We start from the raw sequence: 70348 nt of genomic DNA on the forward strand, positions 1-70348 counted from the left end.
TCTTGCGCGGGGAAGCAGAGAAGGAGAAAGCAGCCGCCAGAGCAGAAGGGAGGGCGTGCAGGGGACAGCAGATCCCCGTAGGGGGCAGCGCGATCCGTAGGCGGGCAGGCCAGCAGAGAGCGCGGTCAAGCGAAGTCACGCGGGCGAGCTGGGCGGAAAGGAGAAAAGAAAAGGGCAGAACAGGGGGCAGGAAAAGGAGGAATCGAGAGAGAGAACAGGGAGGGAGGGAGAAAAAAACAAAAAAACAGAGAGCGAACGAGAGGGAGGAAGGGGAACTGGGGGGCAGCAGTGAACCGTCGCCGGAGTCCCGTCTGCCCGCCTTTGTCCGCCGCAGCTCTTCCCTCCGAACTAGAACAAAGGGAAGAACAGAGGGCAGAGAAAGGGGCGAAACAGGGAGAAAAGGAGAGGAGGAGAAGGAAAAAGCGGGCAAAGGAGGAAGCCGAGAGAGAAGAAACTCATTGAGGCGCCCTACCGTCACCGGCGAGCCGCCCGACCGACGCCGACCGCCATCGTCACCCCCGAAACGCAGGTAGGCATTTCGTCGAACATCTTGTGTGCGTTATTTCGATTCAAGCCGGCCGGAGCTCCTCTCGACCGGTGCGGGCGAGCTCCGGCCGCTCGCTTTTAGATTTGTCTTCAGACATTGTTTGTCTTTCATTGCCGACGTTCCTTTTTTTTTCGTTGTTTTTTGTTGCCTGCGAGTTATGGGCGTCGGTAAAGGCAAAACCATGTTTCTTGATCCCCTTTTTGGCGTTATTAAGAGTAGAGATCAGTGTCCATAGTCGGTTTCTTTTATCAGAGTAGATACGAATAAAGAGTACCAGTTTATTGCGGTTGAACTTTTGCCTTGATGCAAATGAATGAGTCTACCGTAGCTGGTGGGGATGAGTTTTGTTCCCCAGACAAAGCTATTGCTTCGTAATTCGTTCTTTAGCATTGGTTGTTTGTGGTAAACTAATGCACTTTATTCATCAAGATTTGATTTTTCTTTGGGTTGGATTGGAAAATTGGCTCTAGGAATCACTTCTACATAAACAATGACTTGGTTCTAACTTATGTTACTTCAGATTAAAAGGCTTACAATTATAATTCTTTTTTTTTTCGTGGGCTATAATCCATTTCAAGGGTGAATTTATTTTCCTTGGGTGCTCCGCAGGAATCCTTCCTGTGTATGCACTTGAACAACTTCATGGGATCTGGTTTCGGTTACTAGATCCGGAGTCAACCCACAAATCTGATGCTGATAAAGTTTGCGGGTTATCTTTTGTTTCTTTGACTTGAGTCGACCCGCAAATCTGAGCTGTCTAACATGAAGGTGGGCTTTCCTGATGCTGATAAAGTTTGTCTGAATTACTCTGATCTCTGAGCTAAGAATTGAGAGAGCTGCACTTGCGATTTTTTAGCCATTTTGTTTTGGTGAGCTTGTTCATTAGGTAGGTGAGAACCATAATTTAATTGCTTGGGGTTTTGGCTTATGACCGATGGCCGAGGTAAAAAACTGAGTACTTCATTAATTAATGCAGAGAAGGCTATGGAGGAAATAGATCCTTTTGGGTTTTGGTACATTTACAGAGGTAGTTTCTTATTTGATTCATCCAGGCATGATGGGCTATGCTGTTATAAGTGTTGGCGAAAATGAATAGCTAACGCACTCTCCATAGGAAGATTGTTCATCTTCTTGTTATTGGGGCAAGCAGTTTTTATCTTTTGTTTCTTTGACTTGAGTCGACCCGCAAATCTGAGCTGTCTAACATGAAGGTGGGCTTTCCTGATGCTGATAAAGTTTGTCTGAATTACTCTGATCTCTGAGCTAAGAATTGAGAGAGCTGCACTTGCGATTTTTTAGCCATTTTGTTTTGGTGAGCTTGTTCATTAGGTAGGTGAGAACCATAATTTAATTGTTTGGGGTTTTGGCTTATGACCGATGGCCGAGGTAAAAAACTGAGTACTTCATTAATTAATGCAGAGAAGGCTATGGAGGAAATAGATCCTTTTGGGTTTTGGTACATTGACAGAGGTAGTTTCTTATTTGATTCATCCAGGCATGATGGGCTATGCTGTTATAAGTGCTGGCGAAAATGAATAGCTAACGCACTCTCCATAGGAAGATTGTTCATCTTCTTGTTATTGGGGCAAGCAGTTTTTAGTTTCGAGAAATAATTTACGGAAATTCAAGTTGCATTCCGATTATCGGGTATCTTTGAATGAGTGTGTTCTAGATGGCAAATGGCGTGTTGTTTCCATTAACTTACATATTCTGATGCATGTCCCGATTTAGATACAGGGAATAGCAGAAATGGTTCTGGTTAGGCTCAACCTTTCTATGACCTCACGTCTACCACTAGAGAATGACTTATCTAGAAATCCATCTTTTAGGTTTCATTTGCATGGAGAACAATGTCGTGATGAAGATCAAGTTACCTCATTCTTTCTACACACAAGTTCTATATTACCATGTTCTTTTGCTTCTTCACGTATTGGTTCATGAGTTTGTTTTTTAATTGGACACTTTCAAACTGACCATACATAATGGTTGATAGGAGTCTTGGCTATAAATATGGAATTTGAAGATGTGAAGTCGGATCTATATGCCTTGAGAAAGTTATATGAACAGAGTAAGAACCTTTGTTTCAGTTGGAGTGCATGATGTTAAAGGCTTTTTTGACATTGTTTGCAAAAAAAAAAAAAAATGTCTTCACCAATATCAAGCCTTTTCAGATTGATCTTGTTCTTAACTTCTGTACATCAAGACTCATGTCATATTTTACAGTATGCGGTGTGCGTATTTTGAATTGGTTGAGTTCAAGAAGCCCTTCCCTGGCATGAGTTGCATCTGTTAATGCTTGAAGCCCACAGGTTCTGCGCATTTAGGGCGAGGTTTGAGTGAGAACATATTGGAGGTCTTCATTTGTGTGATTTCCAATCATAGTGGATTTTGCTTTGTACGATGTTACTATATGGAGAGTTTGCTTGCCAAATTTAATGTGTAGAGAAAAGTATTGACTGAGGCCCCTGCTTTAAATTGTGCTGTCTTTCTTATACTTGTATATGTTAGTATGTACGCAATAAGAAGAGAAATGTTCACTGTACAGGTTTTGCTAGCAGAGTTCAAAAGTCTTCCTCCGCCGTTTGAGGAAACACCCAATGCTGTCCATGAATTGACTCTTGCACGTAAGATCAAGTTTACTCTTTATTGTATTGTCGCGACCAATTTTTCGGGTGTGAACCACCTAAAGTTTGGCTAATGGACTGTTAAGCCTAGACTTAACTCAGCTCTCCCAAGCTCATACCAATTCACGACTTAGGTTCAAGTTCTTAATATGCAATTGATTTTCAATTAGGAATCGCAACTAATCTATTTTTGGTGAGTCGATTAGAAACCCAAGTAAAATAACGGGAGAATTATTTTACTTCTACGAACCAGAGACTTACGCTAGAATTCTCTAACGCCCTTTCGATACCTTTCTTTTTATTTTGAAAAATGTTTGGCAAGCAGTTTTGATTGATTTTAAGCTATTTCCTTAACATGTGAGGCTATCATGTGAGTGCGCAATCTACCAATTTAACACCCAAGAAAGCAAATAATAAAAAAATGCAGGACTTACCTCGTAGCAACGAAAACATCTGCGTTGTTAGTTTAAAATTCACATCAGCAATCCTAAATATGATTTCTAATTAACACGCAATTTTTTTTTTTTTGTTTTCACTTAATTAATGAGAATCGTGTTTCTTGCAATGCATGCCACTAGTCTAATATAAAATGATATGACATGGCAACATGACTTAGCTATATGACCTAAGCGATATGACATAAATAAGCATGTAATATATCCTGAAGCATGAGATGGATTTATTCTAAAAAATAATTTTTTGTATTTTCCATGAGATTCGAAATTAGAGAAATGCAACACTTAAATATGCAATCAAAATTAATCTAATGACCTAATTCTAATGACGGGCAATTTCTAATAAAATTTATGTGCATTGTATGAACCTAATTCTATATGATGTGCACATGATTTTTATTTTCCTAATAAGCATGCAATCTATCAAGGAGAAATTATCTAAACCTATAATATGCAATCCTAACATGCAATGACGTGCAAAGAATGCCCTAATTCTACATGACATATGCATGATTTTTTTTTTTTGAAAAATACGAAATAAATAAATTTCCTATTCTAATCAAGCAAGATAACCCTAAAACGAGGAATATTCTAAAACAAACCTAATCTATCTCAGATTTTTTGATGATTTTTTTACGAAAACAAAATTAATTCAAGCGACATGGCAACAAATTAGAGCAAGATAAGATTGATATCTAAAAATTGATGAACCATATCTCACGCATGAGATCGGGTCGGTCAATTTTAAATAAAACTGCGAATCGAATCTCAAGCATGAGATCGGATTGGCGATTTTTCCATGCGATTGCGAGTCGTATTTCAAGTGTAAAATCGGACTGTCAATCATATGCACGTTGTGACGGCTATTCGAGATTATGATAACATCATTCGAGAGTTCAATCAAGAATGCAATAATTCGAGCAAGGCAACAAAACATATGAATCTTGACTGACATAAAATTATTACCTTGTTCAAACACTTGCTTGTCAAAATCGGACAAACTTGACACGATGAAGAGGTGGTGTTGTCTCACGGATGCTCAGCGGGATGCTCACGGTGAAGGGCAAAGAGTTATCATGGTGAAAGCTCAAGGACCATCAAGAATTATTGACGTGCAGTAATATTGATCAACACTCATATGCACTTAAACAACAGAGAAAGTCAGGTCAACATGCTCTAATCACGACAACACCGATTTGCACGATTCATATTGGATCCAAGATGAAACACCAATAGTTTGACTTGAAATTGACCCTCGTTATCCCAATCCAGTTGAAAGGAGCACACAATCTGATGGAGGTCAGCAATTGTTCATAGATAGCATGGATTCAGCAATGACTTAGATCGACCATGGGCTATCGCGGATGAGTTTCAGAACATCGAGGTGGCAATTTGTGTGGATGCGAGCCTAGGGATGACAAACAAGAGAAGATCGCGTTGGGACTGTCTTGACTTTCTTTTTGTGAGTCTTTTATTGCATGCTTCCTTTTCTTCCGTATCTCCTCCTGGATGCGTTGCACTAGTGGAGATGTTCCTCCTTGTAACCTTTTTTAGTTTTTCCTTCTTCACGTGCTCTTGGTGTGATGTTCCTTGGACAACTACTCAGCCCGCCGATAGGAGGAGGATGACAGCAGCTTCGGGCAGGTGACATTGAGGAACTGCAGCAACTCCTTGTCATCAGGAACCGCGACACAGCACAACAAGAGAGGAGCGGACAGCGCGCAATGTTGATCTTTGCGAGAACTCGTCAGGAAGCAATAGGCGTCTCGGAAGAAGGCTGCTGGCATCAATGGACTGGGCTTCGTCTCAAGGGACAACAGGCTTCATCGTCAGGGCTTGGATTAGATTGGACTTCGCCGAGGGGGCTCCAAAAGGAACGTCCTGCTTGTCGCGTTGTTGATGTTGTGGGAGCTCGTTGGAGGACTGGAAACTAGATGGGCGAAGGAACGTCGAGTGGCAGTGTTCCACTACGTGGGAAGAAGCGACCTTGGAACAAGCGTGTGGTAGCAACACAGGCACATCGCCAATCGAGGAGTGAGATGGCGCAGGGGCCGAGGCAACCGTGGCCGAGCTCTCCAATCTCAAGCCTCCACTCTCTCCGCTTTCGTGAATGAATTCACGGGGCTCTCTCCGGATTTGTGGCCGTTTATTCTCTATTGTGTGGCCTCCTTTTGCTCCCCACCGTGCGCGACTCCTTTTATACACCGAAAAATTGTATCTCCGTGGTATATTTCATTGCCAACTTTGCTCGTGCAAAATACTGTTGAATATATCATCCCTAGGCCTGAGCACGGTTCCCGGGTTACCCGGGAACCGGAACCGAACCGGCGGAGGGTCCGGTTCGGTTCCCGGTTCCTAGGGGACCGGTTCCAGTTGCGGAACCGGTTAGGGCTCCAAAGAATCTCCAGTCCACAGCTCTTCATTCAGATTTCAGTCTTCAGAGTTCAGACCTCACACTCACACAGTCACGACTCACGCAACTCTGAGTCGCGCCGTCGGATGCTGCTCGCCGCTCGAGGAGGCCACCGCCGGACCTGGCCGCCGACGCGACGCGCTCTCGCCCAATCCCTCGCCGCTCGACGCCAATCTCTGCCCAAATCCGTGAGTCACGTTGTTGGACGCCGCTTGAGTCTCACCGCCGGACGCCGCTCACCTTGAGGCCGCCGCCACGGGCGCCGCCGGACGCCGGTCGCGAGCGCGCTCGCCCGAACCCTCGCCGCTCGACGCCGCTCGCGCGCCGATCGACGCGCCGCCTGCACCCATATGTGCCTTTTCGATCTTGCCGAGACTCGGCCGCTTCCGGTCGAAAGATCGACCGCCCTCCATTGGCCGGTCACGTGGGCTTCCCTGTTTCTTGATTCTGTTAGATTCAGGCTCGTCCGTTTCTGTGTTTCGTGGGTCATGCGCTGTTTCGATGAATTTTTCAGTTTTGGGTCTGTGGGAATTGTGGGATGGTTTCTTGGGTTCGATGAGTTCCGTGGAAAGGATGGTGTTGTGGGTTCGTCGGCCTTTGTTTTCTTTTGATCGAATTCACGATGCGTTTTTCGCTAAACTTCGTCGGCCTTTCAGTAAATATGGTCTTCGATCGCCTTGTGAAGATGCCACAAGACAAGTTAGGTATTGATGGTTAAATCTTTTGCTACATATTTCCTTATGTAGGTGGTAGTTGCTCCAATTCTCTTAGGATCTTATATTCTGTTGATGCCATTAAACTGTCGATCAACACCTTGCGTGGTAAATATGGTCTTCGCTTAGCTCGTGAAGATGCTAGCTTTCCTCTCTTGTACATCTTCAGCGATGCTTATTTTTCAAATTACTATTTCTTGCTTTAGGCGAAGTGGTAGGTTGTCTGTTAGAAATAGTAGCTCTTTGATATTCTAAAGTGTGTGCTGTAACTACATTTCGAGCAAAGCTTTTGATCTATTCCCTGGATGTGTAGTACAGTAAATTTAGCAGAGCATCCACAAGTTATTGAAATTCATTTTGAGATAAGTGAATTTGTCATGTAGGATTGATTTTCACAAAGAAAAAGGATTTTTGGGCCCCGTGCTACGCCATAATCTTCCTTAATTTGAGTGAGCAATGACACTTGTGTCTGTTCTTTTGCATTAATTTCATTGTCATCATCATTTGAACATGTAAGTTTTGAGTTGTCGCAATGATTCCATTTTCTCTAATTCATTCTTATGTATCTTTTCTTTTGCAGCATTAACCCATTTAGGCTCATTGGGTTGACTTTCGCATGGACTTCAGCTGCTTCTCATATAAGACCTTTTTAAATGCAGGCTTTGCTCCTATTCAATCAAAAGAAAGACCGCCAGACATAGAGACGCCGTCCTATGAAACTCAAGGTTCTTCTTGTTATGTTTTACTTTTGGAGACACATCACTATGTTTATGTCTGCTTATTATGTCAACTGATATCTCATAGAGCAATGGCAAGATTTCAGTATGATTGTTTGCAATCTATTACTGAACAAAAGACCTCGTCCTTCAAGTTATCGTAGAGTATGCGTGTACGTTATAATTCAAATTTGAAAATGAAAAAAAAAAAAAAAAGAACCTGTGGAACCTGGAACCGACCCTGGAACCTGTGACAGGGTAGGTTCCAGGTTCTTGGTTTTGACGGGTAGGTTCCAGGTTCCAAATTTTTGGAACTCGTGCCCGGGGTAGGTTCCGGGTTCCGACGGAACCGAACCGAACCCAGGAACCGCTCACCCCTAATCATCCCACCACGAGCAATATTTTTTGTGTTTTTTTTTTCCAATATTTCATTCGAGAATTTCCTTTCCATCAAAAATACATCACTCGGTGTATATTGCCTAAATATATGAAAATCCCAACGGAATATGTGAAAAAATTTGCACTCGCCGTCGGCCCAATAAAATAAACAAAAATGTTCCTAAACTATATGCCATGTGATTTTATTTTTTCAGGGATAAAATTAACTCCTAATTCTTTTAATACGATAAATATCTAAATTGGTCGCCAAAATTTAGATGTCAACATGTATTTGATTCTTTCTCCTTGTTGTGGGCCTAGAATGATGCTTTAGTGGTATGCAAATTTGACCACAGATTCTCTGATTGCGTAGGAAGTGTGGCAAGCTCCCGTGTTTCACTTGATTTCTAGCCGACCCCAATAGGTTAGTGGCGACTCTTTTGTGCAAAATTCTTAAAAACTATCTCAATATCACGTGGGGTGGGTAGGGGTTTAGGAGAGCCCACACCTAATAATGGGCTTTAGGCCCGTCCTTTAGGCAATACCCCTAAACATGTTCTCTCCCCCCAAGAGAAGGTCGTGACATAGAGCAATTAATATATTCAAGTGGACTTATAATTCATTGACTTAAGTTTTTGAGTAAAAGTGAGTCCAATTGGATATATTAACAAGCTTGAACTTGGGCTCCCTTTTGACAATGTCTCCAAACGAAGGTTTCAAACTTATATTGTAAACTCCCAACAATTTAAAGGCCAAGGCTCTTTAGAGCTTCAAATCGACACTTGACAACAAATGATGTCGGCAAACATTTTGACCATACTTTTGACCAAAAAAGAATTCCGATCATACTAAATCAAGACCTCCCAACCCTTGCCTTTGTTAGTCTGCATCAAGACAACCAATCCAAATCAATGTATCCTCAACCGGCACTTCTCTTGATAAGAAAAAAAAAAGGCCACAAATTTGCTTAGCAAGGGTTATGGTTCGACGTCCAGATGTTAGCTCATCTCAAAGGTGTAGGCAATACCCCTAAACATGTTCTCTCCCCCCAAGAGAAGGTCGTGACATAGAGCAATTAATATATTCAAGTGGACTCATAATTCATTGACTTAAGTTTTTGAGTGAAAGTGAGTCCAATTGGATATATTAATGGATTTGAACTTGGGCTCCCTTTTGACAATGTCTCCAAACGAAGGTTTCAAACTTATATTGTGCACTCCCAACAATTTAAAGGCCAAGGCTCTTTAGAGCTTCAAATCGACACTTGACAACAAATGATGTCGGCAAACATTTTGACCATACTTTTGACCAAAAAGAATTTCATACTAAATCAAGACCTCCCAACCCTTGCCTTTGTTATCCTCAAGACAACCAATCCAAATCAATGTATCCTCAACCGGCACTTCTCTTGATAAGAAAAAAAAAGGCCACAAATTTGCTTAGCAAGGGTTATGGTTCGACGTCCAGATGTTAGCCCATCTCAAAGGTGTATGCCGTGGGTACTATTCTTAGTTATGAGTAGTCAAAAGCACGACAGTTGAGAATTGAAGCTAAGACACACTCATTAGGAGTGTGCCATAGAATCGGGAATCACCTGGATCTTCTAGAACATGATCGGATCAAACCAGATCGGAACCGGTGGTTTCCATGAGAGCTAGTCTAGTTCCCCATTCCAATTTAGTGGAACTAGTGAATACTGATCCAGTTCCCGGTTCTAGGCATAGAACCACCCACTCACCCACTTGGACTCGTGTGTGTGTAAAACATAAATTTCTCATCAATTACTTAATCATTTTATAGTTTTTCAACCAAATATATATAGTTATTCGACATTATTGACTAATTTTTTCTTTTCGGTATGTAATACAATTAACCCCCTACTTTTTTTTTTTTCATTCTAATAATCTATTTACTTGCTTTATCAACCAAAACAAAATAAACGAACCTAGAAGAAGGAGAGAATCGATTGGAGATGTCCATAAGAGCCAATGGCTCCTTTTAAGAATATAATTAGATCTCTTCTTAGCAATTCCTATGATTAAATTAGGTTGATGTTGGAAAAAAAAAGGGGTTAATACCTTGAAAAACCCCAAACCTACACCTGACAAATTTACTAAATTATTATTTTTTGACTACCAAAAACCCCAAACTAGTATACCTTTAACAAATTTACCATAAACTGGTACACTTGTGACAAATTTACCCTCTGTTATTTTTAGTTAAATTTTCTTGTTAAATTATAAAGTTAAATAACACGTGACAATTGTCAGGTATATCAATTTGGGATTTTACACTCTATTTGTCACAATTTATAATTTTTCTGATTTTTTGTAGTATTAATCTAATTTTCGGAGGGTATATTAGTCACAAATTTACCAGTTTTGGGCTTTTTATGGTCAAATAAATTAGTTTGGGGGTAAATTTGTTATAAATGTACTAGTTTAGGGTTTTTTATAGTTAGTCGGGTAATTTATCATAGGTATACCAGTTTTAGGTTTTTCATGGTCAAAAAAATAGTTTTTGTAAATTTGTCATAAGTGTACCGGTTTAAGATTTTTAAGGTATTAACCAAAAAAAAAAAAATATTTTCACTTCTATGGAGGCTAAGACTTTTAATGTGGAGTCCAATTTTTCACATGTTTCTAGTGGGGGGAAACCTTAAAAGGGCCACATCATGGCTTTCAAAGAAATTTAGTTTTTAGCTAATGAATATTGTCTATACATTTTACCTTATAGTTTTCAATCCTTAATCAAATTCAATGACTCATGATTTAACTCAAATATAAGGTCGAACATGCTCTGTAGGGATTAGGGACCGATTCTATGGATCTACTAAACTGGATCGGCAGTTCGATTTCCGGATGGATCTATAGAACCAACGAACGGATTTCGATTCTAATTTTTCGGAATCGGTGCTTAGTAGGCAATTCCGATTCCAAAGCAGGAACTGCTCACTCGGATCATTCTTACCCTTAATACTCATAGTTCATAGGATCATTTGCATGGAAACCGGTTTGTGTACGAGCCAGGAATGACCCCTCTTCACTGGAGCCGACCCATTCTTTTTCTTATTTTTCTAGGAAATGACCATGATTTTGCTTTTCTCTCACCTTCTTCCTCCTCCTCTCTCCCCTTCCCTGCTCTCACTTGGACTTCAATCGCCGGTTCTCCTTCCTCAATCCTCTCACATCTCTCGGTGGATGCTCGAGTTCCTCCTTCCCTTCCACAAGCTAGTTCCTCCTCCTCCGCTCCTACAAGATATGATTTTCATAAAAAATTAATTTGATTTCCTTAATTTGATTTTTATAAAGCCTTAATTTTTACTCACTCACTCGCTGAGTAATAGGCAATTTATGACACGCATTGATTCTCATATGCAATCTATATGAAAATCCTTATGACATTTTTTTGTTATTTGATTCTTATTTTATGAAAATTATGAATTATCCTAACATGCATTGTCCCAAACATGAAAATTGTAAATCATGAATTATAAATGCTTCCTAAGGTCTAAACATAGATTATGTAATAATATAGACATGACAATCGATAAATCTAAAATCGTAGGATGCATCGAAATATATGTTCCACTCGAGATTCTTCAATATTTTCACAATATATTATTTCAACACTACCAATTCATTTAACCAACTGTGTATAACAAATTATATAATGTATAAGATTAGATGATATTAAGGATCCGACCACCTTTAGGGTCAAAAGGTCCAACGCCCTAATATGCCTTGATTAATACAAGAGATAACTAAAATAAGAGATATGAAACATATGGTCTAAGGTTTTTTGTTTTTTTGGTCGGAACATACGGTCTAAGGTTGAATCATCTAAAAAATGCAATTAGACCATGTAATCAAATTACCCATTTAAATTACCAACTTGCCGTCACATTGAATTAGGTCTTATTTTACTTCCAATTCGGTCCCGATTATTTACCTTCCATATTTTCCCAGGAAAACGACCAGTGTTCCGTATTTTCTCAGTTTCTTACTCCTCTTCCATGGAGATCGACCTTGACATCTCCCGGTGGATCCTCGAGTTCCTCCTCCGGCAGCCCCGCCTCGACGACGGCGCCGTCAAGCTCGCCCTCGCCGTCCTCCCCCTCCCCGACGCCGACCTCCGCCTCAAGAAGTCTGTCCTCCTCCGCTCCATCCAGTCCGAGGTCGACGCCGCCTCCGTCTCCGAGGAGACCCTCGACGCCCTCGAGGCCATCGAGGAGGTGGACCGGACGACGGCCGCCGGCGGCGGCGGCGGATCCCCGCCCACCGTCTCCGACGCCATGCGGGAGGCGTACCGCGCCGTCGCCGTGGAGTGCGCCGCCAGGTTCCTGCACGGGCGGGTGGACGAGGGGGGCGAGTATTCCCGCGCCGTGGAGAGGATATGGCAGGGGAGGGTTCGGCGGATGGAGGAGTCGGCGGTCAAGAGCGGGCTCCTCTCGCCGGAGCTGCTCCGGTGGGGTCGCCGCGTCGAGGCGGCGATGCGCGATGGGGGGGAGCGCGAGAGCGTGCTGGCGATGAACACGAGGGGCGATGCTTTCAGGTCGGTTAGGGCGTATTTGGGCGAGGCGTGGGAGAGGATGGGCCCTTCTTTCCTTGAGGTGGCGGCGAGCCGGATGGCGGAGGATAATCCGTGTAGAGAACTGGTTGTCACGAGCGGCCGGGTTGAATCCCATGCTGGCGAACGCGATGATTTGCCCGACGTTAGAGCGAGTGCCGGTCTGAATAGCGAAAGGCCGGCTGTAAGGATAGAAGATGATGGGGAAATGCCTGGTTTGTATTATTGGATTTAGTTGCTCTGCTACATTTCAATTGTTCTTTTTTGGCCTTTCCTTTTGTGATGATCTTATTCTGTTCTGGTTGATTGTTATTGGAGCATTGGAAACAAGTTGGTGAATTGGGTTTTTGGTAATGTATCAAGTTGTTTTCCTTAGAAACGTTGAGGCCGGATAAGGGATTGATCAAAAGAAAGCAGCTTGCCCGCCATAGGCGATCCAAAGTGGGAGTTAAGATCATCCATGATAATGGGGAAACTGGAAGAGATGTTGCATCGCGTACCAGATTTGATACGGTCCCTTCACCTGATGTTAATAGAGTTCAAGAGGCACTCAAATCTAGTTCTATGGAGCTGCGAGCGGCAGTCGCGGACCCACTTCCTGATGCGATACGGTTGGCCGACTCCCTTGTCGAAATGCTGCTGGATCATCTATGAATTTTGAGTGTGCAGAAGCACAGATTAGGGAAGATGTTAATGCATCCGATGCCTCCGCCGAGCAGAATGTTGGGCCTGTTCCAGGCGGTGAAGAAAATCATGTCAACCAGTCAACCAGCCATCAGAATAAGCAGTGTAAACCTAGTTTGTTTGAGAGGAACACCTCTGCTCGTACCTATGAGGTATCTAACTAATGGTTGCATTTTGTTTTGCCTCTTCATACATTTTTCATTATTATGTGTATGTGTGAACGTGTGCTTTTCTATCCATGTCTGTGTCTACTTCACAAGAGTTATGGCTTGAAGCATATAACAATTGTGCAACTTAATTTGTTATTGAAACTCGGTGTTGGTGTCGGCATTTGTCTGTCTAAATAAATAACTCTTCCTTTGTGTAAGATACTTTGCCAGAATTTATGCAACGACAGGATGCCCTGCATACATACATTAATGCTTCATTTTGTTATTAGCTAGAAGAATGGGCGGATGCTTTTATTTGTGAGAAGAAGAAAATGATCGCTTCCAGATTTTGAAGATAATTAGTAAAGCTTGAAGAACAAAGGTCTTTTAATCTTTTGTAACTTTTTTCTTTGGTTGTAGAGACTCAAAAGCTTCTTCAGATTCAGGAAATATACATCTACATGTCATAAGAGTCATAAGAATGTTTTTAGACTATGCGAACATACTTGCTGCATTAGACTCTGGATTGTCCTCGCTCATCATCTCTGTGATAGGTAAAAATGAAGTGCTATCCAGCACAGAGGATGCTGAACTGCCCCTTTCCTCTTTCTACTCACTTTTGACAGGGGACATATTAGCTAGTAATGTTGATTTTGTGAGGTGTGCCAAATCCAGTACATGTGTAGCCGGTGGTATCATGTCTTGCTTCTTCTCTCTTCACATTATTTCTTAATCTTTTTGGAGATTTTGCTTAGCTGTTGTAGGATTTTTTCATCTTACATTGATGAAGACAAAGTTAATGATAGCTTTGATCTGCTGAAAGTTTAATCCTCTATGGATTAATTTAGAACTATATTTGTAAGTTGGCCGGCATAAAAATGAGGGCATCATGGAGCCGTGTCAATCTAAAAGTATAGCTAATAATTTAAGTGATTCATGAAGCAATGAAGTATAGCCTTAAAAATGGAAAGTAAGTACTCTTAATGCTGATCAACTCTTTCAGATGCAGAAGTGTACTGATGCCTAATGCCTCTTCTTTATTTGGGTCTTTTGACGATATGATAGTAAGAGCCATATTATGTTTGAAAATGATAATTTTTTCAGTGGGATGATTCAATAGAAGGCTCCCCTGAAGAACCTTTGGGCTCGGATAGGGTTCAATTACCCAGCCCAAGAAGAAGTGCTGTTTCTCCATTGAGGAAGCCATTGACTCGGAGTTTGAAAGTTTCTGGACGGAGAAAAGTAAAGAGATGGAGTTTGGAGGAAGAAGAAACTTTGAGGAATGGTGTCCAGAGGTACAATGTTAATTTTTACAGTATCTGCTAACAGCATAAGGGTCTCATTGTTGATATTTGTTGTCCATAGACTTTTGGGTGCTTTTTGTTGAAGTGGTGTCTTGTGCTTTGATTCCCAAGTTGGTCAAAAGACATCGCATTATCTCATTGTTATATTATTTTTGCAATTCAGGTTCGGCAAAGGAAATTGGAAGCTCATCCTACACTGCTACCGCCATATTTTTGAGGAGAGAACTGAGGTAATGCTCAAATCTCATCACACCATAGATTGACTGCATTATGAACTGGAGCTTTTCTGTTCAGGTGGACCTGAAGGACAAATGGAGGAACATGAACCGATATTGAAGTGCAAGTAGTTGGTGTTTCAACCAGTGCTGGAGAGGCTTGCCGGCCTTGCTGGTGCAGAAGTCTGTCTAACATAATTGTTTTAACAATTCGTAGTGGTGTCTATGTCCATTTCGATTGTCAAAAACCTTCCTCAAAGCTAGTTTGTGCGCATGAAGTACGTCAAGTGTACATTGGTAGAATAGGATGTACACAGGTGTAGTTACTCTTGAGGGCCTTGAAGAACCTGGAATAATGAGAAAGGTTGTTTCCTCATGAAGTGTAAATGGATATCCAGCCAATCATTTAGACATGCACGTACGGACGATTCAGGTGCATTTGCGCGGTCGGGACTGTTTTATCCCAGTGCTCGGCCCTCTAGAAACTAAATCAGGGAAACTTAAGCGAAAATTTGGAGCTCGGTAACTTCGTCAAAATAGGGCAATGGCTGAATCAATCGGTTGGAGACTCTTCTCCAAGCGCTACAGCCGTCTCGAGTGAGACAGCCTCCATCTTTATGCATAAGGTAACCAAAAAGACCAAGCCCGTATCACTTCCCATGTTTGGGAATAACAAGCATAAGACTACCAACGCATAATAGCCGACTTCTAAACGTACTTCACTTCCAAAGGAGCCGCTATTCCAGACTTACACCAATCCACTTAAAATAGAAAACACTCATTTTGCCATTCCAGCCTCACATAGGTAGTGACAAAATGTGGATTCAATGAGAAAAAGCTGGTAACAATTTGCAGTACATACAAAATGGTAGATGCTGCTGTATAAGAATGATGAGTTTTAAGGGTTTCTCACCAACACAAGTACTGGCAGACCCCTATTCCCTTGTTGCTACACGCTAGTTACATTCAAGAGAACATTCGACTCCATCTTCTATATGCGATCCCCTACTCACTGATGGCCCGTGCCAAGACTTTCCATTTGAGGTCGTTTCCAGATGGTCGTCAACAATGAAGTGTTTCAACTCATTTCTCTCATGTTGCACCCTCCCAGTGATCTCCAAGCATAATCCGCTTTTGAGACTCTTGTTCGGCACTTTACCCTTATCCGGCTTCTTCATCCGGCCTGGATCTATAAAAATGGGTTGGATTTGAAGGGTTGGGTTTGGTTTTATTCTGTTCACTTCCCTTTCATCCGTAGGCTTTAATAAACTGCTCCTTGATTCCATTTCTGAAACTTCATCTTCATTGAAGAGGACCTGCACCCATTCCACATCATGCTAGCTTAATTAAAAGCTCTGAAACTATGAATTAGAAAAGAACACATTGAACATCCGTGAATGATAATATTAGCAGTTTAATAAACATGTGGGAAGCTTTCACTCTGATCATTGGAAAGTAAAGATCATTGGTTTCCCTTTCAATAAGAGCAGCTAATTTTCAGTGGACTTGAGATACATTACTAACCTTACCATCAGAACTCAACATTCACCAATTCCAGGTGTTTTCCATCAAGACGAAAAGCCACAAAAATGTGATAGTGTCATTTAAATCCTAAAAAAAGAGTATGATAATCTGAAGGGCTCTTACAATATGTTTGTGCTGCTATGGAACAGGAACACAATAATGTATGCACAGCACAGTCGGACATTTTCACTAGTTTTGTTTTTGGGAAAGTCAAAGATTAAAGTCGTGTGGAATTAGACAAATTCATCAAAATTCCTTCAGAGAAATGTGCTCACCTTGCGACCAACCAAGTCAAAGGTCATGACCACTTTGCCTCGTTTGGCCCGCTCAGCTTCCTCAATCTCCTCTTTCTTCTTTATCAAGAGCTCCTTCTCCTGTAAGGATGAAAAAATTTCAAAAATGGCCTCAACTAGGGAAGTCAATCTCTCATCTCATCAAGATTCCTAAAGATGAAAATACCTCCTTTGATAACCAGCTGTTGCCCTCGATTTCATAATAGTCACTTTGGTCATCAATAACCGTTGTACGTGCTGCAGAGTTCCGATCGTAATCCACAAGTCTCTTGGCATAAGCTTCTGCGGCAACTTCAGCTTCTGTGAGGACCGGCACAGTTTGTTCGAGACCGGCATACTGGCTTCCTTCCTTCAAAACAAGGGCACTGCAAAATTGACACGGCCCTTCTCCCTCCTGCTCGCAAACAATCTTGCCACAGGACAAGCAATTGCTGACCAACTTGTGCCTGCGGGCTTGGCATGAACAGGGCTTACCCTGCTGGAACACAATGGAACCTTTGGCTGCCTCAGCCAGCGACACGACCTTCCCAGATTTCTTTTTCCGAGAACTACTTTGATTCGCGGGTTTCGGCTCATTGGTTCTGGTCACCGCCGACTTCTCTTGACTAGTCGAGCCAGCTGCCTCTTTAGATACTCTAGGGGGTTTCTTGGTACCGGGGACGGAAACTTCAGCTGAGGGCGGTTTGACATAGGCATGTAATTTCGAGGATGAAACATCAGAAACGCCGCTGCTGCCGCCACTACCGCCACTGAGATCTGAATAGCCTCTTTGCCGCAGATATTCATCGATCACGCCTTTCCCCACTTCTCGCCCGATAATGTTCTGAGCAAAAATTTCAAAACACAAAGTTGAAACCAATTTACAGCCAATTATACCATTTGCTCGAGGAACAAATCCTTCATAAACCAATCGTCAATCCACCGTAACATAATCTCTTCCCACGGATAAAACAAAAGGCCCAAGATTTCTGAAGCGGTTTTTAGATAAAAACCTGAGACTTTTCAGGACGATGCTCCATCTTCTCTGCTCTACCCATATAAAATTCGATCGAGAAATAAAAAAGCGAGAAACCCAATTCGCGAAACCATCCAACGATCGCGGGCGACCGAAAAAAGACGCAGGAAACGCGAGAAAGGCGAGAGATTTTCTTACGTCGAGGTACTCCTTGGCGTCGGAGGGCTGAGCGAGGTCGCAGTAGGAGACGAGGCCCGAGATCACGTCCTTGTCCAAGTCCAGACCCGACTCCGCCTGCTTGCAGAGATCCAGCAGCGCCTTCTCCAGCCATTGCCCCGGCGACTCCATTTGCTCCGCAGCTTCAAAGACGATCGAAGTCGGCTTTGCAGAAGGTGAAAGGAGTTTCCTTTTGGTTTTCACCCGGTTCTCGGAAGGGCGAGGGGAGGGCTGCTCGGTACGACGTCGTTGGATGAAATTTTATGAAGTTTTATCGTGAAATTTTAGTCAAGTTTGCACGAGATTGATGTCCATGAAAGTTTTTATTATAAAAGAGGTGTCCATAAAAGAAAATATCACTCTTTTTATAAGGTTGATTTTAGATAGCACGAAATTTTATGAAGTTTTATCATGGCCCAATGTTGTCCATTCACTTTCCATTTTAGTTAAGTTTGGACGAGATCGATGTCCATGAAAGTTTTTATAAGAAAAAGAGAAAGTGTCCATTAAAGAAAATATCACTCTTTCTATAAGGTTGATCATAGATAGCGCAAGATTAGTGGATCGGAAAAAATATTATATTTTGGCTAATTACTTTAAAAGTTTGTGTTAGTGATACGAGATGAATATAATGCAATATCTTGGAGTGAGGATTAGGAATTGAAGAAAGAACCGGAATGATGGGAATCGGTCCAATTCCAAATTTTAGTGGATTTTGATTTGAATCCTAATTTCATATATATATTTGGAATTTAAACTATACAATTTGAATAAGAACTTAACTGAACCAAACAAAAAACCGAACCACCTATTGTACTAGTGAGGGCCATGAGGCAGAGACCAAACAAATATGTTTCTATAAGTTTGCTTTGCTCTCTACTCTAACCCAATAAAAAAAAAAAAGTTTGCTTTGTTCTCTAATTATTGGTATTACCACCACCCGTGATAGCGCAGCTAGCTTCGGGTTCTCCTCCCCTCATGAAGAGGAGGAATTCGAATTTTAGAGGTGTCACATTCGCGTGACTCACCCGCTGTTGGATCTTTGTAGCTAGATCTGTGGTGGTGGCTCAGTCCTCTCCGAATTTATGCCGCTGATTGCCGGTTGTACATTGATTCCCAAGTTTCCGAGAAAAAAAAAAAAAACATTTTGTGGTCTCATTCAATGAAGTGCAAAGCTGGACATTGGTGAGCTTCTATGCTCTATTATATGCCACTTGCATGCTTTTTATTGTGTGTTTATGATAGCCACCTCTAGGATATTGTATATTATTGTGTTTACTTAGCTAAAAATGAAATAAAAAAAAAAAACAAAAGAAAAATTGACCAATTCTCAAGTAAATCTTATAACTTGTGACACACAGGGTTCTAAGTTCATGATACGTATAGTAAGTTTCAAGTTTCAAAACATAAGTATATATTTATTGTCATTTCTTTTAAAAGCGTGTGAAAAAAATTGACATTATCTAAAAATGATGTTATCAAAAATTTTATCTTAATTGTTTTAAAAATGAGAAAAACATGCCTACAAACAATATAACTATATATATATTGGGAAGGGGGTTATGCCAATGTCACCAATTAATTAAAATACTGTATAAAAATATTTCATCTGTTAACTATTCCACTCTATCTAACTATACATAAAAATAATATGACATTTCATTCGTGCGAATGTGATATGATATGGTCTTATTTTTGGTATCTTAACTGCTTTTCCGCTTCTTTTCGTCTCATCCTCACCATCTTCCTTCCTCCTTGGTCACCTTCGCCATTCTCGCTTGATCCTCAAAGCCACCTGCCATCAATTTCTCCATTTTCGCGTTGATTTCGACATCGTCGGTTGATTGCTCAACTGGGTAAGAGTCCTACCTGATTGGTTTATCCCTTCATGGTAAAACTGCTCGTGCTTGTTATGTGTTCGATGGAATTCCTAGTTGAAATCGTGACCTTGATGAGCAGCACAGAGTGAATGTTGCAGTCGGTCTTCTATGAACATGAATTTCAATCGCAGTTTATGTGGGAACGTCGTTTAGCATGGGCGAGGAGAGCAAGCGAGTGTTCAGCAGCGGGATACAGAGCAACTGTGCATGCCCATAACCCGTTTGACGAAATTCCTGTGTGAAATGTTGAGTTTTCACGTGCGATTGTGGAGCAGATTCGACGAAATCATTGTTGGATTAGTGGGTGTTGAAGGGGAAAACAAAATTGTTTTCTATTAACATGACTTTCAATCCATTTTTTATTACAAAGACTCAGTTTCCAACAAATGTACTCATTTTATTGTAGTTTTCTTGCTTTCAGTTACTTATTTTGAGTACACGCGGTGTGTGTGGCGGTCTCTATCTTGAATCCTTCACCACTCTCTAATAAGTTTGTGTGCTCTCTGTGGTTGATGGTTTTCTGGTGGTTTTAGTTGGGTTTCTACAAAATGAGTTCGGAATGGTGAAATACAACACTCTTCAATGTCACTCTATTTCTGAAAACACGGCGTCCTCTTTTTCCGGTCTTCCGTCCATGCTCAATAGCAAACCCTTGCAATGCCCCTCCCATGCTGATGCAACTGTCATCCACTAGACTCAACTTTTCTGCAACCCTCACAGATTATCTTGAATTGCGTGGTGTTTCCTTCCCTGCAGTACACTCAATTCTCTTTAAATTTCTATGTCTCAATTCGCTTTCTTGTTTCACCAAGAAAGGAAGTCTATGCTTAGTTTCTTGGAAAGATTTTCCTTCATTAATAAATGATGATCTGGAAACTGAGGTGAAACAAAGAAAAGATCTATTCACCCACTGTTGCAATTCTTTTAATCATGTGGAAAAGTTCCGAACTTTATACGTGATTCAAGAGAATGATCAGTGGGGTGCCGATTTTTCAAGGCATCACTTTCTGGTTTCATCCTTTTTGCTGCTCTCTTTCCTTGATCCTAGGAATTGGTTGAACTCATGACTTATGTGTCTTTCTGTCTGTTTCAGGGGATCACAGGGATGTATGTGAATGGAGCAGAAAAATGTTCACATGGTTGATGGATTTCAAGCTGTCTCGTTGTTAGACAGCCGGTCTTGGAATGCGTCGTGCTATACTTCCAAAGCATGTGGCTGCAGTTGTTAGGTACCAAAAGGATCCTCTCAGAGCATTGGAGATGTTCAATTCAGTCAGAAAAGAAGATGACTTCAAGCACACGTTGTCGACTTACAAATGCATGATTGAAAAGCTTGGGTTTCATGGGGAGTTTGAGGCTATGGAGAATTTGCTCACAGAGGTGAGATCAAACATCGATAGCAGTTTACTCGAAGGAGTCTATATTGGGGCCATGAGAAGTTATGGAAGGAAACACAAGATTCAGGAAGCTGTCAATGTGTTTGAGAGGATGGATTTCTACAGTTGCGAGCCGTCTGTGCAATCTTACAATGCAATCATGAATATACTTATTGAGAATGGTTACTTTAATCAGGCCCATAAAGTTTATCTGAGGATGAGGGATAAAGGGATTGCCCCAGATGTGTACACTTTCACAATCAGGATAAAGTCTTTTTGTCGGACAGGTAGGCCTCATGCTGCTCTAAGACTTCTCCGAAATATGACTTCTCAGGGTTGTGAGCACAATGCTGTTGCATATTGTACTGTCGTTGGTGGGTTCTATGTAGAGAATTACCGATGCGAGGCATATGAATTGTTTCTTGAGATGCTTAGTTTAGATATTCATCCTGATATCACAATATTCAATAAGCTTATTCATATACTTTGCAAGAATGGGGACATCCAGGGAGAGCAAAAAGCTTTTTGCCAGTGTCCTGAAGAGGGGATCAAGTCCAAATTTGTTCACATTCAATATTTTCATTCAAGGACTTTGCAGGAAAGGAGCTCTTGTTGAGGCTGTGAAGTTGTTGGAAAAGGTAACTACAGAGGGATTAACTCCAGATGTTGTCACGTATAACACTTTAATTGGTGGCTTGTGTAAGAATTCTAGGGCTGTGGAAGCTGAAAGCTATTTGCATAAAATGGTGAATTTTGGGCTTGAGGCAGACGACTATACATACAATACTATAATCAATGGATACTGCAAAGTTGGCCTGACAGAAAATGCAAATAAAATTCTTAATGAGGCCGTTTTCAAGGGATTTGTGCCTGATCAGTTCACGTATTGTTCTCTTATTGGTGGATTCTGCCAAGATGGTGATGTCAGGCGTGCTATGGCTTTATTTAATGAGGTATCAAGAAGAGGAGTGAAATCTAATGTTGTTCTCTACAATACAGTGATCAGAGGCTTGTCCCAGAATGGGCTTATAATGGAAGCCTTGGAATTAATGACTGAGATGTCAGAAAATGGTTGTTCCCCCGACATATGGACATACAATCTTGTTATTAATGGACTTTGCAAGATGGGCTGCGTATCTGATGCTTATGGCCTGATGGATGATGCTATAGCCAGAGGGTACATTCCTGACATTTTTACTTTCAATACATTGGTTGATGGCTTTTGCAAGCAATTGAAGTTGAATAGTGCAATTGAGATTATAGAGAGAATGTGCAGTCATGGTGTTTTTCCCGATGTGATCACATATAACTCATTGTTGAATGGCCTATGCAAGGCTTCAAAATATGAACATTTGATGGAAATATTTGACACAATGATAGTGAAACAGTGCGTCCCCAACATCATTACTTACAATATACTCATTGAGAGCTTGTGCAAGGCTCGCAAAGTAAAGGAAGCTTTGGATTTGCTCGATAAGATGGAAATAAAGGGGATTGCACCAGATATTGTAAGTTTTGGCACACTGATTAATGGTCTTTGTGATCAAGGGGAGCTCCATGAAGCCTACGACATTTTCAGGAAAGTGGAGGAGCACTATAAGGTTTCTCATACGACAGCAACATATAATATAATGATCAATGCTTTTCTGGGAAAACTAAAAATTGATCTGGCAGCAAAGCTTTTTAATGAGATGAGTGTCAAAGGTTGCATGCCCAACAGTTACACATATCGTGTGATGATTGATGGATTCTGTAGAGCAGGGGATGTTGACTCAGGGTATAAGCTTCTACTCAAAAAAATTGAGAAGGGTTTTATTCCAACACTTGCTTCATTCGGACGAGTAATAAATTGCCTTTGTGTGAAGCATAGGGTTCGTGAGGCTGTTGGGATCATTCACCTTATGGTTCACAAAGGTATTGTTCCTGAGGTAGTGAACACTATTTTTGAGGCTGACAAAAAGGAGGTGGCTGCGCCTAAGATTGTTGTGGAAGACTTGTTGAAGAAAAGCCATATAACTTATTATACTTATGAACTTCTCCATGAGGGTGTTCGAGATAAAAAGATGCTAAAGAAGATGCTTCCAAGTAGATTCTTACGTGATCCAAAGAAGATGTCCTCTTCTGTTTAATACATCAATATCTTGAATGCATGGAACAGTCATACATTTTGCATGATTTTAGTTCCAAACCTTGCGAAGCTTCAGTTTCTATTGCCATGTAAGAAAAGGTCTACTGGCATATCAACAAAGAAGACATTCAACAGGATTTTACAAGGATGTGGAGACATCCTGATACTATGTCAAACTACATGAGCACTCATGTATAGAATCATAACTCTGTCATAGGCTGCTCTTTCCTTTGTTGACAGAATTAACATGTCAGCAAGCTCCTCCACTGATAGTCCTGGGTACGTAGCTTCACTTGGGCTGAGATCATCTTCATTCAACTATTGAGGCTCCAATCTCTGTTGCCATGGAAGCTAGGTAAGGCATTTAGCTACCTCTTGGTGATTAAAATCCTCATTTCTGGTGAAATAAAGACTTTTTTTTTCCTGATATGGTAGTGCTCCATATAATGCTTACTCTTCCCTCCTCTCCACGTCAGAATTCCCCATGTCTCAGAAATCTGCACTACAGGGAATCCTGCCCATCTGGCTTCTTCAGGCTGAGTTCACCAGATATTGAGATTGAACACATTTGTGCGCTCCAACTCTGGTAACTTGCAAGGCACTATGCTAAGTCCGGTAATGTACATCCTCATTTCTCTTGGTAAATAGAAATAGTGGGACATTTTCATTTTTACTTATCTTAGTGCTGTATTTCGTTCACTCCATTTAACCTGTAGATTCTTTTTATTCTCTAATAATCAACCATATATATGTCAGACAATCTTGTCAAACATTGTAAACTTCTACCAAATTGCTTAGAGAAATATGGCAATGTCCCTTGCCTTTGACAGTTTTAAATTTTTCTGAACGAGAACCTATGATGTTGATAGCTCTGATTGTTGATTGGGCTTGAGTGATTTGAACTAGTGATGCCATTAATTTTTACATACAGAGCTAGACAAACTCAAACTCACATCTTCTGATTCATCCACTTCATTCCAGATTGATGAGGTTGCAGCATATTTCAAGATTGGTTTACATGGAAAATGAATTGCAATGGATGCCTGTTCAAATTTACTAATATGCAGGCCAGTCAATGGAGAAGAATGAACCAGTGAGGACAGGCTTATTAAAATGAGAACGTGACCTCAACTCTGCTGACTAGTTATTCAAGGCTAGGTGCAGCATAAGAACGAGAGCTTTGTGCTGGTGGGCATCTGGAAGTGAAATCTGTTTCATAAGTACTGTGATATGATGGGTGGAACATTTACAAGCCTGCGAAGAGGATGGGAGATAGTCATCATATGTCATATTTGGTTCAGCACTACACATTTATTTCCTGGAGGTACTTGTAATCGTGTATGCTTTGCATTTACCAATCACCTTTTCCTTTTCAAACAACTGTTTGTCCTATCTTATTTTAGCAATGACAAGGAACGTAATATTAGTTTCCATTCTAAGTTTTGGAGTCCTCCCTGTGTCGCACAAAACTTTACAAGACATCAATTTGTCTTTTATCACATACAAGTGGAAAGAAAACCTTTCATTGTGGATACTATGAATGCTAAATGTCTCTTTTAACAGATCCGTACCGTTCTATCCTTACAAAGCAAATCAACGTGATACGCCACATGTATGAAGAATATTCCCATCTCTGATCTTAGTTGTCGCTTTATGACCTGTCAGCCACTACCATATTCTTCTTAATGAAGCGATCCATTTCAGAACAAAGAGAAGCTTTTCTGAAATTGAGAAACGGTTCCGTGTAGTGGTAGTTGATTCACACCCAAAACTTTAAAGGCCAATAATTACCATGTAGGCTGATAGATAAAGGGCTGAATACTTTGGATCATCTACAAACACATGGTCAATAAATCTACTTTCCCGCTTTCGCATATGTGATTTCTCCGTTGGATACTCTGAAACCTGTATCCAGTTGATTTAGTCCGATTCGCCATCATTTGGTCTATCATCACTGTATTTGCCCATGGCCCAAACCTGCTAAAGATGGAGCTAGGTCAGTCTTTAGACTTCTTTCATTGTTTCTCCAGTTCTGACCATTTATGCGAGAGATATAGAGAGAAAATGAGAGCTCACTTGATTTTGCATGGAAGAACATCCAGTGTGGTCATGTCGGTAAGTTTGATGTCCTGCTGCGATCAAAGACACAGGCAGGATCTTCTGTGAAAATATACTAAGATCATAACATGAACAGCTACGGAAACGATGGAAAAAATTATCACCGGGAAGACCAAATTTATTCCTTACCTTTTCACTTTCCATGCTTCTTTCAGGAAAGCAACATGCCGCACTGTTCTAAGTTTCTGCAGGCGACACCATGATTTGATAATGCCTGAATCGAGCATCTAAAATCCAGCATCATTGCATTGTTCCATTACACCACTGTGATAATACGAACAAAAAGGCATGGTCAAGATGAGCATCATGCAGAAGAGCAAACAATCACTAAGCTATCGAGTATTAAAGGAAATCCAGCCTTCACATCTTAAAAGTCCTACAAAGTAAAAGCCAGCAAAGAGGGAGCTGGCAAAAATGAAGTGATAGTTCATATAAAGAAGCTGCTTGGGAACTCCAAGCACTACTTCTTACTATAAAAAGTAAATATTAGAGACTATGGTTGAATACAAGATAGTGATTGAGGAACATGGTTCCTTTGGTCATGTAAATCACACCACCTAATTCCCTTGCATAAACTACTCTGTTAATCTAAAGGAATGGTTAAACATGCTCAAAATGCAGTGCTGGTAAGCTCAACTTAAGTACTTAAGACACTGGGATGCTGACTCACGAGCTTATAACATTAAATAGGGAACAACGAAGTTAACATGGAAGATACTGTTTAACTGACATCTGTCTGTTGTCAGGATTGCCAGCCTGAGAAGGTTCGAGGAATGGGCTATGACATGTAGCATCCAGAATCCGGATCCTCTTCTTGACACATGTATACGCAATGGAAACAAACATATATTTGCCTAGTTTGCTTCCTCAAATTATATTATATCAGGTAAAATCCTTGATCACCGCATGAAAGTGGCACAAAAAGTTGCACAAGATCTGGACATCCACCCAATTGAAGTCTCAAAGTATTTTTATTCAAACAACACTCCAACCAGGTTCCTTCTTTACTTTAGCTCCTTTCATCGAGCTTCTAATGTTCATGACTTCTCCCCACTGGCCCAAGTCAGCGTAGATGTTTGACAAAGAAATATAAGCTCCAGCATCAGATGGCTCACACTCAGTGATCTTTTTTGCTGCTAGTTTTCCGAGCTCAATGTCACCATGTAATTTACAAGCAGCAAGCAGTGTCTCCCAAACCAGAGCATTAGGTTTGATTGGCATGTTGCTGATGAACCTTTCAGCCTCTTTAATTCTCCCCGAGCGACCAAGAAGATCGACCATACAGGCATAGTGGCGGTAGTTAGGCTCAATACTGTAATCCTTAACCATCGAATCAAAATGGAAATAACCTTCTTCAACCAAACCACTGTGGCTACAAGCCGAGAGAACCCCAACAAAAGTCACTGGATCAGGTCTCATCTTCTTTCTCTTCATAAGCTCAAAGAGCTTCAAGGCCTCCTCACCTATTCCATGTCTGGCATAACTCATGATCATTGTTGTCCAACCAATCAAATCAGGTGCATCAATCTGATCAAATGCTTTAACACATTCATTGATGCTCCCAAATTTGGAGTACATTGCCACTAGTGAACTACCAACAGCCACATTGGAATCCAATCCTACTTTCATTGCATAAGACTGCAGCTGTGTTCCTATGTCTAATCTGTTTGTAAGAGTAACAGCCTGAACAACAGATGATATACTGAAGGAGTCAACAGCAAAATTAGCCTTGAGCATCTTGTGAAACATCAACAATGCCTCCTCAATGTACCCATTCTGGGCATACCCCAAAATCATTGATGAACATGCAACGTCATCCCACAAGGGTAATGAGTCAAGTAGCCTTCTTGCCAATTTCAAATATCCACATCTGGAGTACATCATAACAAGAGCACCACCAACTGTGATCTCTTCACCAAATCCTAATTGAATAACTTTGGCATGAACTTCCTTGCCTTTGTGTACTGAGTTTAGTGAACAGATTGCGGTTAAAATTGCAACAAAGGTCGATTGATCAGGACTATTCCCCTCAAGCAGCATATTTCTGAATAGTCGAACTGCTTCATCTGGAAGATTATTTTTAGCAAAACCAGCAATCATAGATGTCCAGGAGACATTGTCTTTTTCACAAATTTGCCCAAAAATTTCATATGATTCTTCCAAACTATCACATTTAGAACACATTGTAAAAAGTGAACTAGCAACCGAGACATCGAAGACCAAGCCACTTTTAATAACATGAGAGTGGACCTGTCTCCCCAAGCTTAATGCATTTACAACACTTAAGAGACTGGAAGTACAGTACTTATCTGGTCTCACACCTTCCCGTAACATGCTCACGAACAATTCTACAGCCCTTTCAGCATCATTAGCCTGTGCGTGCAGAGATATCATAACTGCATGATTATTGGGATTTCTCATCCTTTCCATTTCTTCAAGTATTAATTCGGATGAATCAACAGCTCCAACTTTGCAATACATATTGAATAATGAAGCCCCCACCGCAGGGTCCAGGTCAAATCCACATTTAATGATCAACGCATGGAATTGTGTGGCAGTTTTAGTCAATCCTCGTCTGCCACTAGAACTAAGTAAACTAGTAATAGTAAAGGTGTTTATTTCCTCCCCCAAACTTCTCATTTCTTTGAACAGTAGGACTGCAGAAATATAATCATCCAGCTGCACAAAACCCGAAATCATGGCAGTCCAAGAAACAACACTGCGGAAACGCATCCGAGTAAATATCTTCATAGCTCCTTCCATATCTTTGCATTTGGCATATAAATCAGAAAGTGAAGTATTTACGTACACGTCATAATTTCCACACTTGATTATCCACCCTTGGACCATCTTTCCAGTCTGAAGGTCTTCAAGCATAGCACAGGCAGTCAGGACACAAGGGAAAGTGAAACTATTGGGCAGAAAAGTGCCATGACGACACAATTGCTGGAAAAGATCCAAAGCAATCTGATTCTCTCCATTCCTAACTGCCCCTGCAATTATAGCATTCCAACAAACCACATTCTCACACGACACATCACGAAACACCCTCAGAGCATCGTCAAACCTATGGTTCTTCGCCAGCAAATCAATCATCCCAGCTCGAACATAACCATTCGCACGGAAACCTTTCCTCAATGCCAGAGAATAGACTTGCATACCATTCCAGGAAGCTCGCAATGCAGTACAAGCCGAGATAACACTTCCATAAGTTATCTCATCAACATCAAAACCCAACTTATGCATCCTGCAAAAGTGTTTCCACGACTCCAAGAATAATGATTTCTTATTGAAAACTGAAATGAGAATGTTCCAAGAAAAACACTCCATTGAGGAGCCGTATCAAACAGATTGAGTGCATATCCCGTGGCACCACATTTACAGTAGCAGTCCATCAAAGAATCCGCAATGCCCACTTGGGTTTGTAAAAGACGCGTTTTGAGCAACTGGGCATGCAAAATTTTCGTGTTTGGCACAGTGCACTGCCTAGACTTGATATAATCATCGAAGATGACAAGAAGAGGATCGACCGGAGCGATAGCTGGTTCGGGTTCTCCATCGATGAGCGATGGAGGGTCGATGACGGCCAAGGAATGCTTGAGCTTTACAGCGGATGATGACGAAACTTTCTCGCGGATGTTGCGAAGGAGGAGAGATTTCATTTGGGTTCGGAGAGGAGAGTCCAACAAAATTGAGGTTTTGAAGATGAGCGGGGAGATAATGTATATGTATATTCTGTCGGAACAAGGTCACACAGAACGTCAAGATGGCCGAGTTGGTCTAAGGCGCCAGTTTCAGGTACTGGTCCGAAAGGGCATGGGTTCAAATCCCATTCTTGACAACCTCTCTTTGCTTTTGTTTTTTTTTTTTTTTTTTTTTCTGAATTGAAACGAACTTTTAATTTTTCTGTGAATTGAGAATTTAATATTTTGATGACACAAGAAATTGATATACCCATCGCACGGTTATTCACATTTGATTCGACCAATATATGACTAGTTTGTTTGGCATTGTGGTTATTTTAAAATCCCATTTGGAAAATACATTTTTTTCCTCAAACGGAACTTTTAATTTTTCTGTGACGTAAGAATTTAATATTCTGATGACACAAGAAATTGATATATTCATCGCATAGTTATTTACGTTTGATTTGAACAATACGTGACTAGTTTGTTTGGCATGGTTATTTCAGATTTATTTTCTAGTAAATTTATTTAGTGTAGAAGAAGAAAATATAATACATAAAATTCGTTCTATTTCTATTCATTCTACTACAGTTTCTTTAGATTTGTCACTGTAAATTAATCGATAGCTAATTAGCCTAGATATATGATATGATGAGGAAGGAATTCAATTCTTAACGATCTCTCTTTTGCATTTTTTTTTTTTCCTACGAATTGAGAATCTAATGTTCCAATAACACAAGAAATTGAACAAGAAAATAAGAGAAAAAAAGAAAAAAATTCATTGCACAGTTATTTACGTTTGTATCAAAAAAATATATGATTAGTTTGTTTGGCATGGTGGTTATTTCAGATTTATTTCCAAGTAAATAAAAGAAGAAAATGAATTACATAAAATTCGTACTAGTTCTTTTCGTTGTAAATTAATCGATAGCTGTTTAGTCTAGACATATGATACGACGAGGAAGGAATCATATTTAAAAATCTCCACAACGAGACCAGAGAAGGTGTGGAGTAGTACCAAAAAAAAAAAAAAGTTATGCTGAAAAGTCACATTTGCACATGCTTCCACAAATTTCACATTCGTGCTGAAAATTGGATGACACTTAGAAGTCAAGATAAAAACGACACAAGCTATATACGAAGCAGCAAATCGATAAAGTCGAGGACCAAAATGTAATTTTCCTTTTCTTATTTTGGGCAAATGACCCCTAAATTTCGATCAAATATACAACGTGACTCCTGCATTTTTAATATATTTAATATGATTCCTAAAATTTGCTTGAAGTTTAAAGTGATCCCTAAATAAGGATTATATTAAATAAATTAAAATTTTATAAATATTTTCATATAATTCAGAGATTATATTAAATATTTATTAATAATTAGGGACCACATTAAATAAATTAAAAAATTAAGGACGATATTATTTATTAGACTAAAGTTTAGAAACTATTTTGGAGGAACATTATACGTTGGATCAAAAGTTTATGAATAACTTATATTGTTAGCCTTTTCATTTTCAAACCATGCTTGCAGTGGAGACGAGGTTTGGTGGTTTCGAGAAACAAGAACGATCCTAGTCAACGAGGAAGCCCGATCTCATCTTCTAAAAATTTCTTTCCTTTTTCTATTCCGTTTTTAAATGGAAAGGTGATCCTTGTACAACAAAGACAATGTCGGAAATCCGGAGCAGATAATTTTCTTTGGCTACATTTAGTTGTCCGAATTTCTAATCGAGATAAAACTGGATATAAAATCCTAAGATTTTTTTTTTTATATTGTCAATTGTTTGGTGAATCACAGTATTAAAGTCGGATATATTCACACAATATCATGTACATTTTTTTTTTATATAAATGGCATGTCATTATAATTGAACCTAAATATTCATAAACGGAGATAATAAAAATCTCTCACAATATTATTCCTTAATTTATTTTTATTTTATTTTTCCTCTTTTTTATATTATCTTCTTTATTATTTCTTTTTTCCCTTCATCATTCTTTAATAAAATTTTATCAAATAGTAAACTGTACTAACATACCTAAAATACAAAAATACCTAAAATATATAATGAATATAAATATTTAATTTATAAATTGAATGTTTATTATAAGATAGAATTAAAGTTGAATATATAAATTAAAATAAAATTAATTAAAAATAAATTTCTATTTTTTATTTTTATTTCTTAAATTAGAATTCCTGCCCATATCCTCATTATATCCCGACTTTATCCTATCTTGAGCAAGTACCAAATGTAATATATGATAAATTATTATTCGAGAATCAATGATAAGGATGGAAAAACATATCAAGTGAAGTGCATTCATTGTGGGTCTGTGCTTAAGTATCATGTTACTAATGGTACTTCTACAATGAGGAAGCACTTGACCACATGCAAGAGGTTTTCACGTAATGTAGATAAGAAGTAGAAATTTTTTGCACCATGTAATGTCGACATAGTTAGCAAGGCAGGAGGAGATTCTAATACGATAGCGTTTTATCGACATGGTCGTTTAATCAGGAAGTAGGCAAATGCTTGCTCTGTTCATCATTCTTGATGAGCAACATTTTTCCTTGGTTGAACATGAATTTGTTACTAAATTACAACATCTTTTCAAATAATTATCACGTTTCACAATGGCAAAAGATTGCATGAAGTTGTATTTATGTGAAAAAACTTTTTTGAAAAATTATTTTTAAAAAAATTAATTCTAAGATCACATTCACGACTGATACATGGAGTTCCAATCAAAATCTGAATTATGTGTGTCTCATTGCACATTTTATTAATGAAAATTGGAAGTTGCATAAAAAATCATCAACTTTGTGGTGATGTATAGTCACAAGGGTAGGAAGATTGGGAAAATTATGGAGAAATGCATTTAGGAGTAGAGAATAGAAGAAAATGTGTTCACAATTAACATGGATAATGCTAGCTTGAATGATATTGCAATTGGCTATTTGAAGGAAAAACTTTCGAAAGAAAGGTTGTTGATATTATATAGTAGTGTTTTACATATGAGGTGTACAACTCATATATTAAATTTGATTGTGAGAGATGGCTTGACTACGGTACATGACTCTATTGCATGTATCCAAAATGTGGTTAGGTATGTAAGGTGTTCTCTCACAAGAGTCAAATGATTTCAATCTTGCATTGAGAGAGAACGAATCACTTATAATGGTTCGGTAGTTCTTGACGTTACCACTAAATGGAACTTCACTTACCTCATATTAGATACCGTCATAAAGTTCAAAAAAGCTTTCAAAAAGATGAAAGAAGACGATTCATTTTTTGTAAGTGAGCTTAATCATGAAACTCCTAATGATAATGATCGGGAAAATGATATTATTCTTTCGGAATTTCTAAATTTTTTTTATGATGCCACCAAATAGATGTCTAGAAGTTCATATGTTACTTCAAATGATTATTTTGAAATGATAGCTCTTTTGTATAGATATTTGAAAGATACAGTTAATGCTTCGGATCCTAAGCTTCAAGCTATGAGTGTGAAAATGAAAAAAATTTGACAAATATTATGGAAGCTTGGATAAAGTGAATATGATGGTGTTAATTACGGTTGTGTTAGATCTTAGAGTCAAGTTAAATTATGTAAGTTTCTTGTATGGACAAATTCATGATGATGAATCGAAAATTAAAGAGATGCATTACAAGGTAAATGATACATTGGAGCGTTTATATGAATTTTATGAGCAATATTCTCTTATTTCAAGTGATCAAAATTTTGGTGGCCATAATTTGGGTGTAAGTAGTAGTGGTTCCAATGTCAATACGGGTGGTAATGAAGAAATAAAGAAATATGACAGCCAAACTTAGAAGAAAATGTTTTTATACTCAAATGAACAAGAGTGTGGTAACAAGAAGTCTAAGCTTGATGAGTATCTTCAAGAAAAAAAATAAAAAGGATCTTGATCTTGACCTTTTGATTTGGTGAAAGACTAATAACTCAAAATATAAGATCATTTCTTTGATGGCTCAAAATATTTTGTCTATCCTTGTAACTACCTTTGCTTCGTGTCAAACTTGGTAGAAAGGGATATTAAGTGTCTTTTAATACATCAAGTCATGTGCTTAATGGCTTTCAAAGTTCTTTAACTCTAAAAGTAGTGGAAGTTTTGATTGTACTCAAGATTAGTTGAGAGCCATTTAAAAAATGTGTACTTTTAAAATTAAATTGATGTTGAAGAGTGCATTTTTTTTAAATTTTTAATGCAAAAAATTTGAGTTGGGTAAGTAATGTTTTTTTTTTTTTTTATATTATTTTGTTACCACGTCAGTCACAAACGACGTCGTTTTTGCATTATTTGGTAAATGTTGGGTAAGTAATGTTTATATCTTTATATATTGTAATTATTTTTATATATCTAATAAGTGAATATTTTATTTAATTTCATTTTTTTTCCAGATATGGATGGTCTTAATGCGAAGATTATCATCGATAAATAGAGTTGGTGGTGTCATATCTGCAATGGGTCCAGCGGTTGAGAAGTCAAGCAAGTTTTTTTTTTGGCTTTGTGCTGCTTTAACTGTGCAGAAGTTGATTAATGAGCAACTTTGTTTGCCGTAATGTGAATGTAGACTCCTCTTATGTACATTGAATTTTTGAACTATGTTGTCAAAGAGTTTAGGAGCCTTTAGATGGGCAAAATGGCATGTTTCATGGAGTATTATTGATATTGAATTTTTTTTTCTATGTCTTTACTTAAGATTTTGACTGATTTTCATTCATGTTTTTGTAGGGTTTTGCTGTGCCAAAGGAATCACAGGGAAATGTTACAGAGCTCACACTATGGAGTAAATGAAAATTTGAGATTTTGTTGGCACTTCTGGTTTTTCATCTCCTTAGTATATTTTGCTTCATCATTTTCATTTGACTCATCTAAAAAGGCATATGGCATATGACAAATGTGACGATTTAAGTTTTAGTGCACATATATTGACATATGTGGATACAATAATTATAGTTACTCAATCATCTCATTTCCTCTTTGGAAACTTCTTATTAATTTTGATTATGTATGTCTAGATTCTTGACAATTGGCATTGGTATGTTTGCTAAGATGTGGGAAGTTACTGTAAAATATACGCGTACATTATAATTCAAATCTTAAAAAAAAAAAAAAAAAAAAGCCTGTGGGAACTTGAATCGACCCTAGAATTTGTAACATGGTAGGTTCCAGGTTCTTGGTTCTACGGGTAGGTTCTAAGTTCAAAAAAATGAGAAACCTATATCCGAGAGTAAATTCCAGGTTCCAGATGGAACCAAACCGAAACTTGAAACCGCTCACTCCTACTTGCAGTGGAGACGAGGTTTGCTGCTTTCTTGAGAAACAATAATGATCTTTATCAACGAGGAAGCCCGATCTCATCCTCCGGTTTTTTTTTTTCCTTTTTCTATTCCGTTTTTAAATGGAAAGGTGATCCTCGTACAGCGAAGACAATGTCGGAAATCCGGAGCAGATAATTTTCTTTAATATGTAATCGGTGCATTTCCTGCAAAGAATGCCTCCTACTTGCTCATTAAGCCGCAGTAATGGCCCTGATTCTTGTTTGACAATTGCTTTCGATCCGACGGCGAGTTGACCAACGTGTTGTGTATTAAAGTACTGTACCATGAATCCTCCACGTCCAGATCTGAAATCAGAGAGAGAGATGGCAGGAGAAGAAAACAGAGTTGTTCTTCACGGAAATTTGGCTAGTCTGCACAGCGCGAGGGTGAAGCTAGCTCTGAAAGTGAAAGGGATCGAGTATGAGTTCGTGGAAGAAGATTTGACGAACAAGAGCGAGGCACTCTTGTGGTACAATCCTGTTTACAAGAAAGTCCCTGTTCTTGTTCACAATGGCAAGCCCATCATCGAGTCCATCGTCATTATCGAGTACATCGACGAGACCTGGAAGGAGGGTCCTCGCCTCTTGCCCCAAGATCCCTACGAAAGAGCCAAAGTTCGCTTCTGGACCGGCTTCATCCAACAGCCGGTCAGTGCCAATTTTCCTGCAAAATGTTTGATGAGATTTCTCGACGGCTACACGATCATTTCCTGCATTACTGCATCGTCACAAGACAAACGGATTAAACCTTTCGTTTACAGCATTACACGATTTACCATCTTGTCTATTAATCAGTGCATGCCCTTGTTCGTAGTAATGATCTTAACTTGCAAGTTTATTGAGTGTACAAGGGAGTAGTAATTAATATACATGGAATAGGAAATGAGGACAAGTTTTCCTTCTTTCCCAATTAAATCTCGATAACGTGTGTCCGCACTGCCAAGAGAACTTTATATTACAGCGACGGTAAGGATGACACCGACAACAGTTGCATCAACCTGCTGTTGTCTTTAATTGCGATTACCTTGAGATAGGTAGCTGCTGCCTAATTGTCATCCATCGAGCATGAGAAATAGAAAGATTTTCTCTTTGCAACGTAGACCGATCAAACTAGAGTTCAAGCAAGTTTAAGATTGGGAGTTGTTGACTGCAGTTGTATGAGGCCACTGCCTCTGTGATCAAAACTGATGGAGAAGAGCAAGAGAGAGCTGTCGAGAAAGTGCACGAGAAACTGAAGGTGTTGGAAGAGGGTATCGAGGGCAGATATCCGGGGGGATTTCCATTTATCAACGGCGACAACATGGGACTCCTAGACATTGTTGTCTTTTTGATTTTGGGACATCTTGAAGTTCTGGAAGCAGTCCTCGGCGTAAAATTTCTGGATTCGGAGAAGTATCCAAGGGTGTCCTCTTGGGTGAAAGCTCTAAAGGAGTTGCCGGTGGTGAAGGAGGCACTATGAGAAGCTGCTTCAGTTTTTCAGGGATGGCTCTTAAATCTGCAGCAGCTTGATGCTTATAAGGGTCTCCTTAATCATAAATCTATGACACTCAAATCATATATCTGATGGCACTTTTATGTAATCCAAATGCATTTGCGGAATAAGCTATTGCCCATTAAAGTTCAATTCAAATGTTCCACTACATCTCAATCTCTCTACCAATTCTTTTACTGCGATGACACTAAACTAGCCGTTCTTTTCATCCTACTATGTTATATTATGTTGCTATCAACTATTGATATTGGGAAAAATTTCACATAATGATCTAAAGTGTATCCTAAAAAAAAACCTCATAGTGAACATTATTTTAAATAAGAGTATATTATGTTGCTATCTGAGAAAGATGAAGAACTTCAAACAAGATCAAGTGATGTGAAAGATGAAGAACTTCAAACAGGATCAAGTGCACAATTCTGAAGACAATTTGTATTTCTGAATGATGATCATATCATTGTATCTCAGTACAATTGAAAGACAGAATGTGAATAAACTTCTGTCGTTCTATTTTCTAAGATCAAACGTACTTGCTTCAGTGTTTCGGATTTGAGCTGTTCTTCATTCTCCGAAACTTTCTTCTCTTCTGTATCAAGATTCCTTCTGCATTCGTTGATGATCTCGATACCTCTTTTCTCAATTCTTGTGACTTCTCTCTCTTACTATATTTCTATCTTCCTTTCTTACTTCTTATGTAAAGCGAAGCAAAGTACTTATACCAGGATATGTAACTGAACTTAGTTACAAAAGGAAAACAGAATATAGTAACTACTTTTAACATAAAGAATCTATTTGACTAAGCTTTAAGACTTTGGCAATCCGAGTCATTAAGCCCTCAAGCATCTTCGTTCATTGATCATCTCGGCGATCCAAGTCATTAAGCCCTCGATCATCTTCGTTCGGTGATCATCCGCGATCCGAGTCATCTTTGTTCAGGAAGTCTCTTTGTTCAGTGGTTTTGATCAAGTTTCTGGCAGGATTGTAATTTTCCTCTAAGCTCGAACTCCTTTGCTATTGATTTTTGTGTAAATCGTTTTAGAAGAGACTGCCATACTTCAAAGGATGTTTCTAAACCAATGATTAGGCTTAGAATATTCTCAGTGACAGCCCCACTAATCCATGATGAGATCAACTGATCTGTTCTTGTCCAATCAACATAATCAGGATTAACAAGTTCTGTGTCACATCCTTCATCATCGTTGTGCAATATTCGTGAAGGAGCTACAACATCACCATTAACAAAACCGAAGAGATCTTGACTCTTCAGAAACCTTTGAATTTGAGCTTGCCATAACAGAAAATTGTCTTCGGCGAGCTTGATTGTAACAAAGTTTGAGATGTTTACGTGAATCGGAAAAGAATATTTTGGTGATCTTATTGCCATTACTTCAGACTTTCAGATCAGACCAAGTTATACAAACAACCTACAGCTCTGATACCATGAGAAAGATGAAGAACTTCAAACAAGATCAAGTGATGTGAAAGATGAAGAACTTCAAACAGGATCAAGTGCACAATTTCAAGACAATTTGTATTTCTAAATGATGATCATATCATTTTATCTCAGTACAATTGAAAGACAGAATGTGAATAAACTTCTGTCGTTCTATTTTCTAAGATCAAACGTACTTGCTTCAGTGTTTCGGATTTGAGCTGTTCTTCATTCTCCGAAACTTTCTTCTCTTACGTATCAAGATTCCTTCTGCATTCGTTGATGATCTCGATACCTCTTTTCTCAATTCTTGTGACTTCTCTCTCTTACTATATTTCTATCTTCCTTTCTTACTTCTTATGTAAAGCGAAGCAAAGTACTTATACCAGGATATGTAACGAACTTAGTTACAAAAGGAAAACAGAATATAGTAACTACTTTTACAAAAGAATCTATTTGACTAAGCTTTAAGACTTTGGCAATCCGAGTCATTAAGCCCTCAAGCATCTTCGTTCATTGATCATCCGGCGATCCAAGTCATTAAGCCCTCGATCATCTTCGTTCAGTGATCATCTGGCGATCCGAGTCATCTTTGTTCAGGAAGTCTCTTTGTTCAGGAGGAGGTCCTCTGTTCCTCTGTTTTTGCTGCTTCCGCATTTGAGCTTTATACTTAACACTATCGACCATTGATATTAGGAAAAATTTCACATATTGACCTAAAGTGTGATCCTCAAAAAAAGTCTTATAGTGAATATTATTTTAAATAAGAGTTTAAAGTGATTAACACAATTTCAAATAAGGGATTAAGTGGACATATACTCACGTGCACTTTTCAGGTTATGGTTAAGGGCATTTTTGTCCAAAGCTATTTCTTTCTTTCTTTCTCTGTTCTTCTTTCTTCCTCCTACGGCTGAGCTGACTCTCCAGTTCACCTTCTTTCTTTCTCTCCTTCTCGTCTTCCTTAGCGCGCTCAACGAAACCCCTTCACTTCAAACAAAAGCAAAATGCATAAGCAACGTCTAGGCTGGTTCACATCGACAAGTAAGGGGACAAATGATAATCATATTGTTATTAGAAACAATGTTTGGCCAAAAATAATTTTTTCTATTTCTATTCCATAAACATATTTCAAAACATTTGACCGCATTTGATAATGATACAAAGTTTCAAGAATAAAAATTTATTTGATAACAACACAAAATTTCCAACCCCTCCTTCCTGATCTCGCCACTACTCTCTGCCAAACCTGCTCACTCCCAAAGCACGTTGTTCTCGTTACCCTCGTTGCATAGCTAGGTGATCCCAAAGTGACAGATATTGGCTTTGAACAATGGCTCTGTTACCATGATGCCGACGTTTTTGATGTGGCTGTGGACGAGGATCATGTTGAGGCCAATGTTGTTGTGGATGTAATCAAGGTCATGTGCGACGTTGGTGGCAATCTGCATCCTTAACGAGGACCGTGAAATTGGGCATTTTAGGGTTTTCTAGGCAAATGGAGAGACTAGTGCCACCAACGAACTCGTAGACGAAGAAGGCGTTGTCGTCGGAGATAAAGGCGCCAAGCGGCTTCACAATATTGAACCAGATGGCTCGGATTGATCACTCTGAGAAGGTCCTTGAGGTGGGCCATGTCGATCTTGCGCTTGAACTTGTGTCGGAACATGACAACGTCCTTGCCACGGAGGGAGCAACGAATTATATATAAATTTGTGCTAGTTCTGTTCATTCTAGATTCTTCATAGTAGATCAATTGATCATTGTTTAGCCTAGACTAGAGACATAAATGCGGAGGGAATCACGTCGAATGTTTAAAATATACATAACTATGCCACAAAAGATGTGGGTAAGTACAAATTGGCAATTCCATCGGAAAGTTTAATTAAAATCACTCGCCTTGTGCGTACTTTACGATTTGGGATATATTGACACAAGCTGCACAATATACATAGGTGAAGTGAAAATAAATTTACTGACAAAGGAACAAATTGATAAGCTCGAAGACCCAAGTGGAATTCTCCTTTTTGTCATTTCCAGACCCTGCTTCCCGCTCAAGACGAGGTTTCGCTGTTTCTTGAGAAACGAGAAAGATCTTGGTCAACGGGGAAGAACAAGGATCTCTTCTTCTGAAAAATGTTCTCCTTTTTTCTTTCCATTTTTAAAAGGGAAGGCGATACTCGGGCAGTGTACCCATTACCTCAAATCCAAAGCAGATAATTTTCGTCAATATCTATTCCCTCCATTTCTTGCAGAATACGCCTTTGACTTGCCCGTGTCAGAAAGCTGTAATAATGCCATGGTTCTTGTCAAACAAGCCAAAGATGCCGTCGACTCAGTGTTGAGTCGAACAACACGTTGTATATAAAGCACTAAACCCATGAAGCCCCCACGTCCAAACATAGTGGTTCTTCATGGAACGTGGGCTAGTCTGTACGGCAAGAGGGTGGAGCTAGCTCTGAAAGTGAAAGGGATTGAGTATGAGTTCGTGGAAGAAGATTTGACGGACAAGAGTGAAGCCCTCTTGCGGTACAATCCTGTTCACAAGAAAGTCCCTGTTCTTGTTCACAACGGCAAGCCCATCGCCGAGTCGCTGGTCATCATCGAGTACATCGACGAGACTTGGAAGGAGGGTCCTCGCCTCTTGCCCCAAGATTCCTACGAAAGAGCCAAAGTTCGCTTCTGGGCTGGCTTTCTCCACCAGCAGGTCAGTGCAAATTTCCTGCAAAATGTTTGATGATAATATCTTCCAGCGTGTACGTGATCATTTCTTGCATTATTACACGGAACAGTACAAGCTGATTAAGCCTTTTGGTTCACAGCTTTACATGATTTACCATCTCGTTTATCAATTGGGGTGCGCAAGTGTTCATAGTGATGATCTTGACTTGCAAATTTATTGAGTATACATTGGATTAATGTGAAGTAGGAAATGAGGACAGTTCTGTTTTTTTCTATATAAAATCTCAAGAACGGGTGTCGGCACGGCTGAAGGAGCTGTATATTAGCGACAATAACCATAACACTGACAACAGCTGTATCAAGCTGCTGTTGTCTTTAGTTGCTGTCACCTTGAGATAGGTGGGCTGCTGCCTGATTGTTATTCTTTGAGCATGAGAAATAGAAAGATGTTTCTTTCGCAAAATTGACCGATCGAAAAAAAGTAAGATCGAACTAGAGTTCAAGCAAATTGATCATTGGAAGTCTTTAACTGCAGTTGTTTGAGGCCATGGCCTCTGTGATCAAAACTGATGGAGGAGCGCAAGAGAGAGCTGTCAAGGAAGTGCATGAGAAAATGAGGGTGTTGGAAGAGGGAATCAACGGAAGTTATCCTGGGGGATCACCATTTATCAATGGTGACGGCATGGGACTCCTAGACATCGTTGTCTGGTCAATATTGGGTGCTCATAAAGTTCAGGAAGAAGTCCTCGGCATAAACTTTCTGGATCCAGAGAAGTATCCAACGGTAACCTCTTGGGTGAAAGCTCTAATTGAGTTGCCACTGGTGAAAGAGGCAATGCCTCCTCATGAGAAGCTGGTGGGTGTTTTTCAATTCTTCAGGGCTAGGGCTCTCGAATCTGCAGCAGCTTGATGCTTAGAATGGTCTCCTTCATAATAAAGATTGGAACCTCGTTTGTTACACCCACATGTTATATTTGATTGCGCTTCTATGTAATCCATATGTTTTTGCAGAATAAGATATAGCCCAATAAAGTTTACTTCATATGTTCTGCTACATCCTGGTCTCTCTATCGATTCTATTGTGGCGATGACACTGAACTAGCCATCCATTTCATCCTACCATGATATGTCATGTTGCTACAGATAATTGATACTACTAGCTCCATGAAAAAACCAACTCTGTGCAACTTGCTACTTCAGTGAACACAATGAAAGGATCTAATGTTGCAAGACGATTATCACATGCTTTTGCTGATAACCTCCTCCTGCAGTGTATCCATACATTTCTGATAACCATATTCCAATGTCAACTCCAACAAAAGAATTACTATTTTTCCCTCTTTGCACAGTACAGTCCATAGTTGTGAACATATTTCTGCTTGAAGTCAGGTGAACCAGACTGATTGAAGTCAATTTAGGTCACGTACTATTGGATGGCTGATCTTTGCATTGTCAAGGATACTTTCAGTGTGAATTCCCCAGGAACTTTCTTTCTAGTCCAGTGGAAATGCTCTGGGGACGAGACATATTCTTAGGATAGCAAGATTTGTTCTCACAGGAAAAAGAATGAAATTTATAATTTGAATGCCATGAATGATAATCATGGGCTCTCCATTTGGTCTTTGACAATAAATATTCCATGTTGTTTCCTAGAAATGATAAAATCATGCATTTACATTGTAATATTGTCGGTTCAACCATTATGATACATCAGGACATTGATATGTTTGATATATAAGCCTCACTTATGTCACATGTCATGACCAAGTATGATTGTAATTGTGTAAGATAATGACCGTGTAATGATGCTTTGCCTTAATGGAGCCTTGCTAACGTCCATGATGTGTTCCAATATGCCATTTTGTTTGACTGCATCCACTATTGGCGCTTGAGATAGATGCTTTTGCATATGAATGATCCTCCATTGGATAAGTACAGATTATTAATTCCGTCAAAAAGTTCTACTTGAGGACCAAAGTGTAATTCTCCTTTTAAATTTCATTCCATGCTTATGCTCGAGATGAGGTTTTGCGGTTTCTTGATAAACAAGAACGATCTGGGTCAAGGGGGAAGAAGGATCTCATCTTCTGACTTTTTCCTCCGTTTTGGTCTTTTCCACTTTTAAATGGGAAGGTGATGAGTACATTGAGTTGAATCCAGAGGTGATAATTTTCTTTTATATGTACTCTGTCTATATCTTGCATAGAATACCTGCCACTTGCTCTCGTCAGAAAGCTTTAATAATGGCGATGGTTCTTGTCAAACAAGCCGAAGATGTTTTTGACTCCGCGCTTCATTGAACAACGATTTTTATATAAAGCACTAAACCCATGGATCCTCCACGTCCACTCTGAAACTTAGAGATAAAGACGCCCAGAAAGAGAGAGAGAGAGATGACCAATGATATTGCTAGTACGAGTACCTAGAGGGGGGTGAATATGTTTATAAAAATTTTCTTGAAGATTGCACAATACTTAGACAGATGAAGGATTTGCAATAATTAAAAAATCAATCGTAAGACTGAGTAAAGGAAAGAGAGAATTGAACACGCGGTTTATAGTGGTTCGGCTTGATTCAAGCCTACGTCCATTCTTCTGCACTGACAGCCGATTGGCTGGATTCCACTATGAACAAAGAGATGTTACAGTGTTGATCTTCCTTGATTTCTAGGTGTAGATGATCTACTACACTTGCTCAAGGTGTCACCAAGTATAAACACTCTATGTGTATACAATTTCGCTCGGCGTATCGACTAACAATCAAGGTTCTTCAGACTCTGGAATTTTTCTATCAATCACACACTTAAAACAACTAGAACGTCTTCCTTTTATACTCCTTTATGCCATCATAGCCGTTGGCACTTACCAAAGGAATTCCTCTATCTACCCGTTGGACGGAATCAATTAAGAAGATCATCCGAGCTATTTAAGGAATCGATGATAGCCCATCAATCTGTTCGCCTATACAATCAGATTTTGGTTTCAAGAATAGAACATTCCAAGAATGTTTCGTCGACCATCGGATCTTCAAATGTTCTTAGATAAGAATCAAAGAATCCGAAATGATTATCCAACCAAGAGATCTTTTCCAGAGGATAGGATCGAATCCTCAACCATATACTTCGGCTTCGGATTTCCTTCGTCACTGGATTAGAAAGACTGTCAGTGAGAATAGTCTTGAGTCTTGAGTCTTGAGTCTTAAGTCTTGAGTCTTGAGATTACAAAGTCTTGAGACTTTAAACTGTCGATATCCAGACTAGACTAATAGAAATGTTTTGTCAGCTTCAAAATATTCTGGAAAGATTTCTCCAACAATCTCCCCCTTTTTTATGGTGACAAAACTTTCTTGTAGATTTGAACAAGCGTGACCTGCAAAAACATTTCTCAAGCAATATGGCTAGCTCATAAAGATTAATAAAACAACCGAGACTCTGCATCCACAGCAAATTGGTTAGTCTTTCATGAGTAATACCATATAACAATACTTGATATAAATGCAACCAGTCAAGCATCAAAATCCACAGCCAATTCAGTCAAATTCACACCCAAGTTCAAGTTCTCAAGTCATACTCAAAAATAAACATAACCACAAAAGTCAAAGTTTTAAAAATGTTGGTTCAAATTGGTTCTCCCCCTTTTTGTCATCATTAAAAAGGGTGAGAAAGGAGTCATGTCTGCTTGGGAATGCGCACGATCTGGAAATCTCCCATTAACTGGACTACGCCTTCTAGCTTCTTCAAGTACTCCCTTAGATGAGCTACTTCCTCTCCTTTGGCATTGGCTTGAAGTTGCAGAGCGAGGTCTTTCATCTTGTCCTCCGAGGTTATCAAGATGCTTGTGCGCATTCTTCATGGCTTGAATTTCACAAAAGAGCATATATCCGCCACGCATTTCCGTAAGAATATCCATGATGCGATGAAAATCTGCAGAATTATCTGTCTATGTACTGGCATGAGTTTTTTCAGATAGAGTAAATGTATACGATGGTGCTTCTGTATAGTCTTGCAGATTTGGCGTCGACGTATCACCTTCTTCAGGCAATTGAGAAGCCTGAAATTCTTAAGGTCTGCTGGAGATTGTCTTGGACCTTCACTATCTGCAGCATGAGGTGTAGACCTTTCTTGCTCGCCAACTCCCCCTATTTCTAGGACATCCAAAGGGGAAGAGTGATGATCATGCTCTAGATTTCCCTTCTCTCTAGATTCAGCAGCAGACTTTTCTTTCTCTTCTTCAGCTTCTTTCTCTTTCTCTCTCTGCTATTCTTCTTCTCTCTGTTTCTTCTGAAATTCTGCCCGAGACACGAACGTCCGGTTCTTGTCAGTGCATGGATAGTAGGATCTTCATCCTCTTCATCTTCATCCTCCAGGATGAGAGGTCTTTTCTTCTTTTTCGATGGGGCACCAATAGCCTCCTTTCCTTTTCTCTTTGAAGCAGACTGAACTGGAGATTTCACTCTGAATTTCTCCATTGCCTTGGAAAGTTCTTGCAGATGCATCTTCGTTAACATCTTCAAACCTACCACCATTTTATCACACAGTTGAACACAAAGTGTTTGAGGCGGTTCAATATTCATGTGTTCGAAGATCTTGGTCACCGGACCGGGATAAGGCAATTGTTCTTTGTCTTTCGACATTGCTCTGTACATATGGAAGAGAATAGTGTGCGGGAGAGAGAACTTCCGTCCCGAGTTGATCGCGTACATCAACTTTGCTTGAAAGAGACACGGAAGTCTTTGACGTAGACTTGATCCGAGACATTGATTACAATCTTATGAAGCACAATGTTGATGGCATTCATCCTGGAATAGGTAACTTTTTTCTCTGCGTCCCTATCTTTGACAAGTTCCAGAGTAGTACAAGCAGGTGAGACTTTGATTGGTAGATAACGTCCTCGTTCAACTCCAACTATGTCCGCCAACATATTCACATCTACCACGTAGACTTGGTCTCGTACACTGAATGAAATTTTATTCGCATCCAGAAAGCTAAGATTTGAATAGAAATAAGCGGTCAGATGAGCATACCCGTCCGTAGAGTCAGAGCAAAAATTCTCAAGTTGAAACAAATTCAACTTTTCTCTTAAGTTTATGTTGATGGCGTCTAGGAAGTCAAAATCGACACTTCTTGGGTTTATCACCCCTCTTTTCAACAGCCTGAAATACACTTTTTCCTGATTCTTGGATTTGAACAAATCCATCCGATTTCCTTTCACCTTTGCTGCCACTCCCATTTTCGGTTGAAATTCAAGGAACATTCTGTCATCATCGTTCCCTTCAATTAAATTTTGTCCTGGCATACGAGGATCACTTGGAATGTTCGCAAGTGCGTCCTCTGCTTTTCCTTTCGGGGCAATTCCCAATTCCTCCATTTTCCTCAGAAAAAGATACTCATTCCCATAATTTTTGTCCTTAAGGAAGTCATCTATATAATTCAATGGAGTACCGGTGCTTTTCAACGCACGATAAAGTTTATAGATAAAGGAGGGCTTTTGGACTCTTCTGGTCGGCATCTCGATTATCTCTTCTTCCGGATGATGACTTGCACCTTGTGGGGCGGAGGCGTTGAATGACGTGGATGAGAGCGAATCGGACTTTGTCGCTAACTTGTTAAATCTTCTTCCTCGGTGAGATCGAAGTGAGTCGGTCCCTTCTCCATTCTTTGTGGTCCCCCTTGCGATTCTTGATGATTTCCTCGAAGAAGACATCTTTCTTTGTCGATTGGAAGATTCCTTCACTTGCTTTCCCAAGTAAAATGACTACTTTCTCGACGACGAACAAGCAATAAAAACAGTATCGGGAGGAGAGTGTCTTTTAGGGTTTTGAAGATTGGGAAAAGAAAAACTGTATATATATATAACCCAGTTTTAAAAAGGGAAGTTCAATCGGTGCAAGGAAAGTGAACGATCACTTCTTTTCAAAATCAATAACTGCCAAAATTATTCCTTTTAAAAAAAAAAATAAGTCTTCAAATTTCATGCGGATTATAGAATAACCGAACGAAAGATCGTACCTTTTCGAGCTAAAATAACTAAACGAAAATTCATACCTTTTAGATGAAATACAACTTATAGTCTATAGCCACGAATGTCTGAGTCTGAGGATTTAAAGTCTGAAAGATTAGAGTCTTAGAGTTGGTGAGTCTCTAGACTTTAACTTCTTCAAGCTTCAAAATGTTGAGTCTTGAACGGATAAAGTCGAATTGATTTTTCTCCAAAGGCTTTGTGAATATATCCGCTAGTTGACTCTTTGAATCAACAAATTGAATCGAGATTTCTCCATTTTGAATATGATATCTAATGAAGTGATGTCAAATCTCAATATGCTTTGCTCTTGAATGAAGGATTGGATTTTTGGTGAGATTGATCGCACTGGTGTTGTCACATCTGATTTCGTGCATGAGTCTTCAATCCCAAAGTCTTGTAGCTGTTGTTTTTATCCATAGAATTTGCGAACAGCAGCTTCCAAGAGCTACATACTCGCTTACGTCGTTGAGAGCTACGGTGCTTTGCTTCCTCGAAAACCAAGACACCGTCTGTTTCCAAGCAGTTGACAAGTTCCGAAGTGCTTTTCTATCGACTCTCGCAACCGGCCAGGATCTGCATCCGAGTATCCTAGAAGATTAAAGTCTCCTTCTTGGGATACCAAAGACCGATGCTTGAAGATGAGGCAACGTATTTGATAACATGTTTTGCAGCACTGAGATGGGATTCTTTAGGATCTGATTGAAACATAACACAAATGCAAACACTCAACAAAATATCAGGTCTAGAAACGGTAAGATAAAAGTGAATCGATCATGCTCTGTACAGCTTTTGATCTACTTTCTTCCCTTCTTTATCCTTGTCTATCTTAAAGAACATGACATTGGTATGTCGGTCTTTTGCACTTTTCCAATCCAAACCTTTTGACAAGATCATTCGCATATTTTTCTTGATGAATAAAAGTTCCTTCCTTCATTTGTTTCACTTGGAGTCCAAGAAAGAATGTTAACTCTCCCATCATACTTATTTTAAACTCATCCCGCATAGACTTAAAAAATTTCTTGCATAGACTTTCATTAGGTGATCCAAAAATAATATCGTCCACATATATTTGAACAAGTAAAAAGCTTTTTGCTTTCCTTTTTGATAAACAAAGTAGTATCTACTTTACCTTTGACAAAACCATTCTGTAATAAGAACTTACTTAGTCTGTCGTACCAAGCTCGAGGTGCTTGCTTTAAACCATACAATGCCTTTTTCAGTCTGAAGACTGAGTCTGGCTTCTTTGGGTCTTCAAACCCAGGTGGTTGTTCCACATAAACTTCCTCATGGATGAATCCATTTAGGAATGCACTTTTGACGTCCATTTGGAATAACCTGAAATTTTTATAACAAGCAAACGCAAGTAATAGACGAATAGCTTCTAACCTTGCTCTTGGAGCGTAAGTCTCATCATAGTCTATTCCTTCTTCTTGCATATATCCTTTGGCCACGAGTCTTGCTTTGTTTCGTACGACTTTTCCTTCTTCATTCATCTTGTTCCTGAATACCCATTTGGTTCCAATAACAGTTTTACCTTTTGGTTTAGATGTCAATTTCCAGACATCATTGATGTTGAACCTGTGCGAGTTCTTCTTGCATAGCTTCGATCCAACTTTCATCAGATAAAACTTCTTCTATGCTTTTTGGTTCAATTTCGAAATGAGAGCCACAAAGACTAGATTCTTCACGCCTTTTGATCTCGTGCGGATTCCTTCATTGATTTCGCCAATAATGAGATCTTTGGGATGACTGGATTTATGCTTCGATTCTTGGTTGATCTCCTGATTGATGATCTCTTTCTTTGTTTGAATCTTCATGTGCTTCTTGATGTTGGACTTCCGAGACCGAGATGCTTCTTGAGTTGTAAGCGTTGGAAGGTGCAGGTGGGTTCGACTCTTCATACGAGTCCGGCTGGATTCATCTTGCATTGAGTCTTGGAATTTAACATTCGTTGATTCCTCCACCGACCGGCTTTTCTTGTTATAGACTCGTAGGCTTTGCTTGATGTAGAATATCCAAGGAAGATGCCTTCATCGATCTTTCTTCAAACTTACCAACTCGATCATTTGCATTTTTCAAAATAAAGCATTTGCAACCAAACACATGAAAATATGAAACAATAGGCTTCTTACCTTTGAACAATTCATAGGGGTTTTCTCTAAAATAGGTCTTAAAAAGACTCTATTTATAATATAGCATGTGTTGAAACGACTTCAGCCCAAAATCGTGAAGAAATTTTGCTTTCAATTAAAAGTGTTCTAGCCATTTCTTGAAGAAATCTATTCTTTCTTTCTACAACTCCATTTTGCTCTGGAGTATATGGAGAGGAAAACATATGATTAAAACTAGATTTATCACAAAATTTCGTAAAATCTTGATTTTCAAATTCACTTCCATGATCTGTTCTTATGCTTGAGATTGCACATCCTTTTTCATTTTGAACCTTTTTGGCAAATTTTTCAAAATACGAAAAGGTTTCTAACTTACTTGCAAGGAAATATACCCAAGTAAAGCGGGAGTAATCATCCCCAATTACTAGGCAATATTTCTTACCTCCAATGCTCTAGGTTCTGGTTGGTCCGAAGAGATCCATATGAAGCAACCGTAGTACATGATTAGTAGAGACATGATTTATTGGCTTAAATGAATTTCTTACCCGTTTCCCAGTTGCATGGAGTGCATGAATCAGACTTTTGGTATGGCAATTTAGGTAGACCTCGAACAAGCTTCTTTGATGAGATTTTGGCTAATTGCTTCATGTTGACATAGCCAAACTTTCTGTGCCATAAGACTGCTTCATCTTGAATTAAGATTAGGCATTGTGCTTCATTTGGTTTTACATCAAGAAGGTAGATATTTCCATGCATTCGACCCATGAAAGACTGAGTTGAGTCTTTGCTAATTCCAGAACATATGCCTTCTTGAAAGGAGATCTTGAAACCAGTATCACACAATTGGCTAATGCTTAGAAGATTGTAGTTGAGTCCTTCCACTAGAGAGACATTGCTTATTGTGAGATTTCCAATTTTCACAGTTCCAAATCCCACAATGTTTCCTTTGCTGTTTCCTCCAAATGAGACTTTTCCACCATTCACTTGAACAAGCTTTATGAAGCAATTTGAGTCTCCTGTCATGTGTCTTGAACATCCGCTGTCAAGATACCACTTAACTTTCTTTTTGACAGAGACCTGCATTCAAAAGAGAGTCTCAAGCTTTCTTTGGTACCCAAATTTTCTTGGGTCCTTTGGCGTTAGTAGAATAAGCATTACTAGGCCATATTTTCTTAACGAGCTTCCAAACCATAGGACACTCTTTTTTCAAAATGATCCCGACTTGCTACACTTTGAACACCTTAGAGCATTTCGACCTACAGACTTTATAAAGACTTTCTTGAAATGATTTTTGTAAGCCTCTTTTGACGGTCTTTTTAATTCTTTCTTTTACTTTTGGAAAATCAATCAAAGGAATTGTTTCGCTGTCATACCTAAACCGGACTTGTTAAAGTAAGGTCTTTGACCGAAAGCACTTTTTCAAGTTTTCAGACCCTATTGAAAATTTCTTTGAAATATTTGATAAGTCAGTTTTTAAGAAAGCATTTTCTTTTGAAAGTTTATCTTCATTCTCCTTAAGAGTAGAGACATTCAAGTCTAAACTTTTCACTTTTTCTTCTAAAATATTTTCCTTTTGTTTTAAAACTGAGTTTTCCTTTTAAGTTCGGAAATCTTTTTAGAGAAGTCTTAAGACTAAAACATAGTTCATCAATGTATTTAGAGACTTTGACAGGGATTTTATAATCACTTACCTCAAATTCAGCATGCAGTCGATCTAGAATCCGAGTCGATTGTGCCATCGGACACGGGTTGGCATATTCCTCATCACTTTCTTCACACTCTGTATCGCTCCAAGTTTCGGCTTTGAGAGCTTTTCGAGACTTTTCAGCTTTTCCTCTCTTCTTCTTCAGGAGAGGACAATTTGGTCTAATGTGTCCCTTTTTCTTACATTCGAAGCAAACTACATCTTTGTTTGGTTCTTCATTATCAACAAACTTGGTTTGCTGTTTCTGAAGACTTTGTTTCTTTGAGTTGAACCTTCTTCCTCTTCTATTCAGCTTTCTGAACTTTCTAATCATTAGAGCAAGCTCCTCATCGTCCAGATCTTCTTCAGAGTCTGTATCATCAGAATCATCGTTAGATTTTAATGCAATGGAATTCTTACCTCTTGGATCTTCCTTTTCATTAATTCGTTCCACTTCGTAAAACTGAAGAGTTCCAATTAGCTCGTCTACAGATAATGGCATAATTCTTTGCGTCTCTCTTATTGAAGTCTTTATATGATTCCAATCCTTGGAGAGTCCACGCAGTAGCTTGTTCACCTTCATAGGATCAGAAATTTTCTGTCCTTGATTCTCAAGGCCATTGACAATATCGTAAAACGGCTAAACATGTCGGTTATAGATTCTCCTGGTTTCATTTTGAAGGATTCATATTGACCAAGGAGAATGTTAATTCTAGTCTCCTTCACTCGGGCCTCTGTCCCTTCATAAGTGATATGTAATATGTCCCGAGACTTCTTTTGCTGTATCACAAGAAGATATTCTGTTATATTCATTGGTGATAAAGCACAATATAAAGAGTAAATTGCTTTTGCATCGAGTGCTTGTCTCTTGTTTATCTCTTCTTGAGACATTCCGCTGGTATCAACAGTTTCTTTCCCTCTTTCGGATGCTGATGCAGCAGTAGGAGTAATTCCTCTTTCCACCACATCCCATTCCAGAGGATCCTTTGACCGTAGAAAAGCTTTCATCTTGTTTTTCCAGATGTTGTAATCCTTTCCATCAAAGTAGGGTGGTCTGGTATTGCTTTGCCCTTCCACCAGCCCCGGTGCTAGCATACTAGCCATGGATCTTTTACTCAAAGTAAAACACTTCAAATAAAGTAAGAACACGAGCTCTGATACCAATTGATATTGCTAGTACGAGTACCTAGAGGGGGTGAATAGGTTTATAAAAATTTTCTTGAAGATTGCACAATACTTAGACAGATGAAGGATTTGCAATAATTAAAAAATCAATCGTAAGACTGAGTAAAGGAAAGAGAGAATTGAACACGCGGTTTATAGTGGTTCGGCTTGATTCAAGCCTACGTCCACTCTTACGCGATAGCCAATTGGCTGGATTCCACTATGAACAAAGAGATGTTACAGTGTTGATCTTCCTTGATTTCTAAGTGTAGATGATCTACTACACTTGCTCAAGGTGTCACCAAGTATAAACACTCTCTGTGTATACAATTTCGCTCGAACTGTATCGACTAACAATCAAGGTTCTTCAGACTCTGGAATTTTTCTATCAATCACACACTTAAAACAACTAGAACGATTCTTAGATAAGAATCAAAGAATCCGTAATGATTATCCAACCAAGGGATCTTTTCCGAGAGGATAGGATCGAATCCTCAACCATATACTTCGCTTCGGTTTCTTTCGTCCGGATTAGAAAAGACCATGTCGGTGAGAATAGTCTTGAGTCTTGAGTCTTGAGTCTTAAGTCTTGAGTCTGAGATTACAAAGTCTTGAGACTTTAAACCTGATATCCGGACTAGACCGATAGAAACGTTTTGTCGGCTTCAAAATATTCGGAAAGATTTCTCCAACAACCAGCAGGGTAGTTCTTCGTGGAATGTGGGCTAGTCCGTACAGCAAGAGGGTGGAGCTAGCTCTTAAAGTAACAGGGATCGAGTATGAGTTCGTGGAAGAAGATTTGACGAACAAGAGTGAAGCCCTCTTGCGATACAGTCCTGTTCACAAGAAAGTCCCTGTTCTTGTTCACAACGGCAAGCCCATTGCCGAGTCGCTGGTCATTATGGAGTACATCGACGAGACTTGGAAGGAGGGTCCTCGCCTCTTGCCCCAAGATCCCCATGAAAGAGCCAAAGTTCGCTTCTGGGCTGGCTTTCTCCACCAGCAGGTCAGTGCAAGTTTCCTGCAAAATGTTTGATCATTTCTTGCATTACTCCATCGTCACCAGACAAATGGATTATGCCTTTCGGTTCACAGCTTTTCATGATTTGCCATCTTGTTTATTGAACAGTATGTGCACTTGTTCGTAGTGATGATCTTGACTTGCAAATATATTGAGCATACATGTGAGTAATCAAGAGACATGGAGACGACCAGTTTTCTTTTCCCCAGTAAAATCTCCTTAACCTATGTCCGCACGACCACAGTAGCATCAACCTGCTGTCGTGTTTAATTACTATTAACTTGAGATGGGTAGCTGCTACCTAATTGAGGTAGAGAACTAGAAAGACTTTTTCTTGGAAGAATAGAACGATCAAACAAAAGTAAGATCAATCTAGAGTTCAGGCAAGTTTATGATTGGAAGTTGTGAACTGCAGTTGTTTGAGGCCATGGGTTCAGTGCTCAGAACTGATGGAGAAGAGCAAGAGAGAGCTGTCAAGGAAGTGCATGAGAAACTGAAGGTGTTGGAAGATGGAATCAAGGGCAGTTATCCTGGGGGGTCCCCATTTTTCAACGGCGATAACATGGGACTCCTAGACGTTGTTGTCTGTTCGATATTAGGTAATCATAAAGTTCGGGAAGAGGTCCTCGGGGTAAAATTTCTTGACCCGGCTAAGTATCCAACGGTGACCTCTTGGGTGAAAGCTCTAACCGAGTTGCCGTTGGTGAAAGAGGCAATGCCTCCCCATGAGAAGCTGGTGGCCATTTATCGGCTTTTCAGGGCTAGGCTTCTTGAATCTGCTGCAGCTTAATGCTTGTAAGGGTCTCCTTGATGTTAAAGGTGGGAACTTCGTCTATCAAACTCACATGTTAAATGTGATTGCACTTCTATGTAATCCGATTGTGTTTGCAGAATAAGCTACATAGCCCAATAAAGTATACTTCAAATGTTCCACTACATCTCGGTCTCTCTTATCAATTGTTTTACCACATTAACACTGAATTAGCCATTCATTTCATCCTACTGTGCTATATATTGTCGCTATTGATTATTGAGACAACTAGTTATATATCAAACTGCCTTCCTGCAATTTGCAACTTCGCTGAACACAAAAAAGGATAATAATTCTGCCAAAAGATCATCACATCCTTTTGCCGATAACCTCCCTTTATGGTGTAAAATGCCAACTTTTGTGTCGCATGTTCGGATGTTTCTTCTTCCTTTGAACAATACAGTCCATCCTGCGGGTAAGATCTCTGCTTGAAGTCTGTTAAATGGGACTGATTAAGGTCAATTTAGATCATGTACTATTGGGAGGCTGATCTTTGTGTTACCAGGGATATTTTCAATGTGAATTGCCCAGTATCTTCTTTCCAAGCTAGTTGTGTTCAGATGTGTTCTTTGTGTATGTGTGATTATGCTCTTGTGCCTGGATTTGCTCTTAGGATGAGACATTTTCTTAGGCTAAGCTAGATTGGTTCTCATAGGAAAAAGAACAATTTCTATAAATTCAAGACCTTGAATATTAATCCATAGGCTTTCCATTTGGTCAATTTGATTGCAAATCTGTCATGTTGTTACTATATATAATCAAATCACGCATTCTCATTCTTAGGACAAGACATCTTTCTTAATGTAGCGAGATTTGTTCTCATTGGAAAAAGAATGAAATCTATAATTTGAATACCATGAAAGATAATCATGGGCTCTCCAATAAGTCTGCCTTGTTCTTAGGAAATGTAGTATTATTGATTCAACCATCATGGTACATCAGCACATTGATGTGTTAAATATACAGCTCTCAGTTATATCCCATGTCATGACCCAAATAATATTGTAACAATGCAAGATCATGACCATGTGCCTAATGCTTTAGCTAAATGGAGTTTTGTCTGACTGCATCCAATACGGACACTTGAGATAATTAATTATGTAGCTTAATTCTCTGCCATTGGAAGGTTCAACACAAATGAAGTTAATGAGAGGAAGTGACTTCGTTATTATGAACTAGAGATATTCACAGAAAGACAGAAGAGACTCAGAGAAAGATCTGATTTTATGTTCATCAACCTAGAAATCGATGAATCAGTCTGAGCGCGCATTCAAAGGAGGAGGAAGTGATGCTCTCTAGATTTCTGGTTTGAGTTGTACAAAACATTTGTATTTGAACATCAATCTGAAAGGGGAAGGCAAGTTTGCTAGAAAAGAAGAAGAAAACAAGGAAGACTACCATACTCGCGCAAAGCATGTCTTTTTTCTTTGCGTCGAGAATAAACGCTTCTATTAATTAATGAACACAACTAAAACATGACATTGGAGTTTCTAACAAAAAATATTCCATAGGGGCTGAGGAGATAAAGTTAACCAATTTGGAGGAAGAGCTTTCTATGGTGGGCTTCGCTGAGCCAATTTGCAAGTTGATTGAATTCCCCGGGACGATGGACAACTCGACCTTTTCCAGATGGACCAAGTACTGCTGACAGTTCTTCGATAACGCTATGCAAGGCCCATGGGCTTTCCGTGTTGCCGGTGATAAACTATACGACTGACAAAGTTATCAGTTTGAACTTCGTCGCGCAAAAGAGAAGGTTTGTTCAGCCCAGTGTTCTTGAGCAAGGACAAGAGTGCATCCATCACTGCTAGGTTTTGGCATGAAGGGCAGAGGACGCGCACACCGACGATCAGAAAACCACTCGAATTGCCAAAAGCACTCCTGCTATAGACTCTTCTGGATCTCCATCCAGCCAGGAGCCATCGGTGCCGAGCTTGAGAAATCCCCTGTCCGGCTGCCTAAAGCATGTCTAGTTAATTAGTTTGTAAGTTAAACAGGAACCTCTTTAAGTATGATTTCCTTTGGAAGAAATTAATTGCCGTTCCCCTTTCTGTTCTTTTTGTTTTGTTTCTTACCAAGGATGATGGGAAAAACCTGTTAATTTATATATGATTTGAGAATCTAATGTTTGGATGACACAAGAAACTGCTCAATCAATCACACAATTACTTATGGTTGATTCAAATAAGATATTTATATCTGCTGGGAACAATAGTTACTTCCGTTTTATATCCAAATAAATTTATTTAATGAAAAAGAAGAAAATGCATTACAGGAAATTCGTAGAAATGAATTAGCAAAAATTGGTACTAATCCTATTCATTCTTCAATAGTTTCTTAGATATTTCATTGTAGATTATTTGATAATGTTGCAGAAAAACGCTAATCAAAGATACATCAATCTAAGAATAAGTAGCAAAGGATGAAAGAAAATTGAAGTCACACGTGATGCAAGATTTACGTGAAAAATCCAAAATGGAAAAACCATGAGGAGAGAGAGGGAGTTTCACTGTCTTCAACAAAAAACACCAAAGTACAATCCAAAAGGGCTCTAAAACCACTAAGTGAGGCACAAAATCTAAATTTCTAACAAGGAAATAGAAAATAACAATACAAAAAATAATATAGAGGCTAGGGTTGGAGATGTGTTATTAAACACATTTCTTTTATAGTCTCATTTTAAAAATTTATAAAATAAAGGTGTATGGCCTAAAATACTCTTATTTTTTAATTTGAATGTCAAAACTCAACAAATCTCCACCTTGATTTCAATTCTCCAAAAGAGCATTATGTTAAACACCACTAGACCTCTCTCCCTCACCACCAAAAGTGACCACACAAGGCCACCCCAAAACGGCAAATCGATGATGCACACCCCTAAGCCTACGTGAGTGTATTCATGTAGGAAACAATAAAATGAAATGCCACCAGCTTCACTTAAACAACTCAAATGGCAAAAACACCAATTAAGTCCAAGCAATGCTTGAACTTATTCATAGGAATTGGTTTGGTCAACATACCTATTGGATTATCCGCCGTAGATACCTTTTTCATCATAACTATACCCTTAGCAACCTTATCACGTACAAAGTGATACCATATGTCGATACGTTCTGTCCTCTCGTGATATATCATGTTCTTGGTCAACTGAATTGCACTTTGGTTATCGCAAAAGATAACGGAGGCTCCTTTCTGTTTCACACCAAGTTCTATAACCAAATGCTTCAACCAAAAAACTTCTTTTATTTCTTCCATTGCTACCATGTATTTTGATTTGGTGGTAGACAAAGCAACTATGTCCCGCAAAGTTGCTCTCCAACTAATTGTAGAACCACCAAACATAAAAATATAGCTTGTTAAAGATCTCTTTTGTTGAGATCACCTGCATAGTCAAAATCAACGAAGCCAATAATCGAATGTCCTTAATCACAACCTCTATTAAAGACCAAACCAACATTTGAGGTACCCCGGATGTACTGAAAAATCAATTTCACTACTTACCAATGAGTTTTACTTGGATGTGCCATATACCTACTCACATCACTAATGGCCTATAAAATATCTAGACGAGTGAAAACCATAGCATACATAAGACTATACATAACACTAGAATATGGAACTCGAGACATCTCATCTTTCTCTTCTTTAGTTTTAGGCAACAAAGAGGTCGAAAGCCTAAAATGAAATGCCAAAGAAGTACTTACCGGTGTAGCATTCTTCATGCCAAAGCGCTCAAGCATTTTCTCAATATACTTCTTCTGCGCAAGTTATAACTTTCCAACCTATCTATCTCTACGAATTTTCATACCCAAAATTTTCTTGGCAGATCCAAGATCTTTCATCTCAAATTCCCTTCTAAGTTGTCACTTCAAATTTTGTATTTTTAATATGTTATTTACTACAATAAGCATGTCATCCACATATAATAGTAAATGAATAAAAGAACAATCATGCAATCTCTTATAGTATATACAACTGTCATGTGCACTTCACGAGTAGCCATGACTCAATATAAAACTATCAAACCTATTGTACCATTGTTGTGAAGATTGCTTGAGACCACATAAAGAACATTTCAACATGGGAACGTCATCTTCTTTACCCTCAATAATGAAACCCTCAAGTTGAGAGATATAAATTGTCTTCTCAAGCTCACTATATAGAAAAGCAATCTTGACATCAAGTTGCTTAAATTTCTAGATCATAAATGACTACTAACACAAGCAACACATGAATGGAACAATGTTTCACAACTAGAGAGAACACTTCATTGAAGTTGATCCATTCCTTCTAACTAAACCCTTCATTACCAAACGTGCTTTAAATCTTTTATCTTCAACTCTCGAAATTCCTTCTTTTCTTTTGAAGACCCAGTTGCACCTAACAGTTCTTTTTCATTCATCGCAACAAGCCACTTCTCAAATTTGGAACAATAGTAGTTTCATGGAATGTAAAGGTTCTTCAATACCAAGTTTTTCAGCAACTATAAGAGCATATGCTACCAAATCAACAAAATCATACCTTTAGAGAGGTTAATTTGTCATTTAGCCCTCCATGCAACCAAACTTTGAGGTTGCTCAATTTCTTATATTTCTTCTTTGGTAGTATCTAAATTTTTTGCTCATTACCACTTTTTGGTTGAATAGGAATATCTTCAATTATTTTATGTGGAGTGCTCTACATAAAGCTCCACCTCTTTCCAAACATTGTCCTCATGAATACTTGTGGACTCAGTAACAACTTTTCTCTTTCCAAGTATAGATTTCATCAAAAGTAACATCCCTACTAATTATAAACTTTGATGATTGAGGGTCAGAACACCATAACCTATATCCTTTAACCCCATCTACATAACCAACGAAAAAATACTTTCTTGACCCTAGGTTCAAGCTTACATTCCTTTACATAATAATAAGCAGGACATCTAAATACTTTTAAATTAGAATAATAAAAAGGTTTGCTTGACCATACCTTAAGTGTGGTTGAAAAAGAACGATTCACTAATGCTCCGTTCGTTTCGCGGAAAATAACTTCCAGGAAAATATTTTCCTGAATTTCCGGTGTTCGGACGACGGCGGAAAATACACGGTCAACGGAAAATATTTTCCGGTCAACGGAAAATGCTGCTCGCGCTCCACATGCTATGTTCACAACTACAACCCAAAAGTCTTTCCCAAGTCTAGTATTAGAGAGCATACATCTAGCTCTCTTTGGAAGAGTAAAAATAAAAAATAAAAAGTCTGGAAAATGTTTTCCACTCAAAATTTAAGTTTCCACCGAATACCGGAAAATATAGCCATTTTCCTGCCACCCCATTAACATGTTAAGGTGTGTACCTGACTATTTGATGTTGAACAATCCCCGAATTTTTACAATACTTGTTGAAAGGAAGACATCCAAGCGGCAAAGGAATAAGAGGGCTCAAGGCTCGCTAGGGTTTTTCATAAAGAAACCCAAAAAATAAGAAAGGCGTGAGGGGGGAGGGGAAGTGACAGCTTACCTGTCACTATCAAGTGGTGGGGAGGGAAAAAGTAAAATAAACTTGAGGTGGAGGGAAAAGGACGAACGGAAGGAGGGATGGATTTGGGGGATTGTTTTTTGAACTGGAAAATTAAATAAATGAAATTAAAAAATAATTTCGAAAAGTAAAAGTATTGAATTTTGAATAATAATAAATTTTGATCACCGTAGAAAATCATGAATTTATTTAAATAAATCGATTCTAATTTCTTATTAATTATTAGTTTCATCGATAACTTTTGTTAAATTTAAAAATATTTCGCATTAACTATAAATATATCTTTCGAATTTCAAATGAATTTATTTGTTAATATTATTAGTGTAAATTTATTATAGGCTCTTTTTAATTAATTAATTAATTATGAATTTGAATCAAATTAATTAAAAATAAAAATATTTATTTAATATACAACGTGTTCTTAACATTTTCCATTTATTGAACATATCCAAAACGTCACTTTTACGATGCTCAAGAAATAAAGCATTAGAGAGCATATACTTTCCATGTGTTTTGCCACCCCATTCTGTTGAGGTGTGTACCTAACTGTTTGATGTTGAAAATCAATTTTTACAATAAATGTTAAAGACCATTTTCTATTCTAAACTTTATCTCCTTTATTTGCAACATCTTAGATGTATAAAAAACGTCACTTTTACATAAATCTATACTTTCCAAGAAAAATGATCTATAAATGTTAGGAAATAAACTGCACAACACTTAGATGTTACATGTATCAGTCCCACAAATCGGAGTGAATATAGTCAAATGCGCTCTTCATCGAGTGCATCCCAGTATTGAAACTATTCTGCGCTACTTTCTGAAAACACAATGTTCGTAAAATTCAAGTAAGACTGTATGATCCCCACAAAGTAAATCATGTTTACTCAAGATAGTCATTCCTATTTTGCTCATGTGGCCCAACAGCACACACGATAACATTAATTTTTCAAAATCTAAAGAGGATGCTATATATAAAGAACCCACAACAGTATTTCCTTGTAGAATGTAAAGATTTTTCTTTATGTTACCTCTTATAGCAATCAATGAGCCTTTTAAAAATTTCAAAACTCCACCTCCACTTGTGTACATGTATCCAATGGAATCTAAAGTGCTCAATGAAATTTTTCTTCAAATGTGAGATGTGCCTAATGTTTGTCAAAATTCTTATTACATTATCATGACATTCAATCTATATTGTACTAATACCTATAATCTTGCAAACTGCATTGTTGCCCATCAAAATTGAACCATCATTGATTTTCTCATATGTGTGGAACCAATTTCTATGTGGACACGTGATATAAACATGCTGAATCCAAAATCCATTAATCATCAACATGATAATCTGAAGACAAAATAGTAAGAACATTGTCTACATTAGAGAACTTGTTATTTTTCACCAAACTAGCCAAATCAAAATTATCCATCAACTTCTTTCCGCGAACTTTGACCACTAGACACTCACTTTTGTAGTGTCCAAATTTGTGACAAAAATAACACTCCACTTTACTCTTATCTCTATCTGATCTAGATTTCAAATGCCCTTTACTATTACTATGTCTATCACGATGATTTTACCTTTCACTAACAACTAAGCTATCGGTTTTATCACCACTACAACTCGCATTCAATTTTGTACGCATTTTCGTGGAATTCAATAAGGCATTAACATCCTCAAGAGTTATGGATTCCCTTCCATAAAATATAGAATTCACAAAATTCTCATACGAGCTCGGTAGTGAACATAATATGATTAGGGCTTGATCTTCATCATCTAACTTAGATTTTTCATATCCATAACAATTTTATTAAATTCATATAGATGTTCTTGGATAGGAGTACATTCTTACATCTTTAGCATGTAAAAATGATGCTTCAAAAATAATCTTGTTGTTAGAGATTTCATAAAAGATTTCTTCATGTAGAAGCTCTTGAGCTTATTCCACAATGCCGAAAACGTTTCTTCATCCACAACTTCACGAAGCACCTTATCAAATAGCGACAATTGGATGATGCTATGCGCATTTTCTTCCATCTCCTCAATCTTAGTTATAGTCATATCGTCAGGATAATTTCTGTCCAAGGCTCTAACCAAACCTTCCCGACGTAGCAACGCCTTCATCTTGATCCTCCATAGCCCAAAATTGTTTTGGCCATTGAAGGGTGCCGCTTCAAAATTGATAGATGCCATCTCGAACAAAAAGACCAAAATTCCTTCACTCTAATACTAATTTGTTGCAGAAAAATGTCAATCAAAGATGCACCAATGTAAGAACAAATAACAAAGGATGAAATAAAATCAAAATCACACGAGACACAAGATTTACTTGGAAAACCCAAAATGGGAAAAACCGCGATGAGAGAGAGGGATTTCACTATCTTCAATAAAAGCACCAAAGTACAATCCAAAAGGGCTCTAAAACCACTTGGTGAGCCACAAGATCTAAATATCCAACAAGAAAATAGGAAATGATAAAACAGGAAATAATATAGAGGCTAGGGTTGGAGATGTGTTATTAAACACTTTTCTTTTACAGTCTCCTTTCAAAAATTCCTAAAATAAAGGTGTATGGTCTAAAAGACTCTTATCTTTCCATTTGAAAGTCAAAACTCTAGCCTAGCCTAATGATGCGATGAGGAAGGTTCAAGGCAAGAGATGATGTGGACTAGTATAAATGAATTCCGTTGAAAAGCCATTATCAAAATTACTCACCATGTGCATATATCAAGAATTTCGCATTCTTACTACACATTAGATTACAATTTAAGATAAATTAACACAAGCTATACATAAATTTAAGTGAAAATTCCAAATAAGGACACGAAGTAAAGCATTTTTTTCAAAATATGGCCAAGAGTGAAGCTTATATCAAATAAAGGCCAAAGGTGACCGATGTAGTCTCAAATAAGGGCTTTAACTCGTTGGCCGACCAATTTTTTGCCAACTGGCAAACATGTGCATCTCACATACCATGATTGGAGGCAATTTCATCTTGGATATTTTTTTTTTCTTATTCCTTCTTTGTTTTTCCTTCCGCACCACTGTCCAGCCACTTTCGTTGAAAGCGAAAGTCGATGATGACTTGAGTGGCTTCCACGACGACAAAGGCGGCTATTCTTGGCGATGGCCGCCATAGCTCCTCTTTTTGTTCTCACTCAAGACCATGGGCTCCATATCTCCAAGATCTCGGCAATGACCATAGCTGCTTGAGCTTTGAGCTCTGAACCATAGGCCCCAAATCTTCAAACAACCCTGGCCACTCGTGGATGTTGCGAACACCCCGATCTATCCCTTCAATTCCTTCTTCATCAAGATCCCATGCCGCATGATCTTGCACACGCAGCCCAACTCCAATACACAGGCTCGACGAGCCATTAAGCCCCAACACCACGTAGAAGCCAAGCAGCTCTTTCCCGTGACCAGGGCACCGTCTAGTGCTTCCTCGAAGCCATGACCACTCTCTCTCTTCTCAATCGAGACCATGGTTGCCATAGAAGCAAAGCAGCTCGTTCTTGTAAGCCACACCATGAAGCGATGTCTCAGCCCCAAATGGCATATCTAGATTGAAACCACATTCATGCACCTAAGCCCAACAATCACCAAAATTGGACCACACACAAGCAATGTACATATCAAAGAGTCATATACATTGAATTTTGCTGCCCCTGAGATGCAGCAGGAACCGGAATCGAGCCTGGGATACAGACTGAGTTGCACCACGTCGAGAACTGTTAAATTATGTCTCGAGTTTGAGTCTATATACGATACCCGATCCGTACAAAATATTTACATGCTGAAATAAGAAATAACGTGCGCGGAGCATTTGATGAAAAATGGCGCAGGATAGGAGCCGAAGGGATCCCGCCCATGATCTGCGCTTCGCGTTGGAAATGAAGAGGGACAATCCATGGGATTCTTCTTTGTCAGCATGAAATGAGGCCGAAGGGTTGATCGTCCAATTATTCTACGTCATTAAATGCATGCACATGGCCATGTGCATGCATGCTTGTAGAAGAATAAAGTTGGTCAGCACTTGTAGGCGCCGAATTCCCTCTTTCACGGTTTCTCTTTTGTGGGCTTCTATTGTTTTTTATTGATAAAGAAAGAGGGATGGCAGAATAAAGAAAGAGAGAAGGCAGAAGCTACTCTACGTGTGTGTGCATGCTGGTCATCCGCTCACACGCTCTCATTAATTGCATGGAGGCGCATGCTTTGAAGATCGGCGCCATTCTGACAACTCTGGAGTACAATATTGATTTGTTTTCTTCATGCCACCGATAAAAGGAGCGAGAGAGCTTCGGAGGACGGAGCACGCTACGAAAGAAAGAGCGAAAAGAAAAGAAGAGCTCGAGAGACGTGAGCTCAGAGAGATTTGTGCGGGAGTCGAGTCCATTGAGTGTGAGTTGTTAAACACCGTGGGTATCGGGTATAAAGTAAGGCTGGAAAATATTTGAGTGCATATGTGATTATAATCCTGTAATTCTCCAATTTATAGTGGATTGATTTGCCTTCATTGGTGTCTTGTCCTTTTATTGTTCCTCGTTTTATTTCGATCGATTTCTATAGCTCTCGACATAATTGCAAAATATACGATCCGCTTCCGCTGCGACGCCGATTAATTACGACAAGACAACCATCGTTGTTGTCGTGCAAGCCACTCAGGCCTTCATCGGAAGTGGCTGTGCAGTGATGCCAATGAAGAAGGAAGAAGAAAATGAATATGGAAGAGAAGGGAAAAAAAATAGAATGACGAAAATGCCCTCAAATATAGTCCCTACGAGTTGACAAAATTAGTCACTTTAGACCCTCATTTGAAATGAGATCTACTTTAAGTCCTCCTTTGAAAAAATGTTCCTAATTCAGGTCTTTATTTGAAATTTTTCCTAAATTAAATGAGGAGCAATTGGATTAACTTGAGGACCCATACTTGGTCATGACATGTGACATAAGTGAGGTCTATATATCAAAAATATCAATGTCCCAATGTATCATAATGGTTGAACCGAAGATATTACAATGTAAATGCATGATTTTATCATTTCTAGGAAACATGGAATATTTATTGTCAAAGACTAAATGGAGATCCCATGATTATCATTCATGGCATTCAAATTATAAATTTCATTCCTTTTCCTGTGAGAACAAATCTTGCTATCCTAAGAATATGTCTCGTCCCCAGAGCACTTCCACCGGACTAAAAGAAAGTTCTTGGAAAGTCCCTGAAAGTATCCTTGACAATGCAAAGATCAGCCATCCAATAGTACGTGACCTAAATTGACTTCAATCAGTTTGGTTCACTTGACTTCAAAGATCTGCTATCATTTACATAATGACAATAGACATTTAAGTCAAAATCGACCTGGATCACTTAAATTGACTTCAATCAAGTGCAAAATGGTTCAACGTAATAAAAATAATATAAAAATTAAATTTATTTAAAATATTTTAAAAAAATAATATTAAATTTTTAAAAAAAAATTACAAAAAAAAAAAAGGGGAGGCGGCCTCTCAACTTCAAGGGCAGAAATACGTTCACAACCACCAACCCGTATGGACTGTATTGTGCAAAGATCCCTAGAAAAAAATAGTAAATCTTTTGTTGGAGTAAATGCCATTTTTGCATTATTTGGCCACATTAGTGTGTAAAACGGCGTCATTTTGCACTTACTTTGCCGGAAATTGCGCACGTCAGCATTTTGGCCGGTTATTTATTTCAATGAAACTTTCATAAGTTATGGCACTTAAATGTCCATTTATGCCAAATTATGACACTTGAAGCGATCTTTTACTACTAGAAATATGTTCACAACTATGGATTGTATTGTGCAAAAAGGGAAAAAATAGTAAGTCTTTTGTTGGAGTTGACATTGGAATGGTTATCATGTGGGATAACCGCAAGAGGAGGTTATCAGCAAAAGCATGTGATAATCGTCTGGCAACATTAGATCCTTTCGTTGTGTTCACTGAAGTAGCAAGTTGCATAGAGTCCATTCTTTTATGGAGCTAGTAGTATCAATTATCTGTAGCAACACAACATATCATGGTAGGATGAAATGGATGGCTAGTTCAGGTCATCGCCACAATAGAATCGATATAGAGACCAGGATGTAGTGGAACATATGAAGTAAACTTTATTGGGCTATATCTTATTCCGCAAAACATATGGATTATATAGAAGCGCAATCAAATATAACATGCGGGTGTAACAAACGAGGTTCCAATCTTTATTATGAAGGAGACCATTCTAAGCATCAAGCTGCTGCAGATTCAAGAGCCCTAGCCCTGAAGAATTGAAAGACACCCACCAGCTTCTCATGAGGAGGCATTGCCTCTTTCACCAATGGCAACTCGATTAGAGCTTTCACCCAAGAGGTTACTGTCGGATACTTCTCTGGATCCAGAAAGTTTATGCCGAGGACTTCTTCCTGAACTTTATGAGCACCCAATATTGAGCAGACAACAATGTCTAGTAGTCCCATGCCGTCGCCATTGATAAATGGTGATCCCCCAGGATAACTTCCGTTGATTCCCTCTTCCAACACCCTCAGTTTCTCATGCACTTCCTTGACAGCTCTCTCTTGCGCTCCTCCATCAGTTTTGATCACAGAGGCCATGGCCTCAGACAGCTGCAGTTAACGACTTCCAATGATCAACTTGCTTGAACTCTAGTTCGATCTACTTTTTTTCGATCGGTCAATTTTGCAAAAGAAACATCTTTCTATTTCTCATGCTCAATGAATAACAATCAGGCAGCAGTCCACCTATCTCAAGGTGATAGCAACTAAGACAACGGCAGCTTGATACAACTGTTGTCAGTGTTATGGTTATTGTCGCTAATATACAGCTCCCTCAGCCGTGCCGACACCCATGCTTGAGATTTTATATAGAAAAAACAGAACTGTCCTCATTTCCTACTTCACATTAACCTAATGTATACTCAATAAATTTGCAAGTCAAGATCATCACTATGAACACTTGCGCACACTGATTGATAAAAGATGGTAAATCATGTAAAGCTGTGAACCAAAAAGGCTTAATCAGCTTGAACTGTGACCGTGGAATAATGCAAGAAATGATCACGTACACGTTGGGAAATTTCATCAAACATTTTGCAGGAAAATTGCACTGACCTGCTGGTGGAGAAAGCCAGCCCAGAAGCGAACTTTGGCTCTTTCGTAGGGATCTTGGGGCAAGAGGCGAGGACCCTCCTTCCAAGTCTCGTCGATGTACTCGATGATGAGCAGCGACTCGGCGATGGGCATGCCGTTGTGAACAAGAACAGGAACTTTCTTGTGAACAGGATTGTACCGCAAGAGGGCTTCACTCTTGTTCGTAAAATCTTCTTCCACGAACTCATACTCAATCCCTTTTACTTTCAGAGCTAGCTCCACCCTCTTGCTGTACGGACTAGCCCACACTCCGTGAAGAACTACCCTGCCGGTCATCTCTCTCTCTCTGGGCGTCTTTATCTTTAAGTTTCAGAGTGGACGTGGAGGATTCATGGGTTTAGTGCTTTATATAAAAAGCGTTGTTCAATGAAGCGTGGAGTCAAAAGCATCTTCGGCTTGTTTGACAAGAACCATCGCCATTATTAAAGCTTTCTGACGAGAGCAAGTGGCAGGTATTCTATGCAAGATATAGACAGAATACATATAAAAGAAAATTATCAGCTCTGGATTCAACTCAATGTACTCGTCACCTTCCCATTTAAAAGTGGAAAAGAAAAAAAAAGGAGGAAAAATGTCAGAAGATGTGATCCTTCTTCCCCCTTGACCCAGATCGTTCTTGTTAATCAAGAAACCGCGAAACCTCATCTCGAGCGTCAGCATGGTATGAAATTTAAAAGGAGAATTACACTTTGGTCCTCAAGTTTATCAATTCGCTCCTTGTAGTGAAGGACCCAACGGTTTATTTTGGCGGCGGCGACCCGACCGCCTGTAACGCAGCAGCACGGCGTGTGATAGGCGGGCGGCGATCATCGATGGGAGAGGGGTGACTTAATTGATCATGTCCTTGAAGTCAATTGGAAAATTCAACAGGTCATATGGAATGGTCAGTCCTATGTCACGGCCCGGAGATGGTGCGATTTTCATAAACACTCTTCCACTGAATGGCAAGATGTGTTGAATCGCATATGGGATGTCAACGGAGCTACTTCCTATAAGAAAATTGTGATAGATTTTGTAAATGAATATTACTGTATTGTTACAAGGGAAAAGATCAAGAAATTGAACAAAAGAGGATCTTTCCCGGTTCATTGTGTCACTATGTGTTAGTTGTATTGGGCGATGTATGTTAAGTGTGCTTTGTGGACATATTATGTCTTGTTTGACTACCCGATAGTTGTTGATGTAGCAACCAATGTATTGATTGTATTATAAGATGAAAGCATTGTTGTGTTATTTGATATCTATTATCTTGCTTTCTCATTCTTTATCACTGTTCTTTGTGGGTAATTAGGCGTGGGTAGTTTTAGAAGTTTTTGTAGCTTCATAGAATTGATTTTGCATAAGACAATTATATTGATGATAGTTTTAAGTTAGGATTTTGGAGGATGATTGGAAACATAGTGACCTTTTGATTCTAAAACCTTACTTAAAATTATTCATTAATATGATGGGTCTATGTAAATAGGGATGCATAAATGATAGGCATTAATAATTCGTGTATATTTGTCGATTTGTTCGGATCAATGGCTTACCACAAAGAGCATAGTTCTTGCCGAGCTGAACAAAGGTGAAAAGCTCAATGGTGACAACTATGAAATTTGGCAAATGAAAATCCGGTATGTCTTTGGAAGAGCAAGAAGCACTTGAGGCTCTTGTCATGACCATGGTAGAACTGAAGAGGAACCACCGCACAGCACAAAAGAGACAAAGAAGCTTTTCGTGGAAAAGAATGAACTCTCTAGCTCGCATCACGTTGCTTCTGAGCAGCATGGAAAATGACGTCATGCGAGAGTTTCGGCGTTTTGACAATGCCAAGGAAATGTGGGAGGCATTGGCGGCTAGATTTGGTCATAGACTAGGCGGGGCGGCTCACTATCGAGTTTGACTCTTATAAGAAGCCTCATGGTCGGACCATGAAGCAACATCTTAGAAAGATGTCAAACATGATAATCGGGCGAGATGCTGGCCATGTCCTCACGGATGAGCAGCGAGGTGCAGCGGTGATTCGTTCCTTGCCTCGAGTTGGGAGCACATGAAGGTGCACCTGACTCACAATGAAAATATCAAAACCTTTGAGGATGCAATGCGTCATCTTGAGCTGGAAGAGGACCGCCTATTGGCGGCTGCCGGATGCCGGATCTTGAACTATATCATGCTAGTTCTAGCTCAAATGGAGCTTCGAGCTCCAAACGCAAGCGCCTAACTGGTTTGATAAGGGAAAGGCAAGGAAGAAGCGGGTCCTTCGGGGGAAGAAACCCAAATTTAACCAACATGGAAGAGGGAAGCGTCCTCACATGAAAAAGCTTGCAAGGGTGAAATGCTACAAGCGTGACAAGAAGGGTCACTATGCTCACACGTCGTGAGCCAAAGAAGGTAGGCACCCCTTGTACTTTTCAGAACTTTACTTATGTGTTGAGTTCTGTGTTCCTAACCGAGTCTAATCCTTTGTGGTGTGGATTCGGGAGCGACAGACCATGTAGCGAAGGATAGAGGATCCTTCGTGGAATTCCGACGTACCAATTAACCGAACTAAGTGGATCTATGTGAGGAAACAACTCCGAGTGAAGTGAAAGGAATTGGCACATGCCAGCTGAATATGCGTGGTGGACGCACCTTGTTTCTTCATGATGTATTGTATGCTCCGGAGATTCGTCGAAATTTAGTGTCTGTATTAATGTTGGTTAAATTAGGTTTTAATATGAACTTAATAGTAGAGGTGTGAATTTGTTTTTGGAGACAAATTACTATGGTTGTGGCTATTTTCTGCATGGTTTTATTGTATTAGATATTGATTATGTTAATGCTAATGTTTGTTATTCCCTTATCACATCTTCTAATACCTATGATAATGATGTGAATGTGTGGCATGCTAGACTTGGTCACATTGGCCAACAACGTATGAATAGACTAGCCAAAGAGGGCTTGTTGGGTAACATTGAAAAGTCGATTTACCCATATGTAAGCATTGCCTAGAAGGAAAAACAACACGGAAACTTGTGAAAAAAAGATTCCATTTAATCCATTCTGTAATGGTCCAATGAATGTGAGAGGAAGGCATGGGGCTATTTAATTGTTATCTAATTTTATGTCCGAGTAAAATAACCCACATATTTTACTTTATCCGGTGCCGGATTTAAATTTTGTGATTGAGTAGATACTTCAAGGTTTTATCATCTGTACGGTATTGAAAAGTGTAGACATACGCTCCATGGGAAAGGAGTTAATTAATTTCATACTACGTATGCATAAGACGACCAATAAGAGTGGCAAAAAGTTTGAAAATTCTTGTAAGTACACTCACAAGGCGAGTAATTTTAAATAGAACTTTTCGACGGAATTAATAATCTGTACTTATCCAATGGAGGATCATTCATATGCAAAAGCATCTATCTCAAGCGTCGATAGTGGATGCAGTCAAACAAAATGGCATATTGGAACACATCATGGACGTTAGCAAGGCTCCATTAAGGCAAAAAATCATCCTTAAGCTCGACGGGAGTTTCGCGGTGCTCAAGAAACGATCTGGGTCAACGAGGAGGAAGAAGGATCTAATCTTCTGACATTTTTTCTCCTTTATATTTCCATTTTTTAATGGAAAGGTTCCGCATCAGATAATTTTCTCTCAGTTGTATACCGTCCAAGAAACTCTCAGTTCAATACTTCATCTCCATTTCTTGCAGAGAAAGCCTCTCGCTGCCGTCAGAAAGCTTTAATAATGGGGTAGTTCTTGGAAAACAAGCCAGAGATGCTTTCGGCTCCATGTATATTAAAGCACTGAACCCATGAGACCTCCACATCCAATCTGAAATTCAGAGAGAGACGCCCATAGAGAGAGAGAAAGAGATATGGCGGGCAAAGTAGTTCTTCACGGAATGTGGGCTAGTCCGTACAGCAAGAGGGTGGAGCTAGCTCTGAAAGTGAAAGGGATCGAGTATGAGTTCGTGGAAGAAGACTTGACGAGCAAGAGTGAAGCACTTTTGAGGTACAATCCTGTTCACAAGAAAGTCCCTGTTCTTGTTCACAATGGCAAGCCCATCGCCGAGTCACTGGTCATTATCGAGTACATCGATGAGACTTGGACGGAGGGTCCTCGCCTCTTGCCCCAAGATCCCTTCGAGAGAGCGAAAGTTCGCTTCTGGGCTGGTTTTCTCCAGCAGCAGGTCAGTGCAAATTTTTTAGCAAAATGTTTGAGGAAGTTCCTCAACTTGCACATAATCATTTCTTGCATTAATCCACCGTCATAGCACAAACAGACTATGCCTTTTTGTTCGCATCTCTACATGATTTACCATGTTGTTTATCAATAAGTTTGTGCACTTGTCCGTAGTGATAATCCATTAAATGGCATGGAATAGGAATTGAGGACAAGTTTTCTTTTTTCCCAGTAAAATCTGGCCATGACCGAGGGAGCTTTCTGTAACTATGATCATAAGATGACGTTGATACAATAGTTGTATCCACATGCTGCTGTCTTTAATTGTCATTACCTAGGTAGGCTGCTGCCTAATTGTCATTCATGGAGCATGAAAATATTTCAAAATTATGTCACAACGAAATAATTTCTCTTTGCAAAATCGACCAATAAAACAAAATATGAAACCAGAGTTCAAGCAAGTTTTAAGTTTGGAAGCTGTTTACTGCAGTTGTTTGAGGCCATGTTATCTGTGGTCAAAACTGATGGAGAAGCGCAAGAGAGAGCTGTCAAGGAAGTGCACGAGAAACTGAAGGTGTTGGAAGAGGGAATCAAGGCCAGTTACCCCGAGGGATCCCCATTTGTCAACGGCAACAGCGTGGGACTCCTAGACATTGTTGTCTGCTCAATATTGGGTTCTCATAAGGTTCAAGAAGAAGTCCTCGGTATAAAATTTCTGGACCCGGAGAAGTATCCAAGGGTGACCTCCTGGGTGACAGCTCTAACTGAGTTGCCGTTGGTGAAGGAGGCAA

General features: G+C 39.2%; 8 protein-coding genes and 1 non-coding gene across 11 annotated transcripts in view; 6 read left to right on the forward strand and 3 right to left on the reverse strand.

Annotated features, from left to right (window-relative positions):
- Positions 1-11818: 11818 nt before the first annotated feature.
- LOC104419666 lies at positions 11819-15147 on the forward strand. 3 transcript variants are annotated; one of them, XM_039304580.1, is made up of 5 exons: positions 11819-12630; positions 12792-13251; positions 14353-14543; positions 14716-14782; positions 14847-15147. In XM_039304580.1, the coding sequence occupies exons 1-2, from the start codon at positions 11862-11864 to the stop codon at positions 13067-13069; spliced, it is 1047 nt and encodes a 348-aa protein (XP_039160514.1). In that variant the 5' UTR covers positions 11819-11861; the 3' UTR covers positions 13070-13251; positions 14353-14543; positions 14716-14782; positions 14847-15147. The 3 variants fall into 3 exon arrangements, with proteins under 3 accessions (XP_039160514.1, XP_039160517.1, XP_039160518.1); XM_039304583.1 differs by lacking the exon at positions 14353-14543; XM_039304584.1 differs by lacking the exons at positions 14353-14543; positions 14716-14782; positions 14847-15147 and having other exon boundaries at positions 12779-12961.
- Positions 15148-15569: 422 nt separating this feature from the next.
- Positions 15570-17946, reverse strand: LOC104419677 (activating signal cointegrator 1). The gene is made up of 4 exons (XM_010031416.2): positions 17738-17946; positions 16751-17407; positions 16567-16665; positions 15570-16083 (listed from the first exon to the last, which is right to left on the reverse strand). Exons 1-4 carry the CDS (start codon positions 17885-17887, stop codon positions 15724-15726), a joined length of 1266 nt encoding a protein of 421 aa, XP_010029718.2. The 5' UTR covers positions 17888-17946; the 3' UTR covers positions 15570-15723.
- Positions 17947-19465: 1519 nt separating this feature from the next.
- LOC104419687 (putative pentatricopeptide repeat-containing protein At1g74580) lies at positions 19466-24671 on the forward strand. Its single transcript, XM_010031428.3, is given in 5 exon segments — positions 19466-19611; positions 20729-21516; positions 21518-23494; positions 23616-23754; positions 24121-24671. Coding segments are annotated over 2 exon segments (2319 nt in total). The 5' UTR covers positions 19466-19611; positions 20729-20820; the 3' UTR covers positions 23141-23494; positions 23616-23754; positions 24121-24671.
- LOC104434339 (pentatricopeptide repeat-containing protein At1g74600, chloroplastic) lies at positions 24567-28919 on the reverse strand. The gene is given in 5 exon segments (XM_039306713.1): positions 24567-25116; positions 25216-25271; positions 25387-25521; positions 25988-28586; positions 28589-28919. Coding segments are annotated over 2 exon segments (2685 nt in total). The 3' UTR covers positions 24567-25116; positions 25216-25271; positions 25387-25521; positions 25988-26232.
- A 98-nt stretch (positions 28920-29017) lies between these two features.
- On the forward strand, positions 29018-29098 carry TRNAL-CAG. Its single transcript has one exon. It is a non-coding gene; the product is annotated as a tRNA-Leu (tRNA).
- A 5510-nt stretch (positions 29099-34608) lies between these two features.
- Positions 34609-40956, forward strand: LOC104434340 (glutathione S-transferase U10). The gene is made up of 3 exons (XM_039306407.1): positions 34609-34645; positions 39626-39927; positions 40438-40956. Exons 1-3 carry the CDS (start codon positions 34624-34626, stop codon positions 40810-40812), a joined length of 699 nt encoding a protein of 232 aa, XP_039162341.1. The 5' UTR covers positions 34609-34623; the 3' UTR covers positions 40813-40956.
- Positions 40957-51581: 10625 nt separating this feature from the next.
- LOC104419705 (glutathione S-transferase U9) lies at positions 51582-52838 on the forward strand. Its single transcript, XM_010031451.3, has 2 exons — positions 51582-51887; positions 52318-52838. The coding sequence occupies exons 1-2, from the start codon at positions 51600-51602 to the stop codon at positions 52690-52692; spliced, it is 663 nt and encodes a 220-aa protein (XP_010029753.2). The 5' UTR covers positions 51582-51599; the 3' UTR covers positions 52693-52838.
- Positions 52839-64355: 11517 nt separating this feature from the next.
- On the reverse strand, positions 64356-65723 carry LOC104419713 (glutathione S-transferase U9). Its single transcript, XM_010031464.3, has 2 exons — positions 65366-65723; positions 64356-64861 (listed from the first exon to the last, which is right to left on the reverse strand). Exons 1-2 carry the CDS (start codon positions 65678-65680, stop codon positions 64487-64489), a joined length of 690 nt encoding a protein of 229 aa, XP_010029766.2. The 5' UTR covers positions 65681-65723; the 3' UTR covers positions 64356-64486.
- Positions 65724-69167: 3444 nt separating this feature from the next.
- LOC104419722 (glutathione S-transferase U9) overlaps positions 69168-70348 on the forward strand; it is a 1354-nt gene continuing 173 nt past the window's right edge. The window contains exons 1-2 of the mRNA XM_010031475.3: positions 69168-69564; positions 70048-70348. The exon at positions 70048-70348 is cut by the window's right edge and continues 173 nt beyond it. Coding sequence (XP_010029777.2) covers positions 69250-69564; positions 70048-70348 — 616 coding nt within the window. The 5' untranslated portion in view covers positions 69168-69249. The remainder of the gene's footprint in view (positions 69565-70047) is intronic.

This window comes from Eucalyptus grandis, chromosome 2, assembly GCF_016545825.1.
Source record: "Eucalyptus grandis isolate ANBG69807.140 chromosome 2, ASM1654582v1, whole genome shotgun sequence".
In the NCBI taxonomy this organism is placed as follows: domain Eukaryota; kingdom Viridiplantae; phylum Streptophyta; class Magnoliopsida; order Myrtales; family Myrtaceae; genus Eucalyptus; species Eucalyptus grandis.

What these genes read in the sequence shown, in the direction of transcription:
- LOC104419666 (XM_039304580.1), top strand. Translation starts at nt 11,862, where the DNA reads ATGGAGATCGACCTTGACATCTCCCGGTGGATCCTCGAGTTCCTCCTC. An exon ending in AGATGATGGGGAAATGCCTG is followed by an intron (nt 12,631 to 12,791) that starts GTTTGTATTATT and finishes TGTTTTCCTTAG; the next exon opens with AAACGTTGAGGCCGGATAAG.
- LOC104419713 (XM_010031464.3), bottom strand. Translation starts at nt 65,680, where the DNA reads ATGACCGGCAGGGTAGTTCTTCACGGAGTGTGGGCTAGTCCGTACAGC. An exon ending in CTGGCTTTCTCCACCAGCAG is followed by an intron (nt 64,862 to 65,365) that starts GTCAGTGCAATT and finishes CGTTAACTGCAG; the next exon opens with CTGTCTGAGGCCATGGCCTC.
- LOC104434340 (XM_039306407.1), top strand. Translation starts at nt 34,624, where the DNA reads ATGGCAGGAGAAGAAAACAGAG. An exon ending in GGCAGGAGAAGAAAACAGAG is followed by an intron (nt 34,646 to 39,625) that starts TTGTTCTTCACG and finishes GTCCAAACATAG; the next exon opens with TGGTTCTTCATGGAACGTGG. An exon ending in CTGGCTTTCTCCACCAGCAG is followed by an intron (nt 39,928 to 40,437) that starts GTCAGTGCAAAT and finishes CTTTAACTGCAG; the next exon opens with TTGTTTGAGGCCATGGCCTC.
- LOC104419705 (XM_010031451.3), top strand. Translation starts at nt 51,600, where the DNA reads ATGTGGGCTAGTCCGTACAGCAAGAGGGTGGAGCTAGCTCTTAAAGTA. An exon ending in CTGGCTTTCTCCACCAGCAG is followed by an intron (nt 51,888 to 52,317) that starts GTCAGTGCAAGT and finishes TGTGAACTGCAG; the next exon opens with TTGTTTGAGGCCATGGGTTC.
- LOC104419677 (XM_010031416.2), bottom strand. Translation starts at nt 17,887, where the DNA reads ATGGAGTCGCCGGGGCAATGGCTGGAGAAGGCGCTGCTGGATCTCTGC. An exon ending in ACGCCAAGGAGTACCTCGAC is followed by an intron (nt 17,408 to 17,737) that starts GTAAGAAAATCT and finishes ATTTTTGCTCAG; the next exon opens with AACATTATCGGGCGAGAAGT. An exon ending in ACAGCTGGTTATCAAAGGAG is followed by an intron (nt 16,666 to 16,750) that starts GTATTTTCATCT and finishes TCATCCTTACAG; the next exon opens with GAGAAGGAGCTCTTGATAAA.